Source organism: Chrysemys picta, chromosome 16 (genome assembly GCF_011386835.1).
Source record: "Chrysemys picta bellii isolate R12L10 chromosome 16, ASM1138683v2, whole genome shotgun sequence".
In the NCBI taxonomy this organism is placed as follows: domain Eukaryota; kingdom Metazoa; phylum Chordata; order Testudines; family Emydidae; genus Chrysemys; species Chrysemys picta.
The window spans coordinates 26694588-26766676 of NC_088806.1; the positions used below are offsets into that span (position 1 = coordinate 26694588).

At 42.2% G+C, this 72089-nt stretch overlaps 2 protein-coding genes across 5 annotated transcripts; one reads left to right on the forward strand and one right to left on the reverse strand.

The window, feature by feature from the left end:
* The first annotated feature begins 13648 nt into the window (after positions 1-13648).
* LOC122173896 (uncharacterized) lies at positions 13649-51283 on the forward strand. Its single transcript, XM_042852003.2, has 30 exons — positions 13649-13926; positions 14522-14679; positions 15640-15867; positions 16453-16788; positions 19278-19676; positions 20079-20249; positions 20903-21060; positions 22085-22225; positions 22976-23114; positions 24750-24940; positions 26437-26562; positions 27887-28079; positions 32340-32499; positions 32769-32901; positions 33309-33581; positions 33908-34048; positions 35214-35462; positions 35829-36029; positions 37731-37898; positions 38834-38977; positions 40024-40200; positions 40689-40899; positions 42010-42096; positions 42774-42896; positions 44090-44241; positions 45204-45290; positions 46081-46227; positions 47567-47764; positions 49003-49133; positions 49587-51283. Exons 1-30 carry the CDS (start codon positions 13718-13720, stop codon positions 49822-49824), a joined length of 5469 nt encoding a protein of 1822 aa, XP_042707937.2. The 5' UTR covers positions 13649-13717; the 3' UTR covers positions 49825-51283.
* A 378-nt stretch (positions 51284-51661) lies between these two features.
* BTG4 (BTG anti-proliferation factor 4) lies at positions 51662-56030 on the reverse strand. 4 transcript variants are annotated; one of them, XM_005291415.4, is made up of 5 exons: positions 55922-56030; positions 54492-54715; positions 53752-53889; positions 52500-52698; positions 51662-51970 (listed from the first exon to the last, which is right to left on the reverse strand). In XM_005291415.4, exons 2-5 carry the CDS (start codon positions 54662-54664, stop codon positions 51779-51781), a joined length of 702 nt encoding a protein of 233 aa, XP_005291472.1. In that variant the 5' UTR covers positions 54665-54715; positions 55922-56030; the 3' UTR covers positions 51662-51778. The 4 variants fall into 4 exon arrangements, with proteins under 4 accessions (XP_005291472.1, XP_065425384.1, XP_065425387.1 ...); XM_065569312.1 differs by having other exon boundaries at positions 55914-56009; XM_065569315.1 differs by having other exon boundaries at positions 55939-55961.
* Between the last annotated feature and the right edge of the window lie 16059 nt (positions 56031-72089).

The following is a 72089-nucleotide window of genomic DNA, read 5'->3' on the forward strand; positions in this document are numbered from 1 at the left end:
TGTGTTTTTGATATTAGCTATATTCTGGAACCATGCATAACTTTCTGACCATTCCCGCATTGCATATAGACTGTGCATGAACAAAGTGTCACTGGAGTTTTCACAACATGCTCTGAATTCCTGCATGTTGCTCCTGTCCTATCTGAAATAAGAAGTTCAGATTCTTTCAGCATGACAAAACAACTGCCCAATTTCCTTCTGCATTTTTCTGTTTTTCCCAAGAGGTCCTGATTAGAGTCCCAACATTCAGATTGTTTTCACTCTTTTATGGCAGAATTTCTTCTTTGTTCACTTCTCTGCAGGTTTGTGCCCGTCCTGAAGACTATCAAGGCTATGACAAGGTTCTTGGCCTCTGCGTTTGTCGAGCAGACAATCTGAACAGTGTGTGTAATTCTCAGTGTAGAAGACAACAAAGAGACATTCTGCAGTTTGTCTGTAAAGGGAAAAATGCTCAACTTTCTCTCACTTACAGAAATGGGAGCCAGGTAAATGTGCTGCTCTTGTCACTTTTCCAGTGCATCTATTTATATTAACTTTTTAATATACACAGTCAGCCTTATAATTGAAGATCATCCTCCTCTTTTTTTTTTAAGCAGTGATGTCTTAAAGTGTAGGAACAAAACAAAAATAAATTCTGCTTTAGATGTCTGATGTGTTTTTGCATCTGGTCTTGTATTGCAGCTGTAGCTTGTAGGTGAAATTGATGTCACCCAAACTTATAAAATTTTCAGTAATTGGATATTTTGAACAGTATGATGGGAGGGCCTGTAGGTCTCCATTTCCAATCTATGAAGACGGCCAATTTGGCAAGGAGTTATGCTGGCACTGAGAGACATAATTGTCTTTGTCCATATGGGTCTGGCCAGGTTGAAGACTTAGCATGCTTGTAACCTGTACTGTCACTTGAGAAACAAATGGTTCTCTCTCTTCCTGGGCCTGGTGCCTTTTACCACATCACCTCAGAAATTAGAATACTTGCTACATAGTGAAAATATTTCAATTGTATTGGCTGTCACCCTATTTGCCTGGTAGGCCATAAAAGTGAGAAAAACGTATGTGAGAAGGAGGCTACCTTTGACTTAAATTAAATGAGGTGGTTCTAATTTTTCTAAATCTAATTTTCATATATCATTTTAGGGATGGTGATTTTAAAGATGTAACTGATTTTAGGGAAGGGTTAATTTTGTTTCTTTAATTTGTGTGTTTAAAATTTGTATCTGTTATTTGGATTTGTGTCAATTGCAGTTTGTAATTATTTATTGTATTATGAGGAATGGCCTATGGCTAAGATATTATATTAGTAAACCTCAAACTTCAACTTTTATTTTCAGATTGCCATTTTCTTGGAACAATTAAAGGCAGTTCTACAAGTGCTGCATTTCCCTGCTAAGAACCCCTGCCCTACAGAGCACAGCACGTCTTCCTATCCTGTATACATGGTAAAAACAAGCGGTAAGGAAGGGGATGACAGATTTCACAATATTATATGGGTAATGAATGGCCTTTATAAATGTAACGTTGACATCCCTGGGTGGGTTGTTGACAGCAGGAATTGAACCTGAGACCGCTGGATCTTGATGTAAAAGTGTGTACTGCCTGAGCTAAAAGACCAATCTCTGTGAGACAAGGCTGTAGCTGGCAGGTCACTCTCTAGGGGTATGTTTACACTGCACATTAATCCCAGGCTCTGAGTCGAGTTTGAGCCCAAGCCCTTCTTCCATCCACACAGAAATCTGTCCAACTTGGGTCAACAAGCACTCAAGACCTGAGTCTGAGGCCTCTGCTAGGGGGGTGGGTCAGAACCTAAATCCCACTGAGGCTCAGGTACAACCCCTGTCATTTTTCAGTGTGGATACAGGTCAAGCCAGTGACCCAAGTCAGAAGGTCAGCATAGTGCAGTATGGACACATTAGCATGGTTGTGAGACCTGAGTCCAGCAATTATAAACCCAGTTTTACAATGCTGTGTGGATGCTCAAGGATGGGGTTAGAAGCACCAAGTCTACAAGCCCAGGTCCCACAGCCCTGAGGGTGTAGTGTAGACATACCCTCAGTGGTCTGACCACTACGAGAATTGGACAGAGCACCACACCGAGTGGACATGGCAAACAACAAGGTACTCATCAAAATACCTTTTAAAGAGCCTTAATGGATTATTTCCTAAAATTGAGATCTCAGAATCAAAAGTTTAATTCAAAGTGTCAGCACTCTAGATAAAAAGCAACAGAGGGTCCTGTGGCACCTTTGAGACTAACAGAAGTATTGGGAGCATAAGCTTTCGTGGGTAAGAACCTCACTAACAGAAGTATTGGGAGCATAAGCTTTCGTGGGTAAGAACCTCACTTCAAGTGAGGTTCTTACCCACGAAAGCTTATGCTCCCAATACTTCTGTTAGTCTCAAAGGTGCCACAGGACCCTCTGTTGCTTTTTACAGATTCAGACTAACACGGCTACCCCTCTGATACTTAGCACTCTAGATGAAACTCACCCCTGTGCAGAGATCCCACCTATGCACTTGTTAAATGCCATGTAAGACCAGACATTTTTTAAGCCTTCTGCTTCCCTAAAATGTGATACGCACAGTATGAAGAACACTAGGTTTATATGTCAGAGGATCCCTTTCACAGATCCTTTGTCTATAGAGATTCTGCTTGGGGATGCTTATGCCTCATGTTTTAATGTGCATTTAGCAAGTAGATTTAAATGTACATATACATGTATATTTTCTCATTACTCTGGAATAAAAACTGTGCACCAAATGCATTATTTGTGTAACCAAATGAAGCCCCATTAGCATGAATAGAATTGTGCCCATTTACACAGGTGGTGCATTTGACTATCTGGGCCTGATCCTCAATTGGTGTAAATCAGCAAAGCTCCATTGACTTCAGTTGAATTGCATCAATTACCACCTGAAGATCTGGCCCTGTAATTCCAAAGAGAACCTGAAGCACATGGATATTGCACATGCGTTTTAGAGCACAGGCCCTGAATGAAATTACAGAGCCAAAAAGGGCCCAGTGCACGCTGGATACAGTTCTATTTCAGTTTTTCTAAGCTTGATTTTTGAGGTGAGATAAATTGATCCTCTCCAGAGCGGGAGGAAATGGGGGTTCTGGTATGATAAAAATGGGGGTGACTGATGCTTTTGTATCATTGCAGGAAAAGGGTTTTTGGGTGTGTACAATCCTGACCCTGAACTGCTGCACAATCTCATTGTGCCACACAAAATTTCATCTCCTGACAAAAGTGTACCATTGTCAGCAGCAGCTCCAGGTGAGGCTATGCAGCAAGGCTGCAAAAAGTAGTTTCTGTAAGATTTGCCTTTGGTTACCAACATTAATTCCCTGCTATTCTGAACTGTGTCTTCAGTGAACCGTTAATAGCTACATTCAAAGCGTACAGACCTTGTCCTCCTCCACCTCATCATATCCCCCCGAGAGATTCCCTCATTCTAAGCCTGATCCAAAGCTTATTGAAGTCAACAGAAAGAATTCAATTGACTTACGTGGGCTCTGAATCAGACCCTGTCTCCACTAGGGTATTGCCAAGCAGTTGTCCAGGGTCAAATATCACCACATGCAGAATGTCCACAGCTTTGTTCCCTACAGTAAATCTGTGCCTTCCTTCTCTCTCTCTCACTTTAACTGTTACTATGTCAAGTAACTTCTTTATTGGTTCCACAAGCCCCTTGCAAAATTGATATAGGAGTCTCTGGCTCATACATCCTAAGGTCCTAGTGATTCTGTTGGCAAAATGATTCTCTATATGAGTTGGAACTATTATTATTTTCAACATCCTTGCAAGAGGGGTGCCCACAGTCAGTTTTACCCATGCTTACCCATCCTCAAATCTATGGAAGAGCCAATTGCAGTAAAATGCAAGAGTGTAGTTTCATTACACAGTGAAATGCTATAAGAGCTGTAAATCATGCAGCTAATGCCTCACCTTTAGAAGAGCAATTTAAAAAAGGATGAAAGGACAGTGCACAGTTTCACAAAGTCAGGTAAGAGCCAGAGTGGGAATCAACATTTATCTGCCACCCTGCCTGTAAATTTGGTTTATTCTGGAAACAAGATTTAGTTCTATAAAGTTTAATTGTAAAATAAGCAGGAAATACCATATCCATTATGTATACAGACAGCCATGAAGAGTAAGATCCTAGCCCACTGAGATTTCTGTTTTCACAGGAAAGACTGACAAGGAAGATCCTCAATTTTATTGGTCTCAAAGCCAGAGGCCTTCAAACTCTACATTGCAAATCACGTTTACAGGCATCTTAAATCCCACTACATGCATCAATGGTAACGTTACCATCATCTTCATTGTTTCCAAAGAACATTATCCAGTGTATGATGTGTAAGTACACATTCTAAACCCAATAGAAGTTTGCTAATCCACATTTATCTAATCCATAGAAAACATGGTTGGCTTTTCCACATCTCTCAACACAGATTTAAGAGCAAAAAACTAAGCAGACGGGAGTGGAATCAATTATTATTGAATCTGCATTATTTTTTACAAAACTGGCTGCAGAATATATACTGGTACTTAAGGAAAGAGCTTCACAAATAATTAAAACTAAAGTGCAATTATCATAATAAGTGACTAAAGTGCATTTTGTGATGCCATCTCTTTGCTTTTTAATTGTTGTGTTTGTTCACTTCACTCCTGTGCAAGAGGTCAACACAAATTTTATGCACCACTTAAGTCCCATTTCAGCCCTGCTTTGGCTTTGTGCTGGCCCTCTGCACAGGGATGAATTTCATCCTTAGTCACTGTCACAGTGTTACAAGACTCACCATCTCAGAGTGTCCCCTCACAGCAAGACTTGGGATTGCAGCCGTCTGCCCCTCAGTTTTACCACAATAATCTTGCTGCAGTGACTCGGCCCTCTGGCTAAGCCATAAAGAGAATTCCACCCCACCCAGGGTATGCAAGTCCAAAACAAACAAAACACAAAGTCTTTACCCCACTCTCCAACAGGCCCCAGCTCCTCCTTCCAAAGGCGTGTCTATCTTCTCTCTGATTCACACACTCTTCTGCCCTCGCTCTGGGTTCAGCTTTCACCCTTCCCAGGCTCCTGACCTTCTCTCCACTCAATCCCTCCTGGGCTCCTGTTGGTTGCTCCCTACTCTTTCCTGAGCAGCCACTCTCAGGCCTTCCGACCTGGAGTCTTCCACAGGCCTATGTCTGCTTTGTGCTCTCCACTTCAGCCAGCACAGGTGTAGCAGGGCAGGGCTAATGGACCAGAGCTGACCAGCCCAAAGCCTTCTGGCCTTAAAGAGGCAGGCTGGCCTGTTCCACATGGGTACAAGGCAAACTGCACTGTAGACTCCTTTTAGTTCCTCTCAACTGCACCCCTAAGATGACAGGCCTGGTGCCCTGCACCTCACTCTGGGAGGGACCACATGGTCCAGCCACTCTTAGACTGGATCTCTGCGCTGCAGCCCCCTGGTTCCCAATCATGTTAACAGTATAGGACAAACCCAGTTTAGGCACCTCTACAAGCTTTCCTTTGGGAGCCTGTGACAGTACAAGTTCACAGTGACACCGACAGTGTCTTCAAAACAAAACATTCCCTAAAGGTACAAAGCATATAGAGCAAAGGATAAAACAAAAAAAGGCTGATATGCCTGGGTCTGACTTAAACCTTAAATTTTCCTTGACAGCTTTTGGAAGTACCACTCAATCCCACTAACTCCATCTCTGGCAGGGAGAAGCAGACGGCACTCTTGCCAGCTTTTCACTGTCACAACCTGGACACCCTCTACTAACTCACCCCCAAATCCCTTCTCTTTGAGATTTAGGATCCCCTTTGATCCCAGGCTTTAGCCTTATGAAGAGTAAACCATTCTAGCCTGCATGGAGCCAGACAGACAGTTTCTTTCCACTGATGGTCCGAACCTTATCTTTGTCATTGTTTCATTTCCTGTGGGTTTCCCCCTTTCCTCCTTTGATTCAGTTCTTTCTGGCATTCAGGCAGATCATTTGAGGAGCATACGATATTTGTAAAAAGTACAATATATATAACTCCCTCATTCTTTACACGTACCTATTCATGGGATTGAGCCATTTGCAAGGGGTTTCCCAGTCATTATTGTGCATTAGCAAGTTTCTGCTGTAATTATGTACATTATTTGCAAAGTATTTTACAAACAGATGATGTCAAGAGCCAACTTTTGTTTCTGCTCCTAGAAACAACTTGTACAACACAAATAATGAATTTGACTGGGGAGGATTCCGTAGCCTGGCAGAGGAAATCAAACTGGCCTCCCCCAACATCCTCCTCTTCCTGTACCAATTCGAGCTTCCTGGCACCTATGTCCTTGGGCTCAGTAGTAACCAGCACAAAAAAATGGTTTGTTTCGAGGAATTCTATTTTTGCTTTTATGATGCTATTTTCAGTGGAGTGTCTCAAGTTCCAGACAATGGTTTGGTATCAGGAAACTTCAGAATGGTAATGAGTCTCTGTATTCTACGTACATTTTGTTGAGTTGGTACAATGTGTGTTGGGGTGTGTGGACATGTCTGAGTACAGTGGCTTGTGAATGAGTATGTTTGTGTAGTACCTTTGAGTGTAAAGAGGTGGGGGGGGGGGGAAGGGGTCAGTGAAGATCTGGCCCAAACCTACTATTTGTGTTCAGATGGATAGACTCAAAGTTGCATATGTCTGACCTGCTCTTTTTACACGTATGCTCATTCCATAAAGTATATTAGAGTCATGCCGTATGGTGGACAGTGCTATGAAGATGGGCCATTCTTCCCAACCACTCCCAGGCATGTCATACAAGTGGGCATTGCAAGAATCCCAAACCTTCTTCTGAAACCTGATTGGCCAGCTATTATTGGATTAATAACGGGGCTTCTCATTTTCCTTATTACCTGCCTGTTGCTGATTGTAAGTAAAAATGATATAATACCTTTTTTCACTGCACCATTCCAGATTTTGGAATTAGGATTAAACTACATGTTGTACACACATTTTGAAATTCATCCCTGCGCAAAGTTCCTGCAAAGCCCTATGCACCGCTTATGCCCTAATGCAAGGGCTTAAGTAGTATTTAAGAGCTGCATAGAAGGGTGAATTTCACCTATGCTTCTTAGTTCAGTAGACCAAGACCTAGATGCTACGATGACTGACACTATCAATATAGCAGAGAGATAGATAAAAAGTGTATAATATTGAGAGTTCCAGGGGTTATAAATCATGCCCATGGTCCCAGAAGATATATGTGATTCAGCCACTACTCTAATGCTCATTCTCCGTTAACAAGGATTGTGTTAAATTGGGAACAATCATGTGATCCAGCTACGGCGGGGGGAGAGACAGGAAGAATTCTTTTATTACCAGTGGCTCCCTTTTCTCCAGTTCATCATCCAGAGGCTGGCAGGAGTCAGTGGGTTTTTAGATATTTCTTCATGAATTACATGATTGTTTCACAAATGAGAGACCCACATCTTAATCTTAGCACATTAGGCAGGGGAGGGATTGCTCAGTGGTTTGAGCATTGGCCTGCTAAACCCAGCGTTGTGAGTTCAATCCTTAAGGGGGCCACTTAGGGATCTGGGGCAACAAAACCAGTACTTGGTCTTGCTAGTGAAGGCAGGGGGCTGGACTCAATGGCTTTTCAGGGTCCCTTCTAGCTCTATGAGATAAGTGTATCTCCATATATAACTACAGTTAAGGTTTGTCTTTAATGAATCAGCCTTTCAATTGCGAGTGAACATGGAGCCAAATTCTGGGCTCCTTAGGGCAAAACTCCCAGTGACAGCAACAAACACAGGATCAGGACCACAATAAAAAAACCAAACAGTGATACAGTCTTTTAGATTGTAAGTTCTTCAGAGCAGGGATATTCTATATGCTCATAGTGCCTAACACAGTAGTGTCCTCATCCTGATTGGGGCCTGTTGCTGCTACTAATAAATAAATAAATAATTGATAATGATGGAAAAGCAGAGATGATTTATTAATTCATATGTCAGCAAACTCGAACTGCTGATGACTGCAATTCCTGCCTCTTGACTCATGTGGTATCTATTAAGACTCATCATTTGTTGGGTTTAGAACAGATCATGTGAATGCTTTAGATTAGAATGTGTGGGCCAGATATTTAGCTGGGGTAAGTCAGCATAACTTCTTTGACTTCAGTGGACCTGTGCTGATTTACACCATCTAAGGATCTGGTCCTGCATGTGATGATGCACCCTGTTGTTTGAATGAACAACAGTATAAAAATAGTAATATGTAATAGTCGGAGTAACCTGTTCACTCGGTTTCACTGTGTTTTGTAGCTTCTTTGTCAAGACTTGGGTTGGTCCAAAGAAGGAACGACCTGCCCTCTGTTTCGAAGGCTGCAGCTGAAATATAATCTTGACAAATATTCCTCCAAAGGATCCACAGTGATTTCAGTTAAAAAATGTCATCCCAGGCTGAAGAATAAAGACAGCTTGGATAAAAACTATGGCAACTCTGATGAGACAGAAGGTCAGATAATTAAAAAAAAAGTACATAATAAACAGTTATTCAGGCAAAGAGCTGAATCTAATTTATTTGACATATTCATGACAGAATCCTATTTCTAATTATGTACATTGGCTCATATATTCCGACTTGTCTCCTCCCCTCCTCTGAATTACTATAGATCACTGGAGATAGATTTTGTGGTCATTCAATTTTCTATTTCAGACCCTCTTTAAAAAGTAATAATAAATACTTTAATTTCAGCTTTCTTCCTAGAAACAGGTGAAATCTGGGAGTCTGAAGAACAGATAAACCTGGATTCATTCAATACTAATGTCTTCTTTGAAATTCTGCTCACGCAGTCACTGTCAGTCACAGCCAAACTGAGCCAATTTAAAGAAGAGGTAACTGGTTTATTTGTTTTTTATCATACTCACATGTATGTACAGATGATCCTAGCAACCATGTGCAGTATTATCTGTAGTATTACTGCTATGTAAGGCATGTACTTCATTCCAAATGAAGCCATTAATATGTATACGCATCATTCATACAAGCTGTATTTAAAAAGCATAGGCCAGCGTTTAGGAGATTTGCCTAGGAGTCAGGTAATCTCAGTTCTATTCCCAGTTGTGCTACTGAGGTGACATGTGATCTTGGACAAGTCACTTCACTTCTCTGCCTCAATTTCCATTGGAAAAAGGGGGGTAGTGATGCCTTATCTTTCTTTGTAACAAGGGTTAAGAGCCATAGATAAAATTTAGGAGAATTAAAACGATACATTGGTGTGGACAGACAGCTAATGCAGTTAGTGCGGCTAATGTGGCCTTAACATCAAAATGAACCATATGTGTTATGTTACTCCAGTTTTATACCAATGTAACACAGCTGAAATCAGTGGAGTTAATGAGATGATGATTCAGGCCACTGATCTGCAGCGTATGACAGCATGCAACTGTATGGATTAAGGACAGCAGGGGGAGCTAGTATTACAGTCTGTGTTATAGTGTAGCATGAGAGAATTGTGTAAGACAAATGTTTGCATGCTACTGTATCTGTAGATATATTTTAATGCACATGGTTCATTTTGATTTTAAGGCCACATTAGCTGCACTAAAGAGTGGGGGATACTAAAATGTTTACTAAATAGTATGATATTTAGTAAAATGATCTTGTGAGAAGAAAGGCACATAAAGAGGGTACACACTGAAAAACACTTCTTGCCCCAAATTACCTACATGCCTAAGACAGCCCCGAGAACTCCTTTGCTGTGACATCATTTCCTGAAGGTGGTCCTGCCAGGAATGGCATCATAGTGTCAGCCACTCAGCCTTTCTAATACTGCAACATCCGTCTAAGGACAACTATTTCATGAAGATTACTTTCAGGTATTTTATCCAAAGTATGGTGAGGCCCTGACTATTATTATTTGTACTGAAGTAGCACGTAGGAGTCCCACTCATGCACCAGCACACCATTGTGCTAGACACTGTACAAACACAGAACAAAAAGACAGTTCCTGCCCCAAACAGCTTACAATCTCCCCAAACCAGGTAGCAAAATTATTGCCTTACTGTACAATTATCGTGGAGAGAGTTTTGTATAGGCAGCAAGGATTTCCAATCAAGGTGAAATCATCTAGATTTCCATTACTTGCATCTGAAGAAGTGAGGTTCTTATCCACGAAAGCTTATGCTCCCAATACTTCTGTTAGTTTCAAAGGTGCCACAGGACCCTCTGTTGCTTTTTACAGATTCAGACTAACACGGCTACCCCTCTGATACTCATCTAGTATTGGTATTTTTAAAGAAAAATCAGATGCCTGTATGGAATATAATCATTCAAAGATGTATTTGTTTTGTGCTAGAAATTCAGTGGCCTTTGGGCATTAAGAAGGGTCCAGAACAACAGCTACACCCTCATTTGTTTATTTTTCATCTTGTTTTCTTCTCAGCTGAAAATCTTGTATCACAAACTTATGACCGAAATAGCTTCACTCAGAGAGCTTTGGATGATGAGTCTGTGTATCCCAGAGAAGGCAGAATCTTATGACAGCATAATGATGGGGAACTATATGAAAGCAAAATATCAGGTACAGCTCAGTTTTTCTTAGATTTGTTTATACATAGACATAGAAACTGAAAACCTCAATTTCATAATATTAGACACAGTCATGTGGATTCTTTCATTTCTGTTGTGTAATGGCATCATATTTTCATAAGCTACCAGGCCAATAATATTTCTGCAAAGTATGTGACTGATATACTAGAACATTTGAAAACTCTAAAATCGTTGGAACAATTCAATGTTAATACAGAGACATGTTTCTGAAGGTTACTCCCTTTTCTGGTGTGTTTCCTTTTTTTACTTAGTGTCTGATGCTACTCTCTCCCCACTTGTGGAAGACCATATCTTCTCCCTTGCAGTGACCAAGGGTTCAGTTTTGGAAATGTCATCCATGTGTGTGTATATATATATATATATATGTATATTTTGTTGCAGCTTCTTCTTCCATCTTGTTCACAGATAGTGTGTTTGACTGTATTCTTCTGAAAAACCTGTGAAGGAAATGTAACGATTTTGCAGTTTATAAATAGAAACATCCACACTCACACATACACACAGAGACACATATATGTACAAACATATAGTTCAAAAAGAAGAACAGGAGGACTTGTGGCACCTTAGAGACTAACAAATTTATTAGAGCATAAGCTTTCGTGGACTACAGCCCACTTCCTCGGATGCATATAGAATGGAACATATATTGAGGAGATATATATACACACATACAGAGAGCATAAACAGGTGGGAGTTGTCTTACCACCTCTGAGAGGCCAATTAATTAAGAGAAAAAAAACTTTTGAAGTGATAATCAAGCTAGCCTAGTACAGACAGACAGTTAGATAACAAGTGTGAGAATACTTACAAGGGGAGACAGATTCAATGTCTGTAATGGCTCAGCCATTCCCAGTCCTTATTCAAACCGGAGTTGATTGTGTCTAGTTTGCATATCAATTCTAGCTCAGCAGTTTCTCGTTGGAGTCTGTTTTTGAAGTTTTTCTGTTGTAATATAGCCACCCGCAGGTCTGTCACTGAATGACCAGACAGGTTAAAGTGTTCTCCCACTGGTTTTTGAGTATTTTGATTCCTGATGTCAGATTTGTGTCCATTAATTCTTTTGCGTAGAGACTGTCCGGTTTGGCCAATGTACATGGCAGAGGGGCATTGCTGGCACATGATGGCATATATCACATTGGTAGCTGTGCAGGTGAACGAGCCCCTGATGGTATGGCTGATGTGATTAGGTCCTATGATGATGTCACTGGAATAGATATGTGGACAGAGTTGACATCGGGGTTTGTTACAAGGATAGGTTCCTGGGTTAGTGGTTTTGTTCAGTGATGTGTGGTTGCTGGTGAGTATTTGCTTTAGGTTGGGGGGTTGTCTGTAAGCGAGGACAGGTCTGTCTCCCAAGATCTGTGAGAGTAAAGGATCATCTTTCAGGATAGGTTGTAGATCTCTGATGATGCGCTGGAGAGGTTTTAGTTGGGGGCTGAAGGTGACAGCTAGTGGTGTTCTGTTATTTTCTTTGTTGGGCCTGTCTTGTAGGAGGTGACTTCTGGGTACTCGTCTGGCTCTGTCAATCTGTTTTTTCACTTCAGCAGGTGGGTATTGTAGTTTTAAGAATGCTTGATAGAGATCTTGTAGGTGCTACTGACCGCTACACTTACCTACATGCCTCCAGCTTCCATCCAGGACACACCACACGATCCATTGTCTACAGCCAAGCTCTAAGATATAACCGCATTTGCTCCAATCCCTCGGATAGAGACAAGCACCTACAAGATCTCTATCAAGCATTCTTAAAACTACAATACCCACCTGCTGAAGTGAAAAAACAGATTGACAGAGCCAGACGAGTACCCAGAAGTCACCTCCTACAAGACAGGCCCAACAAAGAAAATAACAGAACACCACTAGCTGTCACCTTCAGCCCCCAACTAAAACCTCTCCAGCGCATCATCAGAGATCTACAACCTATCCTGAAAGATGATCCTTTACTCTCACAGATCTTGGGAGACAGACCTGTCCTCGCTTACAGACAACCCCCCAACCTAAAGCAAATACTCACCAGCAACCACACATCACTGAACAAAACCACTAACCCAGGAACCTATCCTTGTAACAAACCCCGATGTCAACTCTGTCCACATATCTATTCCAGTGACATCATCATAGGACCTAATCACATCAGCCATACCATCAGGGGCTCGTTCACCTGCACATCTACCAATGTGATATATGCCATCATGTGCCAGCAATGCCCCTCTGCCATGTACATTGGCCAAACCGGACAGTCTCTACGCAAAAGAATTAATGGACACAAATCTGACATCAGGAATCAAAATACTCAAAAACCAGTGGGAGAACACTTTAACCTGTCTGGTCATTCAGTGACAGACCTGCGGGTGGCTATATTACAACAGAAAAACTTCAAAAACAGACTCCAACGAGAAACTGCTGAGCTAGAATTGATATGCAAACTAGACACAATCAACTCCGGTTTGAATAAGGACTGGGAATGGCTGAGCCATTACAGACATTGAATCTGTCTCCCCTTGTAAGTATTCTCACACTTGTTATCTAACTGTCTGTCTGTACTAGGCTAGCTTGATTATCACTTCAAAAGTTTTTTTTCTCTTAATTAATTGGCCTCTCAGAGGTGGTAAGACAACTCCCACCTGTTTATGCTCTCTGTATGTGTGTATATATATCTCCTCAATATATGTTCCATTCTATATGCATCCGAAGAAGTGGGCTGTAGTCCACGAAAGCTTATGCTCTAATAAATTTGTTAGTCTCTAAGGTGCCACAAGTCCTCCTGTTCTTCTTTTTGCGGATACAGACTAACACGGCTGCTACTCTGAAACCTTTCATATAGTTCAAAGGTATAGAAGCAAGATGAACTTGATCCCTTAAGTTCTAGCTGGCAGGTATGGACCAATATTTTGAATCACTAGACCATTCAAGTGAGGACACATGAAAGGCACTTACCCTCCAGGTAATTATTACCCAACCTACTGGAGCTATTGGCCTTTGAGCGCCCAAGTGGAGGCAGATACCTTAAAATTGACTCTTTTTCCTCCAGTTGTTACCTTTTTAGTAAAGTACAGAGCCGCTGCAGTCTCAGCTCATGTCCTGAGAAACAGGTGTCTGCATTTTATGTTACAATTAGGCAGAAGAGGAGATGCTGCACAGAAAGCAGCTGGCTGCTGAATATGATGAGATTGTGAATAAACAACTTCACTTATTACACCATGATTTGAAATGCCAAGAAGAGCATTGTGTCCTGTTCAATTCTGCCCTGAGAGAGGCAGTGAGATTGTCAGAAGTACTGACAGAGAAGATGGCTTGTGGAGGGAACAGAGCCATGTGGTCTAAACCAGACTACCAACGGTTAGTAATTTGCTTTAGAACTCTGCATTAAAGTGTTGTTGTTTTTAGACAGACAACGCAGTTGTATAGTACTGAGTCAGTGGGTTGGTTTGTAACCAGCACCAGCATGGGTTTGAAAGTATTGATACCACAAGGTTATTGAAATCGTGTTCGTGGAAAGCAGGGCTAGGAAAACTCAAGGAAAAGGAGAGCTGGGGATATTCAGAAGAGCCCAGTTAGACCTTAAGGTCCAAAATTATTCTGATTCCTTTTCATGCTTCCTAATGACTTGTTCCCATCTGCCACGTCACCGCAGCTTCCAAAGAACTGTCCTGTCAGGCCAGCCTTCCCAGAACACCAGGTAACACTGGTCTGAGTAGCCTGGTCCCAGTGTCAGAATCAGCATGGGAGTATTAATGAAACGATTTTAAAAGCAGGGAAGATAAAAAGCATATGTTTCCTCAGTCCTTAAAATCCTTTTTCTGATGGTATTGATGTTCAGAGATGGATTATGTGCCTGCTGTGGGATTTTCCTGAAATGGATGCCATTCTGCCTTTTAACAGTTTTACCTTATATTCAGATTACTGACATCCATCTTTCTCTTGTGAGTTTCAGGTTATTAGCCCAGATAGATGCTGCAAGCAACAGAATGTCAAGTGCAGTAATAAAGGAGAGTCACAGACTCAAGGCATGGGGTGTGCTGGGAGATGGAACAGGAGCTCACCTCATTATCAAAGATAAAACCAGGCTCCTCACCAAGGAGGAGCTACTGGGTAACTACAAACTCTGGCAACTAGTTAGTGTATGTTCAAAGAGAGCTATTATCACTTTAACTGCTCAAATATGCAGATGTAACCCACTGGTTCAGTGCCCTCTTCTAGTGGCTGATCCATATAATAGGACAATAGCCTACCACTGCTGCTGGCTAATGCAGTTGCTCAGGTAGCAAAAAAGAGGATTTGTTGTGTTGTTATGCGTGACCATCTATGGAATTTCTTCAGATAAACAATTCTGATAACTGCCACATTTTCATTGTTCTTCCTTAGGCTTTTGATAAACACACTGAGAGGTGTCTGTGTATAACTGTATGTCCTTTGTTAGTGATTCTATATCAGTGGAGAGGGAATGGAACTATTTTGTAGCTGAGCTGAGTTAATTTGTTCCTGTTTGAATGTTTGTTTGTTTTTTAATGTTGCTGGGTGTGTTTTGTTGTTGAAAAATTAATTAAATATTATGATGCCTAGAGATCTAGTATAAGCATTTTTTTTTGCTGTTATTTAAATCTTCTGAAATTAAAACATAAAATCTACCTTGGACATTTCCATGTATACTACAGATTAGGGCAACATGAATCTGTGTGCAGAAATCTGAGATTGTTAGCCACGCTCATATGGTTGCATAAGTCCCATTAGCCTCATGGGAGTCATGCATAGATATTGAGGAGAGAAAAGAATAAGGATTGGGAACACTGTAACTCTCTTCCCATACAAAAGAAGTTGATAGGAAGATCTGTCTGTAAGCCTTTACTCTCCTTCCTGACTCTCTCTGACCTACATGTGATCTCTGATCACAGACAAAGTATCATAAAGAAATAGCCATAGATTTCTGATTGAACCTAAGATTGGAATCCAACTGTAGACATACAGATTTGGAATTTCAGAAACCTAGGGTCTAATGGAGGATCTAATGTTGTTTTTCATTTGCTTTTCTCATCTGTCACTTATTGCTCTCAGACTCGGATGGCTGTGTGAGGGCACCTGACACCCTCTACATGGATCCTATAACTGGACTCTTAACTCCCAACCCAGACTGTGTCATGCTGTTGGTCAATCACTGCCCCATGCCTGTGTCTAGGGATCAGTTCCTGCACCCCGAGACTGGAAAAGTGCTCCCTGTAGCTGGTAATGTTGGCTATGATCCAGTCAGCTCTAAACTGATCTCTGCTGTTGACTCTGCTTCAGGTATGGGACACATGGGGATAATTAATATATCCACTTGCCTACGTGGGGAATGCATCTGTGGGAGCGATTTTAGTAAAGCCTAATATACTTATCCATATTTTTCTTATAACAAAAACCTTATTTGCAGATTGGCCTATGACCACCTCATTGCCTGCTTGGCACTAGGAGATTTTGTTCACCTTGAATTGGGCCTTGCCATGGACTGGATTTACTGAGCACACCAGGCTTATATAAAGCAAATGTTTAAATATTTCCTGTTTCTGATTATTATTTTTCTCTCCTTTCTGTTCATTAAATTGTACAAAATATTATATGCTAAAGAACTTCTCATGTTAAGTAAGTGGCAAAAGCAGGAATTAAGTTGGAAAAGTATGTCAACCAAAGAAAGGGAATTCACTCTCTTCATTTAATTCTTCATATGAAGAAAGAGGAAGTTTATGAAAATGATCATCCTTTGAAATCCCCAATATGCCTCTGTTCCCAGCTCTAATGCAGAGAATTGTATTAGCGTGGGGATTAATTCCCGTATCCATTGAAGAATAAAATAGTTTGTAACTGTCAAATCTCTTCTGTTTCAATATTTAGGTGAGCTTTGTAAGTCTGAACTACCCATATTCCCCTATGTTCCGTATCCTATCTCTCCAAGGACTGGCTTACCACTGAAGACTAAACTTCCTAGCTTACAACCTGACAGAGTGTTTAAACTGGGAGGACTCATGCTAGATCCAGCTACAGAAATAGAAGTCCCAGTGCTAGGAGTTACAATCCATCCCCAAACAGGACAAAAACTGTCCTTGGGTGGGACGTACATGAATCCTCTTACAGGAACAGTGACGCCTCTTGAAATTGGAGGGCCTATGATTGAACCAGAGGGAGGAAAGATTGTCCCAATACTTGGAGTCAGTTTGGATAATAACACAGGTAAATGATCTTCATGTTTCTTGGGATGGAAATCCAAAGTGAGGTTGTTTCTTCCTTCCCTTCATCCCCTCACACACCTCTCCCATAGCTAGTCAGTGGGTAGATGTTTGCTATAACCTTATTGAGGAGGAAGATGTCCCATCTAAAAGGTCTATAGAACTTGTAGTTCCCACTGGAACGATCGATGAATAGTCAAACAGTTAAAAGAGGGCAGAGAAACTCAATAGCCCACCATGGTGGCTCAATTAAGACCCCAAATATTGTTTAAAACACCCCAACATCAGCTAGCGCCACTGACAGTTCTGCTGTATGTGTGTGTATAGCACAAAGTGACACATTGTGCAAATGCAACTTATCATCGATTCACTAATCCTAAAAATGGCAGCAGCATTAGATTCAAACCTTTAACCTCCCCTCCCCACATTTGATTTCTCCTGATGAACGAGATACTACCATAATCAGCCGAATAGCGGCATAGGTTGGACTCAAAGTATCACAGACAGAAAGCTTTCATTTCCCCAGAATATTATTTCAGAAATTATTGTCCTAAAAATCAATAACCTGCCCCACTTTCCATAAATATGACTAAAAAAAGAAAGAGAAGCAGTGACTGGCGACTAAGAGGTGCGGTAGTCATTAATTATATGACAAAAACTAGTTAAGTTGATCTGACTCTTGGAGATAGTTCAATTGCTCTATTAATATAATAAAAACAGCATGAAATCCATTCTTTAGGGTCTTCGGGGCCAAAAGCTCTAGATTTATAGAAAGCATTTTCCATACACTTATGTTCTTCATAGCTAATTTTAGAAAACATATCATACTCAAAAACAGAGCAAACAAGTCGCACCCACACTGAAGGCATGAGGCAGCCAAAGTGGAATTGTTTTCGTGTTTAGTAAGGCGAGGTACAATATACATAATTTAGAGCCAGAGCCTTAGTTGTTGTAAATTGGTATAGCTATCCTGGCTTCAATGAAGCTATGCTGATTAACCCCAGCTGAGGATTCTGGCCCTTTAGATAAGAAGGCAAAAAGGTACAGTCAGAGTCTGTCTGAAGTTCCTTAGCAAAGAAGCAGGAAGAGTTCCTGAGATTCAGAGATATGTGTGAAAATATTTGTAATTTCAACAGGACTAGAGAGCTCCAATCACTCTCTGCAGGGGACACAGGATTTCCCTGCAGGATCTTGCAAGATGTGCAAATTTTGTGTTTCATACTTGCTATTACAGTGGAGTTAAGGGTGCGTGTTCAGGTCCATGATTAGAGACCATCTACAGAGGTGTTTAGTGAATGGGAGGTTATTCTCTTGATTGACTGTTCACTTAGAAAGTCAGTTCTTAAAAGTTCAACACTAATGCACCTTAATGGTTACCTAAAATACTACATACCCCACAGGCTCTGCTGGGAATATCACTCTACAGCAGTTATTACTGAACAAGATGCATAAAAATGCCAGAAACATCAAACAGCAAAGCCACAATTACATGTTTTCCTTATTCTCTGTCTCCGGGGAGTCAGGCTATGCAGAGCACAGGCCTTGTTGGCTCATATATTGCAGTACTATATTATCGGACATATCGCCGAATGAAATGTGTCCTGGAATGTGCAATACCTTTCCGGCACTGCCCCTGGCCTGCTGGGTGACCTTTGACAAGTCACGACACATCCGTGCCTCAGTTTCCTCATCTATAAAGTGGGTAGAGTAATCAGAACTGGTCAGAAATTTTTTGAAAATTGTTTTTTCATCAAAAAATGCCCATGTATTGAAACCAAAACTGTTTGTAAAACACTAGAAAAAAATATTGAAAAAAGTTTCAAAATTGTTGAAATGTTTCATTTTGACATTTTTAAATTAAAAATTCCATTTTTCTGGTTCCAAACAACTTTTTGTTTTGAAATCTAATTTCGTTAAACTGAAAAAGGTTTGTTTAAAAAAAGAGAGAAAAGATAAAAATAAGAAATAAAGATTTCAAAATTATCAAAACAAAACATTTTGATTGACCTGAACCAAAATAGTTGTTGGTTTTTCAATTCACAAACATTTTCAGGATTTCAACTTTTCTTCCTAATTCAGGACAGTAAAAATTTTCAAACTCTCAAAAATATTCATAGGACAGAAAAACAGTTTCCTGCCCACCTCTAATAATGATACTTATCTCCTATGTGAAAAACTTTGAGAATTATAGATGAAAAGCACTATATTAGAGCCATGTATTATTATCCAACTTTATTGTTAACATTCTAATTTTGCAAATGCAGCACAATTTTCTAGAGTCAAAGTAACAGATACATTTAAAGTATTTTAAAGTTGTAAATCACTGTAAACAATGGACATCCGCATTTTAGTCTATTTTACATGCGCATTTAGGACCTGATCCTCTTCCCGTTGCAATAAATGAATTTTTTGCCATTGATTTTAATGGAACAGGATCAGGTCCATAAAGTCTGGGTGATGTTCTGATTTCTTTTCACTGTTCCTTGACTACAGGAGATTTGGTCCCAGTTGGGGGGCTGATGGGACCCTCGGGAAGCCTATTGCTTCTTGGAGATTCCTTCTCTGAACCTCTGAGTAGGAAGACTGCTCGGATACATGGAGCGTGCCTTAAACAAGATAAAGTGCTGCCCCATGCAGGAGGTTACCAGGCGCTGTTGGAAGCTAACACTCTTGTCGCCCAGATCCATGTGGTTAAAGCCCTGAGGCAGTATAAAGATTCAATTTGTGAAGATATGTCCTTAGCAGCAGACAAGCAGGAAGTCCTGAAGGCTGCAGTAGAAGACATGAAAAAGTCATTGTCAATTAGGCTCCATCATGCAATTCACCGGCTGCGAAGTTTGGAGAAACAACATGAAATAGCTTCAAGCCTCAAAAGTAATGGTGGCAAATTGGGTACGTACGTTGCATAAAACCTACTGAAAAAAAATTGCTTAGAACAAAAGTAATCTGAGCCTATTTTAATGATTTAGAGACAGATTCTCACTGATGTAAATGAATGAAATTCCTTTGAAATCAATGGAGCTATATCTAATCACATCATCAGAGAAGTTGGCCCAAAATAGCATAAGCATTCAGTGCCATATTAGGACTACAGTGGGATGAGAAACACATGCCAAATACCTGCTGTCTTTAGCAAATCTTTACACTATGAGCTCAGGCAGGTCATTTGGATAACTAAGGAGATTCATTGTGCATTCATCAGCCTTTAAATGGCTATTTCCATCAAGAAACAATTCCCATTCAGTTTAGCAGCACGTATTGATATCTTCCTCTCTTCTTTTTCAAATGAATTAGGGATTATCAAATATCCTGGTACAGAGATGTGGATTCCTGCAGTGTTTGGAATGAAAATCCCAGATCCTGGTGGGTCAGATTTGATGGTGCCCATCCTAGGAGTAGAATGTGATTGGAACACTGGGCATCCAACCCCACTTGCAGGAACCATGGAAGATGCAGATGGAAAAGGTGGAGTAAGAAACCGGATCACACAACATAAAGCCTTAGTGAGGCAGTGGCAGGACTGTCACCAATATCTGTGTTGCTTTCAGAATCAGTAATGTGCCGTGACAAAGAAAAAGTTAATGAATTTGAATGTGAAATTCTGATTGGTGTAGTGTGGACCTGTACACAACAGTCAGCTTCAACTTAATGGTGAAAGAGAGTTAGACCACTGACGGCAGTGGCCTTTCACCTCTGGAAACGTATTCTGCCTGCACATCCGTGTACTTCTTTAGTCCCAGTGGGTGATCTAAAAGGCCCCACTTTAGTCTCTGACTCAGGAGAGCTAGATATGACTCCTTGAATGGGCCAGAGGGGATAACTAGAGATACAGCCCCAAGGGTTGGGGACACTGCCCCCACAGTGCTCCCAATTCATGCCAGTTCAGGAACAAGAGAAATTTGCTTCGGACCTGAACTCAGCCGTGTACATGGCAGCTCAGTGCTGCAGGGCTAGCTCAGAGGTTTGTTTTACCAATGGGCTATTTAAGATCATAGTCATTTCCTTTTATGATTTAATAAATGTCAATCACTGAACTGGATGCACAAAAATTAAATGGCTCACTCTCCTCATCCTCTGAATTCTAAAAAAAAAAATTTATTTATTTTGCCTTTCTGCAGGTCTTGTCCCTATCACAGTTGGTGCCAGAACCATAGATCCTATTACAGGTGAGACTGGCCCAGTTATAGGTGCTCAAACTGATCCTTGGACAAACATTGTAATTCCTACTGTTCAGTCCCTAGGAGCTTTACCAAGAGGAGCAGCAGACTCAGATCTGGTAATTAGAGCCTCAACAAATCAGAATTTGTTCCAGATTTGACAATGCTTAGAAATTCCCTGCTTATGCTTTCATACTATGGGGAGACAATTCTGCTTCCTTCAGTATCCTAACTAAACAGACCACAGCTTTTTCTATTAGTGGATGTGTGAGTTTGTCACTACCAGAGTATATACAATTTTTTTTATTGTACTGTACTGTATGTACATGAGTGAGCTCCCAGAATAGGGTGTTGTTGGAATTGGAATTAGTATAGAAGGAAATCCAGCCATAACTGGAATTTAGGTTTTTTTTAGAAGTTTGTCACCTACTTACAAGGGATTTGGTTACCAAATATTTCTGAGAGTGGGTTTGGGGTGGTTTTATGTGTATTGGGGGCATTGAGTGGCATTTGGGGACGAGGGTAGATAATTCTGTAAAGAGGGTATTGGAGGCCTCCTAGTTTTAGTATCTTCATTTTTGAATAGGCATTATCAGGATAGACAGACTTCTGTGACATCTTAAGGATCCATTCTGTGGCAGGTACTATTGAGTTCTGGATCAGGAAACTGTAAAGTCTGCTTCCCAGTTTATATTTTCCCACAGTTCAATAAAAGTTAATTTAAATGTTTTATTACACTTGATACTTGAAAATGATCAGAAATAAATTAATTGTTGCTCGGACCTATTCTCCCAATATCCCACTGTTTTCCCTTCCTCTGCACTTTATTTTTTTCATTTCTTTGTCACCCCTTTTTCTCCATCTACATTGTCACGTTCCCCACTGAAATTCATGCTACCTTCATTACAGCTTTGAAGCAGAAACTTCTAAAGTGAAAGTTGTAAACCTGCACAAACTTCCCATTGCAAAGTATCCATCTCTCTAATGCAAAGTAAGTGCCTATACTGTCAGGCTGGAGAATTTGTAGAAATTGTGGAACAAGGGTTTCCTCACTGGCACAGAGAATCACACACGATACATAGGTTTCTGACTTCCTTCAGAACCCTGAAAACCTGAGCTGCTGCTTTTGGTGTTGTTTTTCAGCTGAGCATTCTGGAAAAGGAGATAAATTCAAGACAAATGTACTGGCACCGCCAAAGAGAAAGGGAAGAAGAGCTTCTTAAAGAGCTAAACTTTGTATTTCTTGATGTCCTTGATGCTGTAAAGGAAGGAAAGGCACAGAAGGTGCAGTGGCTCCTCTTTGTAACTGGCTTCAACTAATTCTTCACTGGACGTTTTTTCTCAAGTGCTTAAGGGAATCCACTTTGGGCCAAATTTTCAAGCTGATGTTTAGAAATATAGTTGCTTCTCTTTTTGACACAACATGTGTGCTTTGTGTGGGCTCATCTACAGTTGAATTTTTCCACCAATGTACCCTGGTGCTGTGCTAGTGCAAATTGCCAGTCCAAGTCTTTTTTTACACCAATACATTATCTACACTTGGTATTTTCACTGGTGCAGCTACATTATTGTGTTATACCGGTGCAAAAATCCCCAGTGTAGACAAGCCCACTCCTGTCGCTATTCTTTTAGTAGCTGTTGCCTCATAGTAGCAGAGTAATCTCCAGTAAAAACTCAGAATGGATCTGTTTTAAGGCTCACTGAAATCAATGGAAGACTCCCAATAACGTCAGTGAGTTTTGGATCAATCTATCTGCAATCAGAGAAAGAGAAAGGGACTGGGGAAAGGAAGACAAGACAGAGGGGAAATGAGATGGCAGATGTTAGGACAGCGTGTGTATCCTCTGTTAGCTAAGGGAGGAGGCTAGGAGGAAAAGAAAGTATAGATAAAAGCCTTATTCTTTCTAACCATGGCCATCACAGTTATTCCTGTTATCTGTACCGCTATAAGAACTTTTTGGAACAGCTGGGTTTTTTAGGCTTCCCTGTCACAGGAGATAATATCAGTGATAATTTCTGTCCTGATTCTCACAGATAAGGTACAAGGATAAATTAAAAGACATTGAGGAAACCTGTCACTTCCTTGAGGGACCCTCTCTTCAGGAAGCTCAAAGAAGAACTGCCAGGGATCGGAGCAGCCTATTGGGCTCTGAACTATCTTTGTTATCTAAAGGTAGGAAGCAGAGGCTTTAACGGGAAGAAAGTGAGGCCCTTCTGTACATACTGTGTGAAAATCACCCCTGTGCAGAGGGCCAGAGCAAGGCTGGTACAATACTTACGTCCCACTTAACCACTCAAAATAGGGCTGAAATGGGACTGAAGTGATGCATATAGGGTAACCAGATAGCAAGTGTGAAAAATTAGGACAGGGGGTGGGGGGCAATAAGTGCCTATATAAGATAAAGCCATGAATATAGGGATTGTCCCTAAAAAATCGGGACATCTGGTCACCCTAGATGCATATGTTGGGCCCTTACTGAAACCGAGTGGGGTTTTTTTGTTGGTCCCCTCTCAATACCAAAAGAAAGGGGAAGGGCCAATGAGAAATCAAGATCCTGAGACTGACCGTCCCCAGGGCCAATGGGGAGAGGCCAGAGCTCCAGGTCAGCCCGATTGACAAGTCCGGCAGGCCAGTGAGGGAGTGTGGAGCCTGGGGTCCCGTCCTCCGTGTGAGGGATGCTGAGAGCAGAGCTAAGGGGAGAGGGAGCCGGAGAAGGCCGAGTGGAGCTGGGGAACTGACGGTGAGCCGGGGCCGGACTCCAGCGGGGAGCTGCGGGGACAGAGCTGGGGGGTGGACGCCGGCCGTGCCACCAGTAACACCAGAGCCGGGTGTGGTGAGCAGCTGGGGAGCGCCAGGGGGATCCTGGGCTGCCGGCCCAGCCAGGGAGATGGCACCCAGGCCAGGGGTCCTGTGAACGTCCCAGAGACGGCTGTTGGCACTTTCCCCCTGCCTTGTTTCCTTGACCCTTTCCCATTTCCCCTCTTACTTTTCATACTGCTCTTTGCTATTTAATACATTGTATTTGGTTTGAACTTAATGTAGTGCTCACTGGGCTGGGGTGTGGAGAGAGCACCACGGAGGGGAGACACCCTCCCCCCCCCGTCCTAAGTGACCACGACGAGACTGGGGGGTTTAGTCTCCCAGAATCCTGGGCCCAGCCTTATCGGGATATGAGGACTCTGACACATGGGTTTGTGAAAAGGGAGTCCTCAAGGTCAGGCAGGCATCTGGATAAAGGGCGTTGGAGCGAGGACTCAGATCCTTTCACTATCCGATTCCACCGGGGTAGTGCAGAAGCCAGGAAAGTTCCCTACAATAGCAGGGCCATTCTCTGACGGTCTGCACAGGGGTGATTTTCACTCATCTTGAGAAATCTCACTGCAGACCTGAACAGTGTCTCTTCAGTTCTGCTGGAATCTCAAAATCCCATGCAAAATCCTGCCAATTGCCCCAGAAATCCCACCCTGTTCTGCAATGGCTCTGTATGTCAGCCTCATCGAGGTTTTTTTTTTTTTTTTTTAACTGCACTATGATTGGTAGAACTCACACTCTGAATAAATCTATAGCAAGTTCTCGTGGGTGTCCTAAAAATTGAAAGAGGAAATAGCGGGTGAACAGACTTGACAGATAAATCATTTTTGTACAGCATGCCACAGAATCATCAGAATCAGAAATTGAAAATTCCTTTTAGGGCATTTAATCCATGCCCTTAATCTGTCTCAGAAATTCGGTAGCTTCCCCTATATAACCACTCATTAGGACTCAGTTTCCAAGCTGAGAGTAATTGCTAACATTCTGTACCTACAGCTGAGAAAGATGAAAAAGAGCAAGAAGTTCAAGTTATACTGTTGATCAGGAAGGCACTGGAAAAAATGGTTCAATTTATTCAAAAGATGCAGCTGGAGGAAGGCCGATTACAAAGGCAGATGAAGGAGAAAGCATGGCAAAGGAGCAAGAACTCTAACACCGAGACAGCACCCAGATTCAAGCCCAGAAAGGTGAGGTCACAGTTAGGTTGAGTTAAATATCACTAACCTTATTCTGCAGGAAACTATGGTCTCTCTTTGAAGCACATTTTAAGCCAGTTTTAACTCCCCAAGAACCTCCCATCTCATACAGGGCCTTCTCCTCCCTTATCCACAGACCAGGCTGAAGAAGAAAATGAGCAGAATGATCTTAAACAAAAGTCAGTCATCCTAGACAGCTGCCACTCAGATAATAAATTTTAAACTTGTACAGAAAAATATAGCACGATGCTGTTACCAATGGTAAAGCCATATTTCCTTTGAGATAGAAAATCCAGTTTGATTGTGAAACGGTGCTGGTTAGGAGTCAAATTGGCCAGACTGAAATTAGGAGTTAGAAAGAGGTATTGTCAAATATGATGTTTAGTGTTATGTTTCTGACTGATACAGAACCTCTTCATGTTGGCAGTTTAAAAAAACATTAGATCTGTTACATGGCATCATAGACATTAGAGCTAGAAAAGACCAATTAGATCATGAAAGATCATCCCCTGGGGACCGATTCTCAAAAGCTTTCCCAGTCATATGTTACATGTATGTAGAGATGAAGCTTCAACTGCTATCCATAGCCCAGTCAAGTGACTAGTTAAATAAATAGGACTCTTTTTCTCTTTTTATTGACTTGTGACTTAGCCAGGATGGGCAGGGATGGTGTCCCTAGCCTCTGTTTGCAAGAAGCTGGGAATGAGCGACAGGGAATGGATTACTTGATGATTACCTGTTCATTCCCTCTGGGGCACCTGGCATTGGCCAGTGTTGGAAGACAGGATACTGGGCTAGATGCAGAGCCGGCTCCAGGGTTTTGGCCGCCCCAAGCAGCCAAAAAAAAAAAAAAAGCCGCGATCGTGATCTGCGGCAGCAATTCGGCGGGAGGTCCTTCACTCCCAGCCGGAGTGAGGGACCGTCCGCCGAATTGCCGCCGAATAGCTGGACATGCCGCCCCTCTCCGGAGTGGCCTGCTTGCCAGGCTGGTGCCTGGAGCCGGCCCTGGCTAGATGGACCTTTGGTCTGACCCAGTATGGCCGTTCTTATGTGTTTGTGTTGGTCAGGCCTTCATCTAGCACCTATCAGATTTCAGTGTCTGGAAGCTTTTCCTTTTAATTTTACCCTGTTACTCTGAATTATTCTGTCCAAAACAAACCTCCTTGATGTTTACACCTTTCAAATTCTTGCAGGCTTTTATCACGTCCCGCGTCACTGCTTGATCCAGCTGCCATATTTATTTATTTCAGTCTTTCTCTTAAACTAGTCCCTTGAGGCCCTTTAATCATTTTTGTTACTATTCCCTGAACTCCCTGCACTTGTCTGGATTGCTTTGGTGATGAGATGACCAGAACTGAGTGCACTATTCTCGATACAGTCACACAAGCTTTATAGATAAAGTTCTATTTTAATCATAAGAAAAATGCAATCCTTAATTTAGGCAACTTGCTTGCTCATTTGCTGATATTTCATACCATTTTTTCTAGGTCATACTACATCATGTTGCTGAATTTCAGGAACATATAATGAACCAACAGGTCAGTGTGGAGTCTGCATACAGCAGACTGGAATATCTCAGGGACTTGTTGGACATCCAGGTTCTGCAGGCAAAGGTACTGACTTCACCTGAAGGTTTGAGATAATGTTCTGTATTACCCAATTTTCCAGCAACGACAGGCTGTTGGTGTGTTCTTAGAATAAAATCTTAGCATGGAATCAGACACCCAGAAAAACAAATCACCCTATTTGAGAATTTATTTTATCATGGACTTTGAAACTTGTACACTAAATAAAAATTCAATTAAGAAATGTACTATTTTGGCAGCAGTGTTAGAATGATGTGCAAGATGTCAGCTTGGATCTGCAATTTTAACAGGTGAACATCCTCCTCCTAAAGGTACTCCCATAAAGTGTGACAGTGCCTGCCAGGAACCCGGGAGGTGGGATGGTCCCAGAGCCTGAGCTCCATACTGAGCCCAGATGTTTACACTGTAATTTTATTGCCCTGCAGCCCAAGCCTCACAAGCCTGAGTCAGTTGACGTGGGCCAGCTGCGGGTGTTTTATTGCCGTCTAGACATACCCTGCATGACTTAGAAACACAAATCCCAATGACTTTTAATGGGTCTTGTGCTCCTAAATCACAGAGGTGCTTTTGAAAATCCCACCCTTGGTATCTATAATGTTTTAATTAAGGGCTGTGTCCAGAAAACTTTAGATCCAGATCCAAACCCTGTTGACATCAGTTGAAGTATTTCAATTGGTTTCATGGGGGTTTGGATTAGGCTCTCTGTCCTTTTGAGTGGCCAGTTTACATAGTCTATCTATTTTAGGCTACTTTGGTAAAAAAAAAAAAGATCACTGGAGTTATCAGGGTGGTCATGTCTGAACACCTCCCTCCTTCTCTTTCTCTTACTTCAAAATGCCTTATGATGTTTGGTCTCCTGAAGTTCCCCTTCCCCCACATCTCAGCTTCTTTTCACTCCTGATGAGTCTGTCACCAACATCTATAGCTGAACTCCAGCTTATTACTCTCAATGAAATAAGGTTATTATACTGCAGGGTTGGAGAGGGAGAGTTTGACCATGTATATGGCACTTGCAAATGCATCCCACATAAACTGGGGACATTAAACACGTGAAATAAAATTAATTTATTTTTTGTCTTAAAACCCTTTACAGAAGCTTCAGGAATGTGGACAGTTTAAAGAGATGGGAGCTGTGGGCCCGTTACCACCCACCCATACACTCATTAGGAACCCCCAAACTATTTGTGATTAGGCAAGCTTGTAGCACAGTGCACACCTCCTAGTCCTGTTATAAACTGATTTGCATGTACAAGGGTTGCATGGAAATATTAAGAGTGATAGGTTGCATTTCCAGCGGTATTAATGACTCACATGTGAACAGCAAGTCTTTGTCTGATCTGTGCTATTTCAGGCGCGTCTCTCTGGGACATCACAATGCTTTGAAAACTACCAAGGGACCAGATTTTATGGTATTGCTGGTGTCCCCCACGGCACATGCGCAGTCATCCATCGAAAACTGATTCCATTGTTGAAGTCTCTGGTTCAGACACTGGAGGAAAACAAAAGGAGTGATAGGTCACTTGAGACTCTAATTCTTCAGTCAGGTAAAGGTAGAGTCAATAATTTCATTTTATTCCAACTCAAAAACTGTTGCCGGAGTGAAAAAGTTCTGATGTGCTAAAAACGGAAGCTCCAATCCTGCAGCAGAAAGTTAAGCATGTGCTTAATTTTATACATTTGAGAAGTCCGCTGAGTCAAATGTGTACTCAGATGTGTAAAATGAAGCATGTGTGTAAACTGTTTCCAGGATCAGAGCCTATCTTTGCAACCATAAAAATAATTTATAGAAGTTTACAAAATTCAGATAATCTTTTATTAGACTATTCAAAAATTGAAGTGCACTGTGTGTACACTCTCTTTTGCAAACCCCCATCCTTCTGGAAATTTCCAGAAGCAAAAAGTCAGTTTTCATCAGAATGATGTTCTTGCTATAGGCCAGAAAGTCAGAATCAAAACGCCGTCGGTTAAGATTCAAAGGAAAAAATAAGGTCTAAATCTTAGAGATTTTCATTCTCTACTGATAAAGGAAGGTGAAACTGCAGCTTATGCCCAAATAAATCTGTCTTTAAGGTGCCAAAGATTAGGAGCATGGTGACAGAGTACTTGAGTTCTTGCATCCATGGACAGCAAGTTATATACCCACGTGGTGCTCGGGCACCAGCAATATTCGGAGCCCAGGGGCCCAGCTCCAGCAATATTTGGGGCCAGGTCTCTGCCCTGGCCCCACCTGCCGCCCCCCCATGCCTCCCCCGAGTGTCCCCCGGCCCCTCCTTGCTGCCCCCCCCCCCGCACCTCCCAGCCCCCAGAGGGAGCAGAGCGTCCCTGCCTCTTCCATCTTCCCTTGCCTCCCTGCAGCCTCCCTTCCCTTTTCCGGCAGGACCCTGCAGCAGCACAGGGGACCCCCCCGCCCACAGTCACCGCTCTTGCCCCATGCTGGGCAAGGAGCAGCCCCATCCCTCACCCCCAGTGAAGCTACTGTCAGGGGCAACAGCCAAGGAGGAGGCGCATGCAGCACCACTCCCCCCCCGGCACCCACCACTGGGGAGGCGAGGGAGATTCCTGGACCTGAGAGGGGCCCTAGGAGCACATGCAGTGACATTGGTGGGGGTGAGTGTGCTGCTGGGGGGGCAGGAAAGGGGGACTCGTCCCCCAGAGCTTGCTGCTGCTGGCAGGCAAAGGGCTGGGGGGAGTCCTGGAGCAGCCTGCCTGCACCCCAAACTCATCCCCAGCCCTGCCCCACCCCAGAGCCCACACCCCCAGTCAGAGTTTTCACCCCCCACTGCACCCTCAACCCTCTGCCCGAGCCCTGAGCCCTGAGCCCCTCCAGCACCCCAAACACCTTATCCCCAGCCCCAGACAGAGCCCTCATCCCCCACACCCCAACCCTCTGCCCCAGCCCTGAGCCCCCTCCAACACCACAAACCCCTCATCTCCAGCCCCAGACAGAGCCCCCACACCTAACCCTCTGCTCTAGCCCTGAGCCCCTCCCACACCCCAAACCTCCCATTCCCAGCCCCAGCCAGAGCCCTCCTCCCCCACACCCCAACCTTCTGCCCCAGCCCTGAGCCCCTCCCACACCCCAAACCTCCCATTCCCAGCCCCAGCCAGAGCCCTCACCCCCCACACCCCAACCCTCTGCTCTAGCCCTGAGCCTCTCCAACACCCCAAACCCCTCATCCCCATCCCCAGCCAGAGCCCTCACCCCCACACTCCTACTCTCACGCTGAGCCCCTCCCACACCTCAACCCCCTCATTCCCAGCCCCAGCCAGAGCCCTCATCCCCCCGCACCCTAACAGTCTGCCCCAACCCTGAGCCCCCTCCTGCATCATGAACCCCTCATCCCCAGCCTCACCCCACAGCCCTCACCCTACCCCTCTGCCATAGCCCTGAGCCCCCTCCCACACCCCAAACCTCTCATCCCCAGCCCCACCTCAAATCCAGCCCCATCCCTGCACCCCCTCCCTCCCCCAAACTCCCTCCTAGAACCTGCACACATCCCTCCACACCCCCTCCCATCCCCAAACTCCCTCCCAGAGCCTGCACCCTGCACCCCAGACCTCCTCCCCCACCCAAATTCCCTCCCAGAGCCTTGGGCAGGTGGGGGGCGGAGTTTTGGGAGGGCAGAGTTTGGGCGGGGTGGGTTCTGGGCACCACCAAAATTTCTACAAACCTGCCACCCATGCTTGCATCTTTACTCAGGCCTGAGGATGGATTTGGTTACTTGGACTATACAAGATCTTTGGAATCAATGGGTGTTAGATGCTTAAAGACCTTTGAGGATCTGGTCTTTTTTCTCTACCTAGAAGATTTCAACCCTGGGAAATCTTGAAATATGTAATCTTTGTGCATCTGTCTCCATTCCATTCCATTCTGCTGCAGAATGGAGTCTCTACTTTCAGCTTGGCAGTAAGAAGCCTTGTGCAAACACAGAAATCAATGGCAAAGCTTTTACTTTCCCTCATGTGAGCATTCAAACTGTAAATTGTGATGTAACCAGACTTGTAGTTACATAAAAGTTCTAACTGCTGTTTATTGACAAACAGAGCTGAAATATACAAGCTATCAAAATGTTGGATACATTTCAGGATGCAAACATTCAGTCAATATGGAATATGTCTGTCTGCAAACCTAGAGAGAAAAACATAGTGGAATTTCCAAAGCAATTTAATAACTGTTTCTTTCCTCTATTTTATTATTCCCCTTTCTCATAATTCAACTTCCTTTCCAGTCTCCCAATATGAATGATCAAATTAAAATGTAAAGATTTTTTCCTCTGTTTTTAGATCTGTAACAAATATATTTTCTTCTTAATGTCTATCAGCCACAATCTCTGCTAAGATCATTAACTGTAAGGTTGGGATTTGAATGATTAGTTTTTCAAAGGTCTTCTCTTCCATGTAATATCTTCAATATAATCAGATCCAGTGCTGTGTCATTCATGTACTGGAAAGGTATAGCTGTTTTATGAATCCTGAAGTAACTAGTAATGCATCACTGATCAAGGACCTGATATATGCTTAAGTCCTGTTGAAGTCAATAGGAGAGAAGTATGTGCATAGGAATGCGGTTGTTCACAGGCTTAAATTTAAGCATGTACTTAAGTAATTTGGTGAATCAGGGCCTACATGATGGCAGCTACAGCATCTAGTTCATTTCACTCTCTATCATTCATCAGTCTCTTTGGAACACACGGAAGATTTCAGTTAAAATGTGGAAGCAGCCCCAAAAGCACTTTAGAAAGAATTGGTGATTATAAAAATACCAAGACTGCATTAAAATAATTAATACAAGAAGAATCAAATGGCCATTCCTCTTCTTTCTTGAACCAGCATTGATTCCCGTTTCTGTAGCGATATTTCAGCTAACATTGCTTGACTATTTCCAGCATGGAAGAGAAAGCTGTCACATAATGTTTGCAAGGTCAGAAGAGGAGGGATCAGCTTGCATAGAGTGCTAAGAATTGCCAAGAAAGAGAGTCAGAATAGATAAGTATGAGCTCACAAATTCCATTCCCTTATAATAATCTAATGTGTTATCTTGCAACATCTATCTCACAATTGTCAGCATCATTAAGGCAAATTCCAAAAAGATGTAGCATCTTTGCAGATCAAGCACGATGGACATATAGTGAACAGCCAGCCAGACCATCCTAAAGGACCTAGCTAGAGATCGATCCAGATGGTACTCGATCTGCATCTATCACATCAGCTACCTCTTTATTTATCTGTCTGCAGCTCAACATCAGTTGACTGGTGCCCTTCCAGTTCTTCTTCATATGCAATTAATCATTCACTACAATGGAAATTAGATTGAATGACCCTTGTATCAAATGTTGGGACTAGTGTTCGCTAGTGCATGCTGTTGAAGCTTATTTATATGCTGTTAGATCAAGGCAAGTGTTCCAAACAAGATTTGCTTTCCTGATCGACAAAGCAATAAAGACTTCAGGAACTTTTACATCCAGGTTTGTGAACTGTGCAGGATTTAGTGACAGGTATATAGTACACTTTATCTTGCTACAAAGTTACGTGTATTCTGTATAATGACTTGTTTACAAATGTTTCTTCTGAGTGGTAAAACTAGAATGAGCAGATAACCTATCTAGATTTGTTCACATATCTGGTTATCTTCTGTCCCAGACTGTTACTAGGTATACTAGAGAGTACTGCAGAGTGACAGATATTAATCTATTCAAAATATTTCATTGAAAGAATTGTGAAAGGGAGCTTGAATGCGCTGAAAAAAGCCAGGAATTCAGAAATAAATGTAAAGGTCCTTTACTTCTTTTTGGTTTCTCCTGAAGGATACTCCTCAAGAAGCACCTTAAAGACATCTACAGCTCAGTCTGAGGCATTCAGGACTGCAGCAAGCCAGGAAATTGCTCCAGCTGCCACTCCATCACCTGTGCTGCCCTCTTTTTTCTTACCAGGGGGATCCCATATACAGCAAGAAATCCTGACAAGGTGAGAAATACTAATTCTTCTTTTTTAAATCCTCCTTGCGGTTTTAATTGGGAAAAGGTATTCTTTGCGTTTTGTCCTGAAGTATTATGTAGTGATGCTGTTTGAGCTTGAACAGTCGCTGCAATCCATCCTATTGGTAGACGACACTTGTCCCCCATATAGAATGTGTATCAGCTTGCAAAGTGCTTTAGAATTCTTCATGATAAAGGCTGCATATAAATGTAAGATCATTTCTTGTCATGCTTAATTTATTTCTGATGTTTTGGCAGGTTTTTTTTAGAAAAGCACGCCAGTGAAGTGGTGCATTTAGAGCTGTCCTTAATGACGGAAGAAATAAACATGATCTGCTACTTTTATGAATCAGCCAAAGCTAAGGAAAAGGAAGAATGTAAAGAAAATTGGGTGAGACTGGTGCTGAGTAAGCCTGAAGTTTTCATTCAGAGTATGGGAAATGAGAGTTTTCTTATTTCCTTGCTGAGTGGCTTTCATTTTTTTCACATCACATGACAGAGATAGAATATCTCCCAAAGCACATAGGAAGCTGAAGCACTGACCATTTCAATGCAAAACATAGAGGCCAATGTTTTTAAAAATGGGGATCTAAAATTAGGCTTCTATATCTATAGATAGATATCTACTTAAGTGACCTGATTTTCAATATGAGCCCCTGCGTGCTGAACTTCAGGCCACTTTTTTATATGAGTTAATTTTTGGCTCATATGTTTAAAAATCTTGGCCACAGTTTAATTGATTATTTTCATTTATGTGGTCTTAAACATTAAACAGCTGAAGCAGAAATGTCTCTGTAGTTTCAGGGGATGAAATGCCGTAAAGAAATGGATGTAGCCAGCGACTGGGACACATTTCTGAAGGAGTTAGCTGAATGCCACCAGCGTGCTGAACAAGCTCTCTATCAGAAGCATTGGGAAGAAATCAAGCAGTCAGGGCTCAGCCGGGATCTAGTAACACCCAAAGACCACTTACGTTCTCGAGATGAAATTCTACATCATTTATCACGGCTTGGTGCTGATTTGCAAATCACAGATTCCCACATCAGATATGATGTCACTAAAAAACAAGATGTGAGTTCAAGGTCTTATTTATATAACTGTGACTAAGCTGTCACTTTACTAGTTTTTTCTTTTCTCTGTAACAAAAACCGGTTCTGGTCTTGACTGCATGTGTCAGAAAAACAGGATTTGAATTTTCAGCCTTTAGTTTTGCCAAACAGAAATTTTATTTCTGATCCAAAAATTAACCCTGTCACAGACAACAATTTGTGGAAATTATTTTATGTATTGGTGGTAAAGTGAGGTAAATCCATCCACAAGATAAGCTGGTTGTAGAATGAATTTCTATGTTTTTTACGTTGAAAACTCTCAGCATCTTAGTCTCTTTTACTCAACAGGAAACACAGTCTTTGGAAGCAGAACTAGCTCCAGACTCAGCAACTCAAATATTACAAGCTTCAGCCATCAAAATAGTAAAGTTAGAAGTTATGAAACAAGTGTGTCTCTATAGAATATTGGATCTCTATAATGAACTCCAGGTATATCCCGTTCATTACTCCTCCATTTCACTACCCTCACATGAGAAGTTAATGCCAATTTGCTAAGGTCTGCATGATACCTTGAGAATATAAAGTACTACATGAACATGCTAAGGATCATTCAAATTCAGACCTTTTCCAGTCAGAGTTCGAAAATATAAAGGAGACTTGAATCGGCTGGAATTCAGCTACAACAGGATAAAGCTCACTGCATCTCACAGCCACATCAGTGGCACAAGCTAAGCACAACCGGTGGCATTTTCAAAGTATAAGACTTAAGCACCCAGCTCTCTGACGTTCACTAGGAGCTTAGTGCCTAATTGCCATTTGTGCGTTTAAAAGCTTCCCCCAACTTCCCAGATCTTTCAACACAGATATTCCTCAGGATGCTTCCTGTCTCTGGTTCATATCTCCACCCGAGACAATCACGTCTTGTTGCCAGTTAGACTTGATGAGGCAGCAGGAGTTTCTTGGTAGAATTCAGAGACCACTACTTGCTGACAAAAGCAATAGTATTTTATTCATTATAATGTAATTGTATTACAGTAGTACCTTGTGTCCCCATATATACACAAAGTAAAAAATAGTCCTTGTCTTGGAGAGTTTATCTTAAATAAACAAGACAGAAAAGAGTGAGAGACAGGAAGTATTGTCTATCCCCATTTTACAGATGGAAAACAGTGGCACTGAGAAATTAAGTGACCCACACACAGTCTTTAGCAGAACTCAGATCTAACCCAGATAATCCTGATTCCCATGCCTTAACCACAAAACCATCTTTCCTCCTTCTAAAGCCGTGCATGTTTGGGGCGTGGTTTGCCAGGCGTGTGCAAAGTTTGAGCTACTTCCCGCCGCCTTTTGTAGTGCCATTTACATCTATGCTTATTCTATATTTAGGAGTCCATCTATCAACTGTCCATGCTTACTGTGCACACACAAACTCACAAAACATATTCTGCACCCTGATCCTCTTCAATCAGAAAGCATGGGATAGAACATGTATGTCAATAGAGTGGGGTTACAGTATAATGTACTCTGCCTCATGAGTTACACAAGAGCTAGCTATAGACTCAGCAACTCAAATACTCAATGCTAGAAACAAAATCTCGAATGTAGCAGCCAAGGAACATTTATTTTTCCATATCACTATGTTTTCTCTCTTAAGAGACAGACCTGTCCAGAACGTGTGTTAAGGATTCTGAACACTTTACACTACAGAGCTACAGGAGAAACTGTAGCCCAAGAGGTGGCCCAGATTACTGAGAAGCAGCAAGTGGAGAGAGCTGTGGCTTTTCTCCAGAAACACCACAAAGAAGGAGACTTACTTATTGGTTTAAAGGAAGAGTCAGAGACTGAACTGAGGAATATGCAGACACAGTTCAGACTGGAGCTTCAAACCCAAACAGAAGAAAAGGTACAATTGCTTTCATGTTAATCTCTCTCTGTTTATGCTGCTTTAAAATAATGGGCAAGCACATGTATCTGACCATTGTATCAAATGTAACATTGTTGTCTGTGGTTTGCAAACATTTGATTCATGTATTATCCACACAAAAAATGGTAACAAGGATTATCCAGCTTCATCAGGTTTCTGTATTAATAAGTGTGAATTCTGTGGGGCTTTTAATTGTATAGATTCCCTTGTCCTTCAGTACAGTTAATTTATTTTTTTCTGTGACTGCTATGGTCAAACTTTTGCAGGCAGAATTTGAATACTTCAGAGCACTTAGTAATCTACAGGGAACCTAGTCTTAAAGAGTTTGCAATGTTTTCTTCCTAGGTGCAAGCCAAGGAAATGCAAGTGATTCAGGAGGCTGAAAGACAGGAGTTACCAAATCATATTGAGCATGTGGCATATTTTATCCTATCTCAGAGACACTTGCGGCAAACAGTAATAGTGCTACAAGACAGCTGCAGATTCCAAAAGGCAGACTTGTGGACACAGACTGAAGAAAGAAACCTGTGCGAGCTTGTCATAGATGTAAAGCCCTTTTTTGTTGTTATATTGCATGTGTTTATGTTTTAGGATTTTTCAAGGATTGTTTCCTTTCATAGAAATGGGCAGCTCCAGATTACAGTATATCATATAGTCATTTTTGTAACAATTTACACATGCCAAACTGTACCTGAAATCTTCTGAAAAGTAGTATGGTTTACTGTATATGGTGTTGATTTGGGACTCAAGATATCTCCGGTCTGTTCTCAGCTCTACCATGCTTTGTGCCCATGAGCAAGTCACTTTGGGCGAGAGTTTCAAGTGTGGCTTCTAATTCTGGGTGCCCAATCTGAGATGCCTAAGAGGTAACATTTTCAAAAGTGATCTGAGAGCCTAAATCCCATAGAAATGAAATGTGATGTAGGCTCCAAAGTGCCTACATCACTTTTGAAAGTGGGACTTAGGCTCCTAAATCATGTAGGCACCTTTGAAAATTTTACCCCTAGTTGTTATTATTTATATCTGGAAACCCCAACAAAATGTGCAAGTGTTTCCAAACATAAAGGAATACATAATCCCTGTCCCACTGAGCTCACAGCCTAAACAAACAAACAAACAGAGGATGAGGGAAGGAGCACAACATATATACGGTTATGTTAACAAATATATATATGATGTGTAAACTAGTCTCAGATTACTCATTAAACTCGTCATTGGTATCAACAAACTTCCCAAGGTGTATTGGAAACTGTGTGAAAAATAACAAGCTATCACTTTAAGAGTGAGGGATTTTTTGATCCTAACTTCATGATAGGGAGTTCTGAGGGTAGCTATGTGATCTGGATTGTCTGAATCAGCGTGTAGACAAACAGCCTAGAATAAGATGGGGTGAGCTGTGCCTCTCTGTTTTAGGGAGTAGCCTGTTTTGTCTCTCTCTCTGGTTTTGGGTCTTGTATGTTATCGTTCTGAATTCTAAGTAATAAAGTAGAGTTACATTGCAACCTTCAAGCAAGAGGGTTTGTTCATATCTAATTTTTCTGTGTGTAAGCTATGAACATCACACTTCTCATAGGCATTTTGGCAGCTGAGGGGTCATCAGGAGAGACCGGAATGTGGAGAAGGGAGTGGCCTTTCAGATAAACTTAGGAAAGTTCCAATTTTGAGAAGTGCTGAGCGCTCACAGCTGTTGACTTTACATGGAGTTGTGCATGCTAAGCACTTCTGAAAACTAGCCCCTAAGGCTGGGACTGTCAAATGAGCCCCAATGGAAGTTAAGCACCTACCTCCTTTATTTTTATTTAATAATTTATTTATGTGTAGATTTATGTTGGGCTCCTTTGAAAATCCCAGCCTGGGTTTCTAAGGTTGACACCCAAAAATAGAGGTATCCACAATTAGAAACCACTTATGCAAATGCAGGCCTCCGCCTCAGTTTGCCCATCTATAAAATGGAGACAATAATGCTTTCTCACCTTTGTTAAACATTTAGAGATCTATGGCTATAAGGTGCCATATAAGTGGTAAGTATTATTATCTGCTTCCTATTGTGCTTGATAGAATTTTGGAAGATCCTGTAGTTCCTATACCTTTCTTTAAGTTCTCAGTGAGCTGGCTTCTGGAAAGTAAAATGACCTTCTAGAAAAATAAAAGGAGCCGTGTTTTATACTTACGTTCCATGTTATAGGTGTTGTGGAATATTTCAGGTAATGCTGGATGGCAGTAACACATGGGCTTTTTGTGTTTCAGGGGTCATTGGTTGATGATGATATGAAGGGCATCTTACAGCTATTGAAAGATAACATGGAGTACAAGCTTTCAGGGCTGGAGCTGAAACAAGCTGCCAGATTATTACAACTGAGAGAGAAGCAGATTTTGGAAATAACCAAATGCCTGAAAGACCACTCTTTGGACACGGTAAAATTGAAAAGAAATTATCTAATGATAATGACCAAAATATCCACTCTCAAGCTCTGTAGATAGCCTGTTTGCTTCCAATGTTTTTCTTAACAGCCCATGCAAAATTCTTAGTAACATCTTGGCACTTAACGATAGAATGCATGCGATAATTTGAAATGAGCACAATTGTTTGTGCAGATCTGTTTTTGTACAGCTTAATATTGAGCCATGGCTTTGTTTAAAACTTTCAACTTGTGAGAACAACAATTTAAATGGATCAGTATCAGTTTTGTTGCACTGGGCTTCAAATAACCAAAACTGATGAGAGACTCATGTTCAGTTTTAGAGTTAGGGACGGGTGGTCAGAGCTCCTAGGTTCTAGATCCAGTGTTGCCACTGAGTTCCTGCGTGGCCTCTTGCAAGTCACTTAATCTCTCTGTGCCTCTTAGTGCATGCGCAACGTGCCTCAAGTGGCACGTGACCAGGATTCATCACCGAATTTGGTCCGGTGGTTGATCATTAGCTTCCCCAGCCTAGGCCACGTACTAACAGGGAGCACAACATGAACACTGATCCATATCCCCCCCTCTCTGTGCCTTCTTTAATGTATCTGTAGAATGGCATTATAATACTTACCTGTCTTGCAGAGGTATTATAGAGACAAGGTGGATGAGGTGAATCTCTCATTGGACCAACTTATAAAAAATATTACCTCAGCCATCTTGTCTCTCTAATATCCTGGGACCAACAAGGCTACAACAGCACTGCAGACAATTTACAGGGATATTGTGAGTCTGCATTAATTTATTTTAACAGAGCACATTGAGATCCTTAGATAAAAGAAGCTAAGCAATTATCTTTGTTACTATTATATAATAACGACATTCTTTCTGTGAATAAAATTCCTGTTTTTCTCTTCTCTTTTTTTGCCTTTCTGTGTGTATACTCTGCAGTCTGTGGATGAAGCTGGCTTCACAGCCAATGATCTACAGGAATTCAGAAAGCAGAAAATAAGGGGACTGAAAGAACAGCTCAAAATCTTCATGGGCGATAAAAGAACTAAGGAGAATACTTCAAGCAATCCTGATCCACTACAGGTAGAAAAACAGCAAATTCTGTATCTTTTCAAACTGAATTGATTGCACCACATGCATGTCCAAGAGTGTAACGATACCTAAGCAACAACTGCAGCCTATATAATATAGATTATACTGTATACTATGTTGTTGTTTTTATATGTCCCCTTTGGGCTTAATTCAGTCTGAGCATTTGGTAACACAGACTTCAAGGTTGTGATGCTGGAGTTCAGATACTTGTAGCCTGAGCAGTTAAGGGCTTGCCACAGTGGGTCATGATGATGCTTACTGCCTCCTTTCTTCCATGCCCCCACTCACAGCTCTGGGAAGTGAGCCATGCTTATATAATAACTAGCTGCACATCTACCCGCAAAATAGGACTTCAGTGGTGCATGTGCCTTGTCCTGGCCATGTACACAGGGCTGACTTCTACCACTAGAGAACAAAGATATTGCCATGTGGGAAGAAAAGTTCGGGCCTTTCTACTCCATGGCATCCCATTCTCCCTTAAAGGGAAACACAGAGGTTTGCTGTCATTGGGTTGTCCCATCTCTAGTGACAACCATTCTCACTCTAGCTAGTGCTGCTTCACACTTGCTCACTCCTTGCCTTTTATTGGCCCATTGTATGCAGTGCTTCTAAGTTCTGCCCCATAGCCTAAAACATTAGGGAAAGTGAGGGCCTCCTACACAATCAACATGTGTAGAGGCCACATTTTTTTTTAAACTGACTCAGAAATAAAGGGCCAAGCCAGATGTGTTTGAATAGAGCTGTATCAACCATCCTTATGACATAATGGTAATAAATTAGCTCAGAATCCACAGTATCTGTCCCAGACAACATGATACAGATTTGGATGTCACAGTGGCTCCGTTACATCATCATACAGTCAGTTAATGTTTGCATTATAAACTCCAGTTTAAGAGTGGGAGCAGGTATTTCATCATTTAAGAAATCTAGAGGAAAACTATCTTAACTGCCAATAATCAGAAGTATTGTGGACATCAGTGGTACATTTTTTACAGGAAGAACTGTAGGTGATTGACAAAAAACATTCTGCCCTGCAGATCAAAAAATCCACATTGGAAAGAGAAGATAAAATAAGTAAAGGGAATGATATCTGGGAGATTTTCCAAGCAAAGCAGCTGCAGCTGGAAGAATCTCACCAATGCCAAATATCAGATGAAAGAGTGAATCTGCTGTATCAGCTGGATCATGGAGAGCTGAGGAGCTGGATGAAGAACGTACGCTGTAGTCCCAAAATTTGCATTTTGCAGCATGACGGCACATGCAGTGGAATTCCCTCATAGGGAGTTTTTAATACTTATATTTTTTTTAAGTTCTATATCCCTTAGAAATGATTATGCATACTCCAGAAATGCCATAGATAGATAGTTTTATGATTACCATGCTGCATGGATGAATGAAATTTGTAGAAAATAAGGGTTACAGTAGTTGGTAATTGTCCATAAGTAAATATGCACTGGTTGTGAAATTCATTCAGATGCAGAGTGATAGTATGATGGTTTTGAGGCACAGATATAATATGTCTTATAGCAACTGATGCATGCTATTTAGAGGGAGTTTCTAAAAGACTTTGAGAGATCCTGAAGCCTTACACCAGGGTCGTGTCCTATGGGAGAGTCTTACGGAGAGTGAGATTGTATTTCTCAGAGATCTCACCCATTATGTGTTTTACAAACATTTACATTTTTCTCACAATTCTTGTTAGAAAATGATGAAAGAACACAATGAAACTGTGGCCTTCCTGCAAAAGGCTTTTCACCAGGACCTGGAGAAATTGAGAAGGAGGCTAGAGCCGGCAGAGAAGAAAAAAGAGAAACAGCAAGAAAACAGCCCTGCGTCATCTGCAGCTGCATCCTCATCAGACAAAGAGAAACCCAGCCAGGCAGAAGACCAGGTTCTATCTCTCTTGGCAGAGAGTAGGTCTGATTTTTCAATAGGAAATGTAGCTGATCCATAACTCCTTGTTGCAAGGAATATGCATTATGGGTATTATTGATGTTTTAGTAATGAAATAAACATTCAGATCACAAGTACAGTACAGGATGAATGAGATGTTATGTGATCATCTGAAGAGATGCCAGTCTCTCAGCTAGGCAGTAACTGGAAAACACATGCAGAAAGTAAGGGCAGAAAATTGATCACCCCCTGCATTACTAAGATTTAGGTGTGAGAATAGACCGTTGCTTGGATGCCAGCAGTATCTAGGATACAAATACATTAAATATTTAACCAGGATGAGTTTCATTCACCTCCATAGAGTTGAACTGAATCACCAAATTTTAGAAAAGTTCCTTTTGCACCTGCCATAGGAGAAGTTAACAGGGACTTGAGGGGTACCAGGGTTTCACTTTCCTTGGAGCAATGAGCAGAGTTCATTTATTAGGATCGGGGGAATGAATCATTCAAGACCAACTACCTGTGGTTCCAGGGACCACTAGTCATTTGTTTATTCATTCGTCAATTGCAGGCAATAGGCGTTAGCATAATCTCATAAATACAAATAAATGGTCCAGATGATATAAAATCCTTTTCTCTGTGTCACCTACAGTCTGGAATATACGTAAATCGGATAAGAGATTGGAAACAATTGCAGGGCATAAAGGCCCCTGAGTGCAGCAGCTTATGCAGATTCAGCTAACAAATAAGAATTTGGAGTGTACCATTCACCCAAACTGGCCCCAGTGCACTTGTGTCAGTCCAGTCAGGAACCTTTATGCACTTTCCAGGAGTGGATCAAGATCCATCAATCATCAGAGCTCCACACAAGGATATCCCACCCCATCCTCTTGATAGACTCTGACCCATTCCTGTTTCTTTAATCTTACCAAGTGAGAGAACCCAGCCAACAAATCAAACTTTGGTCATCTTAAAACTAGTTACTAATAAAGTAACCCTAGATTATAAATAGAAAAATCATAGCTAGATTATGGAATAAGAGAAGAAAGAATTATGTAAAGCAAGTATGAGCATCTCTACAATTCTTTGTTGAGAATTTCACTAACACATCGTGTATGTTGGCCTCATAGATGTCAAGATACTGAAGCAAACTGAACAGTTGTTGGCATCAAGGATTATTCTCCTGAATCCCCAGTTCAGGTCACCTCTTCTGTATGGTAAGCCCTTTACGCAGTTAAGTCAGTACATTTGAATAATATAGCCCCCTGAGAGTCACTTCCTTCAGTATGATTCCATCCATGCTACATCATTTTGTATCAAACTAGTATCCTGTGACCTTTGTATGATGCTTCCCTATCTCCACACAGTAGCCGCGGTGTAGACAACAGTTACATAAATACATGAAGCTAAATGTTGCATTCCTTAATTAATCAAAACTCCCATTAATATGATAGGAAACAGAATTTGGTCCTCTTATAGAAAATCATTTTTAATATATTTAAGATGTTTTAAATCAAATTTCTTTTCTCTTTTCATCAATCAAAATGTATCATTGACAAACAGAATGCCTTTAATAAAAAGCTTCATAAAATTACCAGGAGTATTTTCTATGCAGTCCAAGCAGGAGTTGTGGAAAATAAGAGATATTTATTTTACCCATTTTATTCATAACAAACACTGCGGAGAAGATAACTCTCTTTTCAAGTTATTTTAAAATCTCTTTAGTAACCAGCACTTAGATTTGGGCAAACAATTAAACGGGTTGCTCAAAATATTACCTTCATTGCACCAGTAAATTGTTTTATTCCAGGATATGAGATTCTTATTTGCCTCATGCACACACTGTAAGAGACAGTTATTTTTCACAATTATATTTTTATATTTATTTGTGTAGATGATGATAAAGCCAAATATATGAAATCTTCTCCACTTCTCACTCTTCTGAAAGATGTGAATGACCAGCTCCAAGCTCATGCGATGGCAGCTGGGCTTCTGGAAAGCCATCTGCAGGAAAAAGGTTAATTTCCTTCCCTTCTGTTTTTAATGTACATTTTTAGCACAATTCAGTATAACATTGGGAGATCTCTTTCTGTGTAAGCTTAGAGTTGGCTACTACTCATATGTATTGGGATTAACTCATCTCCAGCACGGTAGATGTCCTAACGTCATTTATGTTTATTCTGTGATGGAAGTATGGACTAATGGTAAATACAGGGGGATCTGAGAGTTTGGGGTCAATTCCTGCCTTTGCCAATGATTTACTCTGTGACCTTAGGCAAGTCATTTAACCTTTCTGTGCCTTGGTTGTATAACAGCACTTACCAGTTTTACTGGATGTGATGAAATTTGGTTAGTTGTAAAGCTTTTTGCACTTTGAGATCCTTGGATGGAAGGCATGATACATCAGAGTCGCTTTATTTCCTATTAAACAGTGATGCTATAAACATTAGGAGAAGTATAGTAGATTATTCACTGACCAATTGTGTGCTTAACAAGCCTCGGGCTTTAGTCTAATACAGGGGTAAGTCTGGTCATGTTTTAACTAAATCTGAGGGCATTGCTGCAGATCTAGCCACCTTCTCTTTGTCACACAGGTTACAGGCATAAAGTGCTCTTATCATATACCTTTTAACAATGACTCTCATGCTTTCAAGTAAACAACTTACTTTCATTTCTCTCTAACAGGAACAGAAAGATTCCACTGACTAGGGTTAAACAATCACAACGTATAATGCAGACTCTGAGTGTGCAAATATAACAGCCTCAGAATTAAATAAAATGACAGTAATAAATAGATAATAGACAATTGAGTATTCTATTCTATATAAGTTCTTACACCATGCTCAACACCATAGCATCTGAGTGCCTTCCAGTAATGCATTGAAGGATGTGACTAATATCTGTCACATACTGTTTTCTTTCATCCTCTCATCAGGAGAGAAGAGTATGCAGTGGAATTGTCTTGTTTGGTAGGGTGTTTTGTTGTTGTCTTTGTCATTTCTATTACTAAATGTTGTATAAATAGTCCAGAAAATGGGTTGTGTGTCTTTTAAAAGTGTTTGCAATGAAATCAGTCTTTCCCAGAAAGCTCCACCTGCGCATTCATCTTTTCCCTTAATATTTCGTGATAAAAGAAAATGTACATTGGTGCTAAATTGAAATGTAAAATGAAAATAAGTGAGTCAGTTGAAATGCTGTTGTTCTCTGCAGACACAGGAAGTTCTTTTCATGATATATTGGATGCTCTGATGACTCATAAAGGTGAACTAATACCAGTTCATCCCCCAACGCTTTCTGCAAGAGAGTTTGTAATATACCAATATGGCATCTCCATTCTCCAGTTTCTCAGGCCTCATATCAATGTAAGTTTAACATACTACAAGAAAATATTTCCATTCTCAGAAGGAAGCATGCATTTGTAGAAAAGCACCAATAAAACCCAGCAACATGCTGCAGGAAACCCATCCATTGTAGGTGAAGGATGGATAGAGAATGCTCAGTGAGAGATTCAAAGGAGTCAAAGCCATGTTTCAGCTACAGTAACTTGGAAGAATGGTCATATGGCTACGGTACTGGGCTGGGTCTCAGGGGATTGCGTTCAATTCCTGGCTGTGCCACAGACTCTTTGTGGGACCTTGGTCAAGTCACTTGATCTCTTTGTGCTTCAGTTCCACTATAAAATGGGCATAATACTTCCTTTGTCTATTTGGCTTTTAAAAAATTTGATACAGGGAATCTCCTAGGCCTGCTCTACACCTAAAACTTAGGTTGACTTAGCTCAGGGCTGTGAAAAATTTCATTGTGCAGAATAGTTAGATCAGCCCTACTGTAGATGCAGCTACAACCGCTTGAGGGGGTGGATTTACTACAGTGATGGAAAAAACCCTTCCATCGCTGTACTAAGCATCTACATGACAGCACAACAGCAGTGTAGCTGCAGCTGTGATGCGGTAGTATTTGTAGTGTAGACATACCTTTATATCTGTGCTTGTACAGCACTAGCACAGTGGGGCCCTGATCTTGGTTAAGGCTTCTAAAAGCTACTGTAATACAATAAATAAATAATAATAATGGAGCACTAACCACCAGAGCCGCTAAGCTCGAGTACACTTTGATTTATTTAATTAGAAAATTGGCAAGATGAACTCCAGTGATACGCTGGGGACATTTTAAACACCCTCCATTTTCATGCAATATTTGTTGGCTCTGCTTCTATTGAAAATCAAAGCTGACATTTAAATTAATTTATATCCCACTAATCCATCTGACTTTGAAGATATGAAGTACATACAAATTTTTACAGAAACAATTATTTTTCCCTTAGGCTCCAGAAATTAACCTGTGTGTTGCCTCCAGCATACCTCTCAGTAACACCACAGGCAATGCCTTCCAAAACTCTTTCTTTTATCAGGTATGTCAGCTTAGATCCTTGTCAGCATCCGCAATATTGTCAGATATATTAAATTTTTGGATTAAGGAGTGAAATGCAAATACGCTTCCTATTTATCAAGTCATGGCACATTTGATTCCTTCTAGGAAAAGATTGCTTAACAAAGAAACAAAAAATGTCGCTGTGAAAGAACCACCTCTCATCTGCCAGTGATATGTCCCAGTTAGCTAATCGAGCTCTCTAAGATAGTGGTCATGGGGCTGTGTGCCATAGATGGGTCATACTCATAGCTTGAGAGGGCTGGTAAAATTACTGTATATCTAGCGACAATCAGTTTCAGTTTTCGAAAGAAATCTTTTCAATCCAGATTCTGCCACCCTTACTCACACTGAGTAACACCTTACTCTGCCAATAGCCCTAATTGAACTCAGTGAAGTAAGAGTGCTATGAGTAAGGGGTGCAAAATCTGACCCATAACTATTACTTATTTCTATATAGGGATTCTGAGGGAAGAGGTGAGGTTTTGTATCATGGTATAGTTGGGGAAGAGGAAATTCCCTAAAAGTCTTCACACCCACTAAAATAATCTAAAAGTGTGTTTTCTCATGAGAGAAAAATGTAAGGGTGCACACCAGCCTGTCCTGAATAAAACCCTTTAATGGTTGCACTTTCTGCATATGTTTATCCCCAATGGACTCTAGATAGTCTGTCCAATGTCCATGAAAGTAGCAGCCCAGCCACTGTAAACATCATCTCATGTTTCTAATGCTGTCTTGTTGTCTCTGCTCTGGATATTATTTTTTCTTCTCAGATTTCAGAGAACAAATTATTCATTTTAAGAGAGTATCTGGGTTGTGTGGGCAGCTTCATTCTGCTGCTGGTGCACTGTCTGGCTCACGTCACTGCTGCTGACCTCAGCCATGACTCCAGCCCCGCCTTTCAGAGACTGTTTTATCAGGTATAACGATACACTATATATCCAGTTACATTAAGGCACTAACTCTTTGCAGAGATTTACCTTATTAAAACCAGGGCTCTCTTTGGCACCTTATGGCATTGCTTGGAATAATAAGCAGTAAGGAGGGAGGTGGGATAAGATGCTTACCTGTTGACTGCAATGCAGACAAGTTTCCTGGAGAACATTAGTGGCACGGTATCAATAACATATGATGATCATGCTGGAGACGCTGTCAACAGAATGCTGGAAACGTATCCAAAGAACACGGCTTCAAACTACATGGCACCATATTGTAAAGCAACAGAAAGCTCCAAAGCAATGTGTACTCATCCCTTCAGTACAAACGATACTGATTCAGAAACATCTGCAACACGCTTCTGTCACTGGGTGGTAGCATTGGGGACAACTATATTTCTAGCAACCTACTGCCACCGCGGTGCATGGAAGTCTCAAGTGGTTGGGGAAATGTATTCAGAGTTCTGAGCTGGGATATCATTGCAAAATAAGACCTGCATATTACCACTCCTGGCCCAGAAAATTTAGCCACTATCTAGATCTCTTTGTGTGGGATTCAGCTTGGGCCGCTGGAGATTCATAGAATCCAAGGCCAAAAGAGTCTACTGTAATAATACAGGCCATAGTACTTCCCCAAAATAATTCTTGTTTGAGCTAGAACATATCTTTTTTTTAAATGATCCAATCTTGATTTAAAAATGGGCAGTGACGGAGAATCCATCACAATCCTTGGTAATAGTTCCAATGGTTAATTACTCTCACTGTTAAAAATTTAGCCTTATTTCCAGTCTGAATTTGTCTAGCTTTAATTTCCAGACATTGGATCTTGGAGATACCAGTTATCCACCAATATATCTCCTCGGGCACACAAACAGAGATGTGATTCCCCAAAGGATTGCCTGCAGAAGGCTATCCTTGGTGCTCACGCAAAGGTTGGACTAGCAGCATTGCCCAGATCCCAGCACCGTGCAAATACCTCACATGGAACTCTGCTGGTTCTGCTCATGCCTGACCTGATATTCTAATCATGAGTGTCTCCTGAAGAGAGACTGTTAAGAATGCCACATTAACCCACATTGTGTGGTGCATTTGTGATCTGCACATACATTCTCAAAGGACTAACTTAAAGCAAATAAACTAATTTCTTTTGTGATGTGAATCTAGGCTTCCAGAGCTGAAAAGTTATTGTTCTAACCCGTTGTCCATCTACTCTCCTTTTCCTCTCCCTTCTCCTTGTTAATTATTACTTTTATGAATGTTAGCTTTAAATATTTCTTGGACAAATGCGTTCAGGCTTTTAAAAATAATTTATCTCCATGTCTAGGCACTAAAGGCCTGTCTCAGTGAAATGTTCTCCCTTAGACTCCGGATGTCAGCAGTTCTCCAGGACAATAAATCCTCTGTGAAGATAAGTGAGATTCTGTTGAAGGGAGAACCATTTTCTGGGGAGAAACTAAATCTCATCTCTCAGCTTTTTGATGCAAAAGTAAACTCCGCCAGAGAGATGGAGGTGTCCGAGGAGGTAAGTAGAAAGGTTATGAACCCTGGTATGTTTCAGTGTCCCCAACCTTCTTACTGCTTCACAGACTGGAATTCTAAATCAGATCTTAAACTCACATTTCCCACATCATTGCTCAGTAAAATCAGCCTTGTGCAGAGAGCCAGCACTAGCTCTAGGCACAATTTAAGCTCTCAGGTGGGACTTAAATGTAGGGTGACCAGATGTCCCGATTTTATAGGGACAGTCCCAATTTTTGGGTCTTTTTCTTATATAGGCTCCTATTATCCCCCCCCCCCCATTTTTCATACTTGCTGTCTGGTCACCCTACTTAAATGGTGCACAATTCTGGCTCTGCACAGAGGTGAATTTCACCCTAACTGGTGTACATATTGAATATAGTCAGGGGCCTGCTTAGTGCCAGGCCTGCTAAGACATCCTTCGGGTTAGGGTTAACAGCAGTGGAGCTAAACCAATTGTCCAATCTGCACAATGGGTTTATTTAAAGCTATTGCCACATACAATTCAGAACTAAAGCAAGCAACAGTGTCCCAAAGGCAGACAAATCCCTGCTGCATTCAGTGTTTAAAGAATAAATGTGACCTCTAAGCATCCAGGTCATGCAGTTGAACATTAAACACACTGTAAATCATATGAAGCGTCTAACCCCAGCAGCTTCCTTTTGTTTTCTATGTCAAATGACCTTTGCTGGCTGACTTTCATTAAAGATATTTTCTCACAGAAAAGACAATATAAAGGTCTCTTTCGATCCCGTTTTCTACCAGACTAAACAAGGCCTGTCACAATGTCTTTGTTGTAGGGTTTTTTTAAACAAGCAGTAGATGAAATCCTCAGCTGGTCAGCGAGGCGGACTTACACCAGCTAAGGATCTGGCCCAGTATTTTTTTTTAAAGGAATGGTAATTCTGTTCCTCTGCTTGCTTAGCATCTTAACATCACATGTTACGTTCTGAATGGACAAACGTACAGAGATTGACTAGAATGACTCATGGTTCATTAGACTTAGAGGTATAGCAGGGTTATGGAAGAGAGAATCATTGTTTCTGTAGCAAGTCTTATTCAAACTGCCTCAAAAGCTGACGTTTCATCTGAAACTGTTTTGGGTGAGGAGGAATTCAGAATATCCCAGGGCAGTGTAAAAAGCAATGTCTTTGAAGATAAATTGCAGACAGTCCATAAAGGGCTTTTAAAACCAATACTGACGTGTCCTCCCTTTCTATCCCTATTGTCTGGTGCATGAAGAGGAACAGGAACCTCTTACTCCATACAAATCTTGAGGACCTGCTGAAGAATAAACCATCTGTAAAGAAGAAAGAGTTTCTCACCCACACCTCAGCTGGCAGGAAAGAGAACAACTTTGGTGGGAGGACAAGGTGGGAATTATTTTTAGATGTTTTAATAAGTGACATGCAAATAATTTCAGTGTTCTGGCGCAAAGCAAGTGTATTCCATGACCCCTCATTTAGTCCTGACCTCACCATATGATACCAAGCTGATCTTCCTAGTCAGGGAGTCTCAGGCACAATGGGATGAATAAAGAACAGCACGTCAAGTTCTCTGCTGGTGTAACTCCATTGACTTCACAGTTCAACAGCAGTTTTGGGCCTTGAATTTCAAGCCTATGTCACAAACAATGACTTATCAAGCTTTTCCTTTGCTTCTCTCCATCCTACCACCACCACCTGTCTTATCTAGATTAAGCTTCTGCCAAATAGTCCTCATCCTAGTCCCACTCTCCGTGGCAGAAGCAGGGATATTGATTTAGCTGTGGCATTTCTACTGTCTGTCTTATTTTAAGTCATAAGCATTTGCTTCTATTTCTTCAGCTCAGAAGAGGAAAGCTGCTCTTACTTCAGCCTTTTGGAAGTGGAAGATCAGTTAGATACATTAACTGAGGAGCTGGTGAAAGTCATGGAGGAAGAACATCATTTTTTAAAATATGCAGCCAATGAAGATTTGCTCTTTGATCATCTTAAGATAATTGGTTTGAAGAAAGACTGTTTGGTAAAGCAAATAGAAATATTAGAAGGGAAAATAGCAAAAGGCAGAGAGGTGTTTAAGTAATATTAACAACAGCAAAGAAAAAAAATGGGTGACTTGCTTCTAGCTTGGGTGTCTGCACTCACCTTCACACACACAGTGTATTGTTTTTCATACTCACTCATTATTAAATCTGATTTAAAGGCATCTATGGTAGCTTAAAAACTGACAGGGCCTAAGGCTAGTCGACTCCCTGATTTCTTCTGAAATATCCCTTAGCAGTAATAAGCAGTCAAGATATCTTGGTTATTGTCATTACACAAGCATGTGAAATCTCAGTTAACTGTCAACTTAGCAAAGGACTGCAGGTGGGGTTTTAGAACTGAACTCCCATTTGTTCGGGTTATAGTGCTTAATAAATGTGTTTTGATAACACTATATAGGACTAACCACTACAAACATTGGAGAGGACAGTCACACTTATCCCTAGCCTTTAAGTTTACAGGAAGAGTTTCCTGTCCTATAGACATTCTAATTCTGAAAGGTGCTGAGTACCTCTCACTTAGATGGACTTCAGTGTGAGCTGAAGTCCAGATCCTCAAAAAGGTATCTAAGCTCTTAACTCTGGGCTCAAGTGCCCTCAACTCCTTCCAAGATCAGGTCCTAGTTGACACTGGTGTGATACAAACAAGAATCTGAAGGGAAAGGAGCAGATGGCCTCACACAGGAGATCAGCAACACAGAAGAGCGTTTTGTATATGGATTTGAATGAGATTATTTCTGTTGCAGTGGTTGTGAATGTCATTGAATGTCTCTGCTCTAATACTGTCAAACATCTGACATGACTGTATCCAATTCCTTCTATATTCTTTATTGGGTGATTTGATTGTAGTGGCCTATTAAAATAGGTACCTGTTATACCTTTAGAGTTCCTAGATCAAACTAAACTGTAATTTATAAGTTGCATTAATTTGTGAAAATGCAAACAAAAGGTTTTGAAAACAAAAAACCTAAACACAGGTCAGAGCTGAAGTGGCAGGTGTCCAGGCTCTGAGGTGTACTGCAGAAGTGAATGGGAAGCATTGCTCCTGCATTCCCAGCACTACTTTACGTAAGTCACCTACCAGATGGAGATTGTTAATTTATTGGATAGTTTCCTGAAGCACGCTGTTAGATTGCTATTAATATAGCAACACTGCAGGCTCTTTATGAAGCCTTCTAAATAGAAATACTGCCCATTTTACAAAAGATGGAGTCTTCCTACCTTTTGTGGAGGGATCATGTGGAGCCTATTAATCAACAGCAACTACATATATTCTTTCAAAGAATATCTATGCATAGATGACAGTCAAGGCCCATGTCAATCTCACACACACACACACACACGACTTGTTTTGGTTACATTAGAGCCCAAGAAGATCCACCCAGACATCTGGAGCTGCAGGAGAATTCCAGGATCAAATACAGGATTTTTTTTTTGGCTGTAGCTGTGATGGAGGGAGGTAGGCTTCTGCATTCTCTCCCTTGGACCATGCCCAATCCCCACCACAACAAAGCATGTTTAGGTCACATATGCTTGTATAGTGGTCATTGAATCTCTAAATTACACATTTCTGTTGAATTCTATCCTAAGAAAATATCAGTTTAGGATGCTCTTATAAAGAGCTTTCAGTAGAGGAGGGAAGACTTTCTTTTGGCATTTACCCTTCACACACCTGGTTATAAATCACAAATGCAATATTTTTTAAAACCACAACTAAATTTATTAATCTCCATGTTTCCTTTTTAAGTTACAAATAGAATTACTAGTTTTCAGTCTCTCTTATCAGAGAGATTTAAAAATACATTAAAAGTTTAATAAAATCTTTACATTTCAGGTACATAAAATTAGGGAGAGAGAAATAAAACAGACAGGAGAAGGCAGAATTAAGTGCTTTTCTGTTTGGATAGGTTTTGTGGAAGCATCAAGCTTCCTACCACAGAGTCCAGTATTTTAGTGACCCATAAGAGCCAGGGTTAGAGTGGTGCAGGCACTGCTCTATCGGTTGGTGTTCACCCAATGATATCGATCCATACGAGGTCCAGAAAAAGCAGCCATTGGCCAGTAGCATTTGAAGCCCTTGTGCTGGGGATAGTAAACACTTGCCTGATGAAGTCCATTGGTTGTGTAGGTCTTCTTGCGAGGATACCGAGACCATGGCTGAACGGGCAGCTTGCAGTAGTCACTGAACTAAAAACAAAAACAAGAAGTCCTTGTGGCACCTTAGAGACTAACACATTTATTTGGGCATAAGCTTTTGTGGGCTAAAACCCACTTCATCAGATGCATGGAGTGGGGGAAGCAAGCAGAATATATATTATAGCACATGAAAAGAGTTGCCTTACCAAGTGTGTGTGGGTGGGGAGGGTGTCAGTGCTAATGAGCCAATTCAATTAAGGTGGAAATGACCTATTCAATAGTTGACAAGAAGCGGTGAATAGGAATAGATTAAAGATTTGCATTGAGCTTGGCCTCAAGTTCCTTCTCAGGTATTACAGTTAGTGTGGAGATAAAGTCACTGCTTATTCATGCACATTTGTTGATTTGGGGTGACAGGAGGATCAAGAGCAGTACAGGCAGCCTACAGCGGTACCGACAGAAGAATTTGAGTAGGATAGTTCGGTCTGTCTTCCCCAGTAGATCATATTATAGGCCAGACTCGAGCTGTTTCCTCCTTTACAGCAGGAAAAAAGGTTAGGATACACCACCAGCATCTTACCTGATAGACACTGTTTGGGTTGCTGACAGTAGGGATAGCTTTAGCTTCCTTGGCATAGCCCTCCTCATCTGAGGAGGTGCCAGAATGATAATCCGAGGTTGCTTTGTCAACAGCGTGGCTGATGCGCTGAGAGAGTTCTCGGTCCTCCTCAGCACCTTCAAAGTGAACGACGGTGAAAGGCAGATTCTTCTCACCATACCTAGAGCGAGGAGGGAGTGTTTGCTCAGTTTCTTGACTAAATACAGCTTTGCACTAATACTGTACAGGTCCACTGCTATTTACTCGCAGACCCACAGGTATGACATTACTCTCGACTGTCTTTATGGTAGAGTCCCAGGCTTTTAGTACCCAGTTATTACTTCTTTCCCATTCATGGGAAGATGCCACTGTTGCATGTTTGTGGATTAGCAAGATACTAATTCAGGAGTTTCTGCTGTATTCCAGACTGAAGGGACTCCTCCTACAGGGAGAGTTGGTGAAGAGTTAAGAGAAGTTTTAGGGCTCGTCTACACCGGCAATGTTAAAGTGCTGCCATACATGGCTTGTGTCATTGCAGCAGGAGAAACACACACACACACACACAGGTGCACGGTCTACACTGGCGCTTTACAGTGCTGAAACTTGTAGCGCTCAGGGGGGTGTTTTTCACACCCTGAGCGAGAAAGTTGTACCGCTGAAAAGTGCCAGCGTAGACAAGCCCTTAGTTTGAGAGCTTGGAGCCAGCACCAGTCCCTCGACAGTTTAGAATAGAACAAAGTGCACCCTTCTAATCAAGTCTGACTAGTTATAGCAGGGGTCGGCAACCTTTCAGAAGTGGTGTGCTGAGCTTGATTTATTCCCTCTAATTTAAGGTTTCGCGTGCCAGTCATACATTAACGTTTTTAGAAGGTCTCTTTCTAAAAGTCTATAGTATATAACTAAACTATTGTTGTATGTAAAGTAAATAAGGTTTTTAAAATGTTTAAGAAGCTTCATTTAAAATGCAGAGCCCCCTGGACCGGTGGCCAGGGCCCGGGCAGTGTGAGTGCCACTGAAAATCAGCTCACGTGCTGCCTTTGGCACGCGTGCCATAGATTGCCTACCCCTGAGTTATAGGATTGTAAGAAAATCCACAACTCCTAATCATATGCTCCTTTGTAAATACATTTTTAGAACCATGTCCACATCTGGCCTCTGGAATGCCTTGTATGCAGTGTAGCTGTGGACAACGAGGAGAGTAAGGATGTAACAGTCACCTGAGTTCAGGCCTCACCTGCAGCACACATCAAATGGATCAACCCATATGGTGATCTCTCTTGGCAAACCAAGGTTATCAAAATCCACATTACTCTCATAACAAGCTTGTTCCAGTACAGGATCTCTTGTCTGATGTTTGTTTATCCGTATACACCTAAAGAGAGTAAATAAGGGAGAGTATTATACCACAGGGCTTGTGTTTACTGCAGTTAACTCAAATCCTAGTCACACATCAAAACCTTTAGCTCAAGTGTGGGGATATTGTAAATTCAGCTTATCTGGGCCCTAAGTGCTATTCAAGATATAGCCTGTGTTAGCACAAATCAGTTGCCAACACCACCATTGTTGCTCATTTGTTATTTTGCAGTGTAGTCACTTTCACTCAAGTGGAGATTAACTAGAGTTAACTCTGCAGTGAGAGCAAGCCCTGAGTTATACATACATTCTTATCAAGAAATCATTAGCTTCCCTAAGTGTGCAGCCAGCCTGCATTACCACATCTGCTCTATTCCTTGGCCCTTCATTCCTCCTATCAAGCTTGACCGGAAGAAAAAAGTTCTTAGTAAACCCTCTTCAGTTCATTGCTTTTTCAGCATTTGCCTCATTTGCTTTACTGCATCCTGTATTATTATTCCTGGAGTAGTTCCTACATTTTTACATGGATGTTCCCAGATTCTTACATTCGGTCTATTCCAGCTTGCTAGATACTGGTCCCCCTTTTACCATAGGGCCAAAGCATGGGGCCAAGTCTGTTACCTGAAGGCTTGTCCCCTAGATGGGTTGTCTAGGTACCAGTGGTTCTTATACTTTTCAAACAGTATTGTTGTCAGCTTAGCTGCAAATTTCTCAGTTTTGTGCTTGCTCAGTTTGTCTTGCTTCTTCACCAGCCTTGTGATGAAAAAGACTGTGGCAGCAATTTCATCTTTCATTTTCTTTTTTAATCTGGAGTGCAGGAGGATGTACTAGCTGTTAGACCATCACTGCAGAGAGAGAAAGAACTATGCTGAAGAAACTCTAACTAGCATTAAGGTACTAATTAAGTTTCACTAAGGGCAAATGGTGAGAGGCCTAGACCAGCAAAACCAAAAAGACCTTAGACATCCTAGAGATACCAGGAAGTCACAATGAAGTGTTTTGTCACACAAGACTCAAATATTAAGCAACAGCATGACTGTCCTTTTCATCCTTATTAGTTTAAGGAAGACTTTTGTCAATTACACTATTACCAGCCCCCCATGTTCAAACTTCATGAATCAGATCCTCCCGCCAAGCCACCATTTTGCTTTGAAAAGATTGAGATTTTAAGAAGATGGGTTTGATTTTTGAAGCTTTTAGGGTGCACTCAGGTGACGCTTCAAGTTTCTCTGCAATCATACCAGCTAAATGAAGAAGGAAAAAAAAAAGTTTTTTTTTTTTTTTTTCTTTAAAGCAAAAAAAAATCTCAGTTACAATTCCAGGAACTGGATTTAAAAAAAAATAAAATAATAAAAAAAAAAAAAACACCACACCACAGCCACCAAATATCAAAACTCATAAGAGTCACAAGTTGTCACCACTATAACTAGTTGTATGAATGAATAATGAAGGATTTTAGCTAGGCTAGTGTTCTCAGTTTATTTAGAGCATCCCAATAGAAAAACTATCACTCCAAGAATGAGCATTACTTTAACAAGTACCAGTTGTAGGCATAACAAGCTTATAAACAAGTGTAGAGTACAGGAAATTTATTAAGATAATGTAGTTTTGCCTAATAGGTTGCTCCTGTTTACAGAGAAGTTACCTAGTTACAGATGCTATTCACATTACTCATCACTGAAGTATTAAGCACCATAGAAGAACATATAGAGAGATTAGAGAAACAGAAGGCAAGGCAGTGCTCCCACCCAACAATTATTTTTGGTGTACTAGAGTCAAGGGTGAGCAACATCTATTAGGGAGTTATATCACTTAATTAACCCTCAGTCCACTGTGTAGTGGATAGTGTCATAATATAGTCCTTTTTCATGCCATAAAGGGGTAAATATTACCTTTAAAATGGTCCCTGTCAGATAAAAACTGATAAAATTCCATCTACTTTAAAACTCTCAGATATACTTTAACTACAATAAACAATTCAAAATATGTTCAACAAAAACATGTTTGTTGCCTTAGTAAACCATATACTCAGAAGCCACTCACACACATACCAACTGTCACCACCTACTCTTACAAGCTGCAATCCCTTCTACTCTACAATCTTCTGCTTCAGGTGTATATAGAACTAGAACTCAACTGGCTGTTAAGAGCTTAACAACTGAACAGATGTGTTCCATTATGCTGAATACAATTTGCTTTCTTCCAAAGCTGTGACACTCTGGTTACTTTTTCCAGGCCTGAGAAGAGCTCTGTGCAGCTCCTTAACTTGTTTCTTCCATCAACAGAAGTTAATACATTAAAAGATATTATCTCATCTACCTTGTCTCTCTCATATCCTGGGACCAAAGTAGCTACAACAACACTGCAAACATTCAAGACTACTGTCAATTTATCTGTTTTCAACACCCAGGAGGCTTCCTTTCTGAAGTATGATTAATTCCGTACTTTCTTCAGTCATGTTTATCTATGTAATACCCATTAATTTTAGTATCTGTGGGGAATATACATAATCAAGTGAAGCAATACCAGATTAAATAATTAATCATTAATGTTATTCTCTATAACTGCTAATGCAGAATTGAAACAGACTAGCTATTTTCCCTGTGTAACCCTCAACTTAGTCATTATATATCTTTGAAATTGTATTACTCTGCATTTATAATTAAAAATAATATATTATTTACTTCTATCAATAATATGTATATTTTTATATTACTTACAATAATTGATATTTTTCTGAAACACTTTTATAAAGAAGAGCTCTAGAGATTATTTTTAAAGGGTTTCGAAGAAGGCACTTTCTCAAAGGTGAGCCCTTTGTTGTTCAAGAGTTTGGATAATAATTAGCTAATGGCACATGGAGAAAGAAGCTGATTCTCTTCATCTGTTTGGGGCCTATTGCCATCTCTAAGACGTGCATTGCCATTGTCAGACAGCAAGAAAGGAAAGACTAAGGTAAAAACAGGTTAGCATCCAAATTGCATTTCTGTTGCTAGAAACAATTTAAAATAATGCATAGATATGAAGAAATCTATGGTCCCAATCGTGCAAAGATCTATTCACTTGCTAAACCTCACACACATGAGTGGTCTCATTGATATCAATGGGCTTTGTCAGGTATGTGAAGTGAAGCGTGTTCCCAAGCCTTTGCAGGACAGGCGCCTAAACCTGCATTTTATGCATGGCTTTGTATTTGTGGATTTCTTTTGCCACTCACCAATAACGCCTTGTGTTATACTAGTGTCCTCTTGTGCCACTTAAAAGGTCAGTGTTTTCAATTTAAACTCCTGTTTTAAAGAGACAGCAATAGATAAGGAGAAGATAAGCCTCCACGGATTTATCATTTTTCCATTTCCTATTCCTCTCCTGCCTACATACTTATATGACTTCTATTACCAAATAACCTAAGTACATCACAATAGCTGTGTGGTATGGTCTAGTAGCTAGTGCACTAGAGTGGAACTCAGATTACCTATGTTCTATTCATGGCTGTGCCACTGGCCCATGGGTGACCTTGGGCAGGTCATTTCACCTCTCTGTGCCTCAGTTTTCCCATCTTTAAAATGGGCATAATTATACTGACCTCCTTTGTGGAGCTCTTTGACATCTACTCATGAAAAGTATTGTGTAAAAGCTAGGTATTATTATCCCTGCTTTATAGATGGAGAAACCTAAAGCATAGGGAAGGGAAATGACTCTTTAGAAAGTCAGTTTTCAAGCCAGGAATTGAACCCCCATCTTCTCTAGCCTAGGTGAGTGTTTTATCCACAGCCTTCATTCCCAGGAAATGCCCTGCAATGCACAGTGCAACGTATGATGATAAATATTGGTTTTGTTTGTTATATGGGTAAAACTTGAGTCATTCTTTCTCTTTCACATACAATATAACGTGGCAATAGCTGTCAGTGCACGGCTTTCTGGAGGATGTTGCTTGACTGCAGGAAACAATTAAAATGTATTACCATGTAGATTTTCCCTAATTCCCTGCAAGGCTTAACAGAAGTCTTAGTTCCCTGCTGTGGAGCCCATATTGATCCCATGGCACATTACACACCAAAATTTGCACTGGGCAAGGAGTAAGACACTCACAAACAGGCACCTTTAGGCACAACGGTCTGTGGCACACTGGACTTTCATGCCAGAGGCCTGAATTGCATTCTAAAGATTAAAAATAGCTTTAAAGAGGCGAGATTTTGGTGGGTAGCTTTCTGGGCTGAATGCCTCAGACAAAAGTTGCAACCACATCAGTTTCTCTTTGTTTCTAAATATCTGTTGTGTGAAGGTTCCAAATGGAGGGCATCTTTTAATTGCACTGATTTTGCTAACAGGATCAAAAATGGAACAGAGAAAGGCCCTTTGTGGAGGGGTGGGGTGGGCAAAAGTGGAGGGAGAGAGCAGGGAAGAGTTGTAGCAGAGAAAAACAGCTAGGGGCAGGTGAGGAAGCAAGTTTGATATTATCACATTCAGTACTTAACCCAGGCTATCATCTCAGAGTCCTGGGTTTGGTCTGTAGTGCCCATTCCTACCTTTTACTCTAAATACTTCAGGGCAGGAATCTGCCGCTTGCTGATAACATTTTACCACTGTACAGTGAGTGACAATTAACAAGGATCCATTAAAAAAATATTTGCCCCTCCCATGGAGACCTTTAACTTATTTTAGGCATAGACAAAGAAAAATGGAGTAACATCAGGACAGTTTAGGGATTAGGTTAGGTCATCCCTGTAAAATTTCAACCTATTTTAATTTAGGGTAAGTATTAAAGAGAAACTGATATTTACTGTCTAAAATTACAGAGTATGCACAATATGCCATTGACATCAATAGGAGTTTTGTCATTGGCTTCAACACAGGATCTGATCCTCAACCAGTAACGTTTCAACAATCATTCGGGTGCTCTCTTTGAGCTTCCCCATTGAAATACAGTTTCGTTTTGGGTTGGTGAAGCACATCAGCTGATGGAACTTTGAACCGTCTCCTGGCTATTACTTTCTCTGACTTGTCCAGGCAGGCCCTGAGAGTTATGAAATAGTGAAGCAGAATAATCAAATGCCTGGATTCCACAAAAGGACAATCAAACAGAAGCCTAAGTTCCCTCAACACCTCCTTTTGTTCAGCTATTTGTGCAGATATTTAATGTGCAAACCGTAAATCAGCTGTAAACAAACTCTGCACCTGAGAAACCAAACCAACAAAGCACATAGCAATGGGACAACTCACAGAGTAAGCTACTACTCATTGGGAGTCAAGGCTGAAGCATCTGGCCCTAGATTCAGCTAAACTCAGCCACTTTAGAAGTCACGTGTCAAACAGAAAAGACAACTAAGTACGGTCCTTGGCAACTTTATATGCATCCTGATGGCTCAAGATATTGAGGTTATCATTGATTTAGATAAAAGGCACTAAATGTTTTTGACTGAACACTTCTAACATCATCCACCAACATGGTAATATAGAAGCACTTTTTGTTAATTATATCACTGAATGGGAGCCAGAAAAGTACAGAATTTTTCAACTTGCTGGCTTCCCATTCCAGCGAGAAAGAAAACGGCCATTTCCAAGTTAGGCAGATTTATTGATTTCAAATCATTTATACTGTTGCCACTTGTCACTGACTTACTTACAGGAGAGGCAGCCCTGGTTTTCTATATTTGGATAATAAACAGCTAAGAAACCCACTTCAAAGAGAAAGTTTGAAAAGAATATTCCAATGAAAGATCCAACCAACAAAAGCTACATATTAACAGAAACTGTTAGAATCCTGACAGCTTTTGCAAAGAAGTAAAGAATGACGACTAGCCAGATATTTTGATTAATAAGTCATAGGAGATAAATGCCCTGCTTTGAGCAGGGGGTTGGACTGGATGGCCTCCTGAGGTCCCTTCCAACCCTGATATTCTAGGATTCTATGATTCTATGAAATGGGGGGACATTTGGTCCCTTTACAAAAGAATGATTTCTTGAAATCACTGTCAGAAAAATACTGCATTCCTCTTTCTGGGCACATAAAGCCTGATCCAGACCCGATTAAAATCAATGCGAATCTTTCCATTTACTTCAGTGGGCTTTGGATCAGACCCCTAACTCAGCACAAACATTCTTAGTTAGATTAAATTACGGATCTCCCTGATCACCAGGCAAGCCTAGGCATGAACTACAAAGGGAAAAGAGTCAGTCACAGTTTCTCTAGTAACTGCAGGCCAAACCAAGTGCTAGCACTATTTTCCTAAACACATTGATGGTTAGGGCCACCCCAGTAGAATTTTTGCAGTTACATTATTTTACAAAGTCCATTGCTAACGAATGTGGAACTGACACATCTGTGTGCAACATACTTTTAAGAACCTTCCTTCTGCCTGTTCTGAATTACTTTTTCAAAAGAAAACATCTTTTTTATTTGGAAGCAAACTTCTTATGTCTGTTTATCGAGGCATCTGCCCATACAGGTGTGATTGATAAAGCCCGAGAGATCCCTACTCCAGGTAAGGCATCTGACCTCTAACTAATGATCTTGGTATAAAATCAGTTAGCAAGAGCCATTCTGGAGTAAAAAAATCCTTGTTGGTTAAGAGATTAATTTATCCCTGTGGGAGGAGGGCACTGTGCATTTGTTTGTTCTGGCTGCATTTCAGCCTGTTGTTCTGACAGGACTTGACCTGCCTCTAGACACAATAATGTGTGAGTAATAGTGTTGCCTTCACAAGGTGCCATTTCAACTGTGAGCAGCAGGATGCTGCAGGGCAGGGTAACTTTGGCATTGTTGGGCAATGTGATGCTAACAAAAGACACGTTCATTTAAATCTTCTCAACAATCTCAATGCAAAAAATTCCTGGCTGAAGCAACATAGAAGTTATTTTTAATTGCAGCCATAAACCAAACATTTTAAGATGCTTTAGATAGATAGATAGATTAGATTAACATAAATAGTAGACTTTATTATGCAATATGCATATAGCGATTTGGCCAAACTAATTACCTTAATCCATATGGGCCTGATTCAAAGCCCTTTGAAGTCAAGGGAAAGACTCCCACTGATTTCCGTGGGCTTTGGCTTCTGCTCTGTAAGAGCACTCAGGTTGTGTAAGAAAGCATGCGGTACAAGAAATAAGGGTAGATTTCAGACAGGATATAGTGATTCCACTAACTTAGGATGGTTACACAGAACAACAAACACAGAACAGGTTCTTCCTCGGGAACCTGAATGTACCATGGCCCTAGCTGTAAATCTTTGGGTTTGAGGCCTGTTTGTATTCCCATATCTGCGAGTTACATTGTGTTTCCTGTGGTTAGAAGGGATCCTATGCGGTTTGTATGCAGGCATGTAGCAATGTTGAATGGCCTCTAATATTATTAATTCAACTCACACTATAAAGTAGGGGTCAGGGAAGAATTGTGGTTTGCTCAGGGGAGTGGTCTTAACCCATTATGCACCATGTATTGCTAGGTCTTTAAATGTGAACTTCAGTCACTGGAAACTGAAAATGCAAAGAAACTTTTAAACCAATAAGACAAAGAGTTTGAAGCTGGTTTGACATGGCCTATATTAACCAGGAAAGGAGAGAACACAGAATTGACAGTTGGCTTTCTTTAAGCAGGATCTTCATGCCGTGCTCTAGCATTAGCAATTTTTCTGCTACTGTAATAATTTGGTGATTATGCCTATTCATTCCCCCACCACACACACACACACTCACACCATTTTCTCATTTCAGGCCATGATTTTCAAAAGTGACTAGTGATTTTGGCCACCCAGTTTGAGACACCTTAAAGGGGGTTGATTTTCAGAGGATAGGTGCTCAGCACTTTCTGAAAATCAGGGCCCGTTAAGGCATCTCAAGTTGGGCACTCACTATCACCAGTCGCTTTTGAAAATGTTATCTTTAATGTCTCCAGTGTCTGCCTACCCAGTGGACACATACCTGCCAAGCATCTCTCCTCCCAGCTCCACTTACAAACACACTTTCTCTCCTGCAGTTTCACCTCCCATATACTATAGGGCACTGCAGAGCTAGAAATCCTTCCCCGCTGCTCCTCCTTCTGGCTTCCTGGCCCCCAGTGGGGTAGGCCGTGGGGAAAGAAGAGGGTGCAGACTGCACCATACTGGCTTTAACCACCTGCCTCCTGCCCTTGAGTGCCTCAGCAGCAGGTTGGGTGCACATGGGGGCAGGAGAGACAGGGTTGGATGGGAGAACAGGACTGGGGAGGAGGGTGGGATGCAGGACCTGGGAGAGAGACAAGGCCAGAGGGGTGACAAAGAAATGCAGGGGAAGGATAGTACTGCAGTGAGGAGACTGTAGCAATGGGCAGGAGAGACTCTGGGGAAATGTGGAGTACATAGAACCAGGTGATGGGCAAAGATAGAGACAGCAGTGGTGAAGGAAAAGAAAGAAAGAAAGAAAGAAAGAAAGAAAGAAAGAAAGAAAGAAAGAAAGAAAGAAAGAAAGAAAGAAAGAAAGAAAGAAAGAGACAGGAGGCTGGGACCAAGAGGGAAGAGGAGGAGAGAAAACACTTCAAGTAAAGACAGGGGAAGGTGAGTCTTGGAGTCTAATGCATTTGTCTGAGCTCACAGTGCTGGCTGCTTTCTGTTTCTGCAGTGAGCTAGGCCATGCCATAGTGATCTGTGGCTAGGTCTACACTACCCACCTGAATCGGCGGGTAGAAATCGATCTCTCGGGGATCGAATTATCGCGTCTCGTCGGGACGCGACAATTGATCCCCGAATCGACGCTGTTACTCCACCAGCGCCGTCGACGGGGAGCTGCGGAGGTCGATTTTGCCGCCGTGTTCACAGCAGGGTAAGTCGGCTCCGATACATGGAATTCAGCTACACTATTCGCGTAGCTGAATTTGCGTATCTTAAATCGACACACACATCCCCCCCGTAGTGAAGACCTTCCCTGAGAGGCTGTGTGTGCACCCTGAGGGGTTCTGGCTTATCCTTCTGAGCCCAGACCTAAGGGAGGTCTCTGTGGGGATGACAGGATGCATGAAGAGGGAAGGGGCCTACCAGGTGATGGGGGTGCTTTTGCTTTGCAGATGGGTGAGGGCAATAAAACCAGATCCCCATGGGAGACTCACTCTGTGCATCCATATATTTGTCAATCTCTTTCTAACGTGCCTCTCACCACAGTATATAAGCATCTTGTACAAGCCTAACAAAATCAGGTTGATCCCAGTGGCCCCCTTAGGTCCATCCCATCCTCATTTACACAGGACTCACTCTGGTCCTAAACAAGATTCACTCCTCTCCATTTACCACTCTGGGGTCACACTGGATTTTCATCTGGGTAACTGAGACGCCCAATCTAATTCCTGGGTTCTTCCACTCTGTTTGCAGCACTGTTCTCTCTTGTTATGCACTAGGAGACTTTTTTTCATATTCCACTTGGAGATCAGAGCTGTTTAAAAACCTAACATGAGGACAAAAAACTAAACTAGGGAAAGTGAAAGGGCGAGCACAGCCATGGCTGGCACACAAGGGGTTAGGAAGACAAGCACTGGGGAAGCACTAGTCTTAGACAGAAGTAATCTATGAACTAGTCTCAGAAATGACGGTGAGTTAAGAATCATGTTGAATACCATAACCCAGACTGTCCCAATTGTAACTCCCGAGCTGCAGCCACTCCATTAAAGGAGAGTGGTGATATCTCTTTCTGTTCAGTCTATGTTCCGTATTTGTTTTAACCATGGAAACTTCTTGCACAATAAAGCCTCCCATCATAAAGTCAAGCCGTCCATTTCAGAGCAGTGACCCATCCTCCATTCACAAGCCCCACCTGAGTGTCCATGACAACAGAGTGTATACAAAGGTTCCAGGCCTAGGGCTGCCCCACAACCAACGCTGGGGACAGTCTAGCTGAGGATTCTCATGGATAGACATGGGACGGTCTGCTACTGCCTTGGGATCACTCCCAGAATTTCCAGCTTGCATGTTTGTCCTTTAAAACAGTGCTCAGAATCAATGCATGGAGTGAATAGGTGGCTGGGCTACTGGCTGAAAAAAAGGAGGGAAATGTTTAAAATGAAGAAAGCAGATGCTACCAGCACTTTTTTTCCTGCTTCGAATGCTTCCAGGAAGTATTTTGTTATAAATCCAATGCTCACTATCAGGATTATTACAAGGTAAGCTCCTTCTAGGCAAATCCTGACGTTTGTTTTACACACTTCGAGCCTGAGGCATTTATGAGGGAAACTTTGTAAAATATTACTCTTTTGTGGGCCAAATTCATTCATGGTGTAACTCCATAGTGTCTCTCTTTGCAAAACAAGGACATGTCAGGTAAACCTGCATAAAATATTTTATTGTATTATTAATTGTATACATCTTGTCCGAGACATAAGGTATAGCCTATTATCATTTCAAATATGGTGTTTAATTGGGCAGAACAATTATTAGTAAAATAGAATTTGCATTAAAGATTAGGAGACACATTGTAAATTACATAATCATACAAATTAGCAAGCAAATGAAATGAATAAGCATGAAGGAATACAAGTGAAAAGAATAAAGGTAGTACCCCTCATGCACTTTGCACAGAGTTTAATTTATTGGATGAACATAGTTTAGTTGTAATTATTTAGGATGATACTTTGGGCTCTACTAGGAAAGATGCTGTAGTGTAGTTTGTAATAGTAACAAAGTCATAGCAGTCTGAGGCCCCAGTGCCACTTCAAGCACCATCTCTGCTTCTTCAGCATTCTGGAGAAATGGGGGGAGACCTATATGGGGCTTATCAGGTTTAGGGGTCAGCAAATTGAGAACGGGTAAGGTTCTACCATTATTACTGCTGTTGTCCTTAGAACTGTCATTACAATTATGATCTGCTAAGAACCTTTTAACAGGAAGTGGCACAATTCTAATATATTTTGGCCAAATTCATCTCTGGTGTAACACCATTGACTCCAGTAGAATTACAACAGGGATGAATTTGACTCAGTAAGTCTCAGAAATTCAGTATTCATTTGCCATAAACCATGTAGGATGTTACTTACATTCAAACACTTCACTTTGGCCCACATTTTGCAGCCTTCTCCCTCTGTGGGTTCATTTGCTCACATGAGGAAAATCTCTATCTCATGTTCACCAGCATGACTAAGTGTTGTACAATGGGTTTGTTATGGTCTCCAATTTCCATTTTATATATTCTCCTCACTTAATTTATGATATTTCACTGATTCAGTATGTCTTTGCACTAACTCCTTTGTGGTGAGTCAATTTCATGTTGGAATTACTGGCACAAATTTATTTCTAGAGTAACTCCTTTGGAGTCTGTGGAATTACACCAAGGATGAATATGGCCTAGTGTTTTAGTTGTCATTGTTAACTGTTTGTATTACAGGAGCATCTAACAAAATTCAGTGAGTGATCAAATAATTATTGGAAACTTTTTGTCTTTTTCTAGGTTTAGTTGCAGTGCTCTCCTCACAGAAGTAGTGTTTGGTTTGTAGGCAGTGTAGTTAGCTGATTGTATCCATCTCTTTGCAATCACTAACTTTACTGCCATCAAAACAAGACACAGAATTCCCGGCTACAGCCTCGGCACAGAGAACAGCATGTCTTACAAGCTGCTGATGTCTAACTCACAGAATAAATCATCACATCTTTCATTTACAACTTCATTTTCAGAAATGTCAGCTGTTCAACAAACAATGCATTGTTGAAGAAGTCAGGTGAAATCTTAGCCCCATTGAAGTCAGTGGCAAAACTCCCATTGACTCCAGTGGATTCAGGATTTCACCTGTTGTGTTTCATTTGGCTTTTTGAAAACACCTCAAACATTCAATTCTTTATGTAAAAGATTTGACCAACAAGCATTTTAGGGGCAAAGAAAACAGGCCAAAGAATTCAAGTCCAGTTCATTTGACTTTAAAAATTCTCTTAAAGATATGAACATGTATGTATCAATTCTTATTTAACAAACTAAAAACATGTAGATACTTCTAAAAATGCTTAGAGATCATATGCCGTATTATGCTGTAAATACATCTTCCCCGTGTTAGCATATGTCACCCTCTCCACTTTGGTGAACTTCTAAGAATTAATTATAAAGAAATATCAATTCAACTTAATAGTACAAGCGTCTGCCATATTTCAGTGGCAAGACCTGCTCTTAGTAAAAGCAGATGTTGGAAATGAACTGTCTTGTACATTAGCCTAGTTACCAGGCAGTGTAGTTAGCTGATTGCTAAAGGTACAATCACTAACCACACAGCCAGGTAAAAAGGTATGTAATGCAACTTGTTGGAAGTCTGGAATACTGAAGTGTTTCCACAACACAAAAGGCATTTAGCCTGGCTCCTTTGTAGAGGTGCACAGCGCAGAGACAAAGAAGAGCAAATGAAACATAATGGATTCCCCATCCACATGCAAGTGACATCAATCTAATTGTCAGCTCAATATTGTATAGCTGTTAAGATGGAATAAAGCTGCATATTAAAATGTTTCATACCCTTGGATGCATCAAGAAAATGCAAAACAGAATCTGAAGAGATCTTTTTATTTTGTAATTTGCAAACATAGGGTCTGATTCTGATTCATAGATTCCAAGGCCAGGAGGGACCACTATGATCTTCTAGTCTTACCTCCTATATACCACAGGCCATAGAACTGCCCTAAAATAATTCCTAGAGCAGATCTTTTCAAATCTTACTGACACCAACCTTACACCTGTCTAACCCCACTGACTTAAGTGGAGTTACTCACCATCTACACCCATTTAAGTGAAATCAGAATCAAGTTTGTAATTGTTGCAGGAGAATCACCTCTCTCTTCACTTTCCCCAATGGAGGAACTTTACATGGAATTTCCTCCATAGCAAAACCTGAAGCCTTACCATGGGCCTGATCCTATGAAGTGGTGAACTTCTCTGGAAGGTGATAAAACACCCTCAATTTCTATAATCTTCATTAGAAGTTCTGCTCAGCACCTTGCAGAATGGGGTCCCATGGGAACAGGGCATGGGATTTGCCTGTGTCCATAGAACCTATGTACCTACAACTCAGTGTGGAGTTGCGAGCTTGAGTCTCATTGTTCATAGAGACAAGGTAGGTGAGGTAATATTTTTCATGTGAACCATCTTCCTTTGTCTTGTTTGTATATTTTTCCCTTGGTCTTTTGTGAAGTAGTGTATTAGATGTCCCTTTATTTTTGTTCCTCTGTTTATCTTGTCTACAGTTAATATATGCAACAAGTTGTAACAAACTGTAACTATCGTATACAGAACAATATAATGAAGTTGTTAATTTATTTGCATGAGGGTCATACAAATCAAATTTTAAAAGGCAAGAAATAGCACTGTCACAAGGGGGCTGGCCCCTTTAAGTAAAGTGGATCCAGCATACCTGGGACAGCACAGATAGGTCCCATAGTGTCTCAGTTAAGAGAGTGGTGTGGCACTTGAGGCTAATAAATGAGTGGAAGACTGCTGTGAGAAAGGGGACCGTCCTTGGAAGAAGATGGGAGGTTGGTTGGGGAAGGACAGCTACAGGAGGGGTATGAGTCCTAGAACAAGGGCCCCGCTCTAGAGAAGCAGCTCTGGGGCCTGTGTTTGTGCAGAACGGAAAAGGAGAGCCAGAGCAGGGAGGCTGACAAGGGGTAGGGGTATGTCAGCACTGCAATACAAAACCCATAGCTGGCCTAGGTCGCTGACTCAGGTTTGGGCTCCAGGATTATAAAATTGCAGTGTAGAGTTTAGGCTCAGGGCTGGAGCCCAGTCTCTGAGATCGCACAAGTGGGGAGAATCCCAAAACTGAGGCTGCAGCGTGAGCGTCTACACTGCAATTTTATAACCCCACAGCTTGAGCCTGACTCAGCTGACCTGGGCCAGCCGGGGTCTTTTATTGCAGGGTAGCTATACCCTAGGAGACCAGCAGAGGGACTATCCTGATGGCCTTTCCAGGCAAAGGCTTGAAAGCCAGGAAGAAGCTGCAGAAAGACTGACTAGGGTGTATTTTCTGATAAAGACCAGGTGGGGACCAAAAGAAAGCCTGGGTGTGGCAGAACATGCCAGAGCTGGGATATGAGGTGTGCTGTTGGACTGTGATTTGGCACTCTCATGGACTACATGCATTCTGTGTGGGATAAACTGACTGTGTTTGGGGCTTCCAAAGACTGTGTGTGTTATGCAGAATAATAAACTAACCCTGGAAAGGGGTAATACTGGACACAAGAGACCATCTGGTGGAATCTTTAATGAGCCTGAGAGGGGAAACTGAGGCAGTTACCCTGATATTGTTGTGCCCACCTGCAGGCACTGGGAGGGGAGGGAGAATTGTGGCAAGCAGAATAAATGTATCATGCGAAACATTTCAGTCGCAACAATACTTGTCTTCGACTATACAGCAATGGTGCTATTCCTGCATAGAACACTCTGGGCTACATCCTCCCGTCCTTACTGCAGCAAAACTCCTGTTGACTCCAAAGAGACTGTGCTTGGCTCTATTACCACTTCAGAAAAACATCACACTTCATCTGAAAACTAGAATTCTGTGTAACCACAACACATAATACAATTCTACTGTGCAGTAAAAGTGAGTGCTAGATTGGTGGGGAACTAGTTGTCTCATCATCTCATGGTATAGATCACCTCAGGGAGTTTGCTGGTTAAATTTGGCTCCTGGATTGGTAGTAACTGAAAGCTACCAGCTGATGGTGCTATGGTGCCCTACTTGTGAGGTCTCAAGTTTTAATTCCAGCAGCAATATTCTAATTGGGCCACATCACGTGTGACAAACAACTGCACTCCCATAATGTGTCCAGATCAGCCGTGCCCTCTGATGGATACTGTGCGTGCCAGATATGCTATGGGGTGCAATAATATCACCAACTGGCTACAAAACCCAGGGCAGCACTCCCTAGAAGAATAAACAGGGTTCTGGGTCAAGTACTGCACTGGGGGAGATGGGCAAATCTGTGCTGCTTTTTGCTGGTGCTGGATTAATGCACAGATGCACTAGGCCAGCCCTTAAAAATCAATTATTTAAAAACTAGATGAAAACCAGGCCCCAATTCACCGTTGGCCTGCCTATAGTGTACCCACATGCAGCAGGGACAGGTGGGTGTGAAATATTGCCTGGCTACCTTGGAAGCCTTTTGCTCTCACGGTGCGTTGGTGCAAATGAGAACATGCGGTGCAGGGTAACATGGGCCCCATGTTTTTAGATTAGGAATGTCTCTTACATCACCACTTTAATGTAAACTAATGTAGGAAACTGCACTGCCCGAATTCCTCAGCAGCCTCGACCATAACATTCAGCGCTGCAGAGCAGCGGAGGCAGCGATCCAGCCTGTCTCTGCTTTATCCCTACAGCAGACAGAGGACTGGGCAGGGCCGGCCTGGCTGCAAAGTGGGTTCCCTGGGGAGCTGGGCTGAGTGTGCACACACCGACCTGCCCGGTGGGGCAGTGGTTCTTGGGCTCTATGGAGACAGCACAGGGAAGCCCCGGGGCTATGCAGCCTCCCTTGCACGGGCCGGACTGTTGGTCTTTGCCGGCTCTGCCGAGCGTGACATGACCTTTGCCAAAGCCTTCTGGAACTCAGTGACCCTGCAGCCACCACTGGAGTTCCGCCTAAGCCCCAGGGGACTGCAGCTTCGAGACCCCTGAGACCCTCTGCATTCCTACTTATCCCCTTAGTACTGTGGGGAGACTCCCAACATCCTCTTTTACAGGGGAGACCCCCCACATTCCTTCCCTCTGCCCCCCAGCACTGGAGAGAGAGACCCCCCCACACCCCTCCTCATCATTGACAGAGACCCCTATGTGCCCTCTCCTGTGTGAGCACTGGGGGTGAAAGTGCCCTTCATTTCCTTCACGCTTTCCCCTCATCTTGTAGGGGTGACCCCCATTCCTCCCCAGCAGTGGGGGTGACTGAAGATTATTACTGTTTATTTCCTATCTCCCTCATGTTGGAGAAAGCTTAGAGAACCCCAGCCTCTGCTCCTCAGAGAATCTGTATTTTAGATATGACCTGGGTGGGAGAGCCCAGATGCAGCTCATGCTGACAGGGCAATGGGCGCTGGGTGGGAAAAACCAGAGATGGCTTGAACTGACTGGACAGGAGGCGCTGGGTGGGAAAGCCCAGAGGTGGCTAACGCTGACTGGGCAGGAGCCCTGCATTGGCTGGGCAGGAGGCACTGGACAGGAGAAGCCTGGAGGCAGTTCACACAGACTGGGCAGAGGTGCTGAACAGGAAAGCCCACAGGTGGCTCCTGCTGACTGGGCAGAAGCAACAGGCCGGGGTAACCACTGAGGTGTCTTGTACTGACTGGGCAGAGGCACTGGGCGGGAAAGCTGTCAGGAGCCCTGCACTGACTGGGCAGGAGGCGCTGGGAGGGAAAGCCATGAGGTGGCTCATACTGACTGGGGAGGAGGCAAGCCTGGAGGCAGCTCATGCTGACTGGGCAGGAGATGCTGGGCAGGAAAGCCAGAGGTGGCTCGTGTTGACTGGGCTGAAGCAACTGGCCGGGGTAACCACTGAGGTGGCTTGTACTGACTGGGCAGTAGGTGCTGGGCAGGAAAGTTCAGATGTGGGTCAAGCTGACTGGACAGAGGTGCTGGGAGGGAAAGCCCTGAGGTGGCTCACGCTGACTGGGGAGGAGGGGCTTGGCGGGAAAACAACTGAGAGGCTTATGCTGACTGGGCAGCAGGCACTGGGTGGGAGAAGCCTGGAGGCAGCTCATGCTGACTGGGCAGGAGATGCTGGGCAGGAAAACCAGAGGTGGCTCGTGCTGACTGGGCAGAAGCAACAGGCCGGGGTAACCACTGAGGTGGCTTGTACTGACTGGGCAGTAGGTGCTGGGTGGGAAAGCCCAGAGGTGGCTAACGCTGACTGGGCAGGAGCCCTGCATTGGCTGGGTAGGAGGCACTGGGCAGGAGAAGCCTGGAGGCAGTTCACACAGACTGGGCAGAGGTGCTGAACAGGAAAGCCCACAGGTGGCTCATGCTGACTGGGCAGGAGGCGCTGGGCGGGAAAGCTGACAGGAGCCCTGCACTGACTGGGCAGGAGGTGCTGGGAGGGAAAGCCCTGAGGTGGCTCACGCTGACTGGGGAGGTGGGGATTGGTGGGAAAATCACTGAGGGGCTCATGCTGACTGGGCAGGAGGGGCTTGGCGGGAAAACCACTGAGAGGCTTATGCTGACTGGGCAGCAGGCACTGGGTGGGAGAAGCCTGGAGGCAGCTCATGCTGACTGGGCAGATGCTGGGCAGGAAAACCAGAGGTGGCTCGTGTTGACTGGGCAGAAGCAAAAGGCCGGGGTAACCACGGAGGTGGCTTGTACTGACTGGACATGAGGCGCTGGGCGGGAAAGCTGACAGGAACCCTGCACTGACTGGGCAGGAGGCGCTGGGAGGGAAAGCCCTGAGGTGGCTCACGCTGACTGGACATGAGGCGCTGGGTGGGAAAGCTGACAGGAGCCCTGCACTGACTGGACATGAGGCGCTGGGCGGGAAAGCTGACAGGAGCCCTGCACTGACTGGACATGAGGTGCTGGGCGGGAAAGCCCTGAGGTGGCTCACGCTGACTGGGGAGGAGGGGCTGGGCGGGAAAACAACTGAGAGGATTATGCTGACTGGGGAGGAGGGGCTGGGCGGGAAAACAACTGAGAGGCTTATGCTGACTGGGGAGGAGGGGCTTGGCGGGAAAACAACTGAGAGGCTTATGCTGACTGGGCAGGAGATGCTGGGCAGGAAAGCCAGAGGTGGCTCGTGCTGACTGGGCTGAAGCAACTGGCCGGGGTAACCACTGAGGTGGCTTGTACTGACTGGGCAGTAGGTGCTGGGCAGGAAAGTTCAGATGTGGGTCAAGCTGACTGGACAGAGGTGCTGGGCGGGAAAGCCCTGAGGTGGCTCACGCTGACTGGGCAGGAGGCGCTGGGCAGGAAAACAATTGAGAGGCTCACGCTGACTGGGGAGGAGGGGCTTGGCGGGAAAACAACTGAGAGGCTTATGCTGACTGGGCAGCAGGCACTGGGTGGGAGAAGCCTGGAGGCAGCTCATGCTGACTGGGCAGGAGATGCTGGGCAGGAAAACCAGAGGTGGCTCATGCTGACTGGGCAGAAGCAACAGGCCGGGGTAACCACTGAGGTGGCTTGTACTGACTGGGCAGTAGGTGCTGGGCGGGAAAGCCCTGAGGTGGCTTGTACTGACTGGGCAGTAGGTGCTGGGCGGGAAAGCCCTGAGGTGGCTCACGCTGACTGGGCAGGAGGCACTGGGTGGGAAA

What these genes read in the sequence shown, in the direction of transcription:
- BTG4 (XM_005291415.4), bottom strand. Translation starts at nt 54,664, where the DNA reads ATGAAAGATGAAATTGCTGCCACAGTCTTTTTCATCACAAGGCTGGTG. An exon ending in TCTAGGGGACAAGCCTTCAG is followed by an intron (nt 53,890 to 54,491) that starts GTAACAGACTTG and finishes TACTCTCTTTAG; the next exon opens with GTGTATACGGATAAACAAAC. An exon ending in ACCCAAACAGTGTCTATCAG is followed by an intron (nt 51,971 to 52,499) that starts GTAAGATGCTGG and finishes TTTTGTTTTTAG; the next exon opens with TTCAGTGACTACTGCAAGCT.
- LOC122173896 (XM_042852003.2), top strand. Translation starts at nt 13,718, where the DNA reads ATGCTGCACAGAAAGCAGCTGGCTGCTGAATATGATGAGATTGTGAAT. An exon ending in AGGAAGGAAAGGCACAGAAG is followed by an intron (nt 22,226 to 22,975) that starts GTGCAGTGGCTC and finishes TGATTCTCACAG; the next exon opens with ATAAGGTACAAGGATAAATT. An exon ending in TTCAGAGACTGTTTTATCAG is followed by an intron (nt 46,228 to 47,566) that starts GTATAACGATAC and finishes CTCCATGTCTAG; the next exon opens with GCACTAAAGGCCTGTCTCAG.